The sequence below is a fragment of the Cryptomeria japonica genome, chromosome 5 (assembly GCF_030272615.1).
Source record: "Cryptomeria japonica chromosome 5, Sugi_1.0, whole genome shotgun sequence".
Classification (NCBI taxonomy): domain Eukaryota; kingdom Viridiplantae; phylum Streptophyta; class Pinopsida; order Cupressales; family Cupressaceae; genus Cryptomeria; species Cryptomeria japonica.
In genome coordinates, this window is record NC_081409.1 from 244530836 (window position 1) to 244602924 (window position 72089).

The 72089-nt window shown below is 37.4% G+C and overlaps 1 protein-coding gene across 1 annotated transcript; it reads right to left on the bottom strand.

Moving 5' to 3' along the window:
- Positions 1–12464: 12464 nt before the first annotated feature.
- Positions 12465–48537, bottom strand: LOC131064425 (methylthioribose kinase). The gene is made up of 6 exons (XM_057998565.1): positions 48117–48537; positions 15289–15598; positions 14910–15084; positions 14569–14770; positions 13382–13596; positions 12465–12974 (listed from the first exon to the last, which is right to left on the bottom strand). Exons 1-6 carry the CDS (start codon positions 48315–48317, stop codon positions 12809–12811), a joined length of 1269 nt encoding a protein of 422 aa, XP_057854548.1. The 5' UTR covers positions 48318–48537; the 3' UTR covers positions 12465–12808.
- Positions 48538–72089: the final 23552 nt, after the last annotated feature.

Genomic DNA, 72089 nt, shown 5'->3' on the forward strand with positions numbered 1-72089 from the left:
TTGAAGACCTACAAGATAATGTATAATTCTATTAAATTTGTTAATTTTTATAATTATAATTATCATGCGCAACTTGAACACTATAACGTACCACAAAAATGTGTTAGCCCTGAGGCATCATGTATTGTCCATACAAGCATTGCATGGAATTGAAATTGTCTTTGTCCTATTGGTCTAGAGATGTCATACATGGTCACACCATTCCACAATTCCAGCAACTCGTCGATAAGAGGCTCAATATATACATTCATATCTTTAACTTGGTACTTGCCTAGTGGAATGAACAAAAACATTACATAATTATTATGACCATTTTACTGCAATATTTATAATTAAATGTAGATGACTATTAAATGATAAAATACCTGGAACAATCATTGCCAACATTATGTGCTCCCTCTTTATTGACATCCATGGAGGAATATTATTGTTGATAACAAAAATAGGCCACACCGAGTAAACAGATCTCAACTCTCCAAATGGATTGACACCGTTCGCTGCCAATGAAAGCCTGAGATTACGAGGTTCTTCTTTAAAGTGTGGCCACTTTTCCTCTATGTCCATAAATGTTGAACCATCCGCAGGCATTCGAATAATGTCATCTCGACTTCTATTGCATGCATGGTAATCCATAAATTGTGCCAAGCTAGTGCACCTGAATAATCGTTGCATACATGGAATAATGGGAATATAACGAAGAACCTTGCGAGGCACCTTTTTTGTTATTTGATCTGTTCGATATCTACTGATATGACATTCAGGGCATTCTGTTCCAAATTCATGTTGTTTATGATATATAATATGATCATTGGGACAAGCATCTATTGTTTGATACTCCATTCCAATATCTTTCATAATTGCAGATAATTCTCAGTATGAGCGAGGTAGAATATTTGATGGTGGTAAGAAAAACTCACCTATCAATCTACAGCAAAAAAAAAAGTTTGAGGTGTTAATATAAAGAATATTAATGGTACATGATTCACCATTTATTAACTGTAATGACATGTATGACACACCTTAACATACGAGAGATTGTTATGTTGGATAAACCATTCATAACCTTCAAGTTCACCAACAACAATACAGCAGAGAGAAGAGTTGTTTGGGAGCCTTTGTAAAGGGGCTCATCTGCCTTCTCAAGAAGAGGTAAATCATGAACATCAAGGTCATCCTGATCATCATGATCAGTTGTGCCAATACTAAATGTGTCATGGATCAATGTATTTGTACCATCATCTTCAATTGTGTTTTCTGGTGCATGATCGTCATCTTCCATGGGATCATTATCTTTAGCTTCGATATTCACACCTCCATGTTCCTCCACTTCCAAAACCATATTCTCAGGGTTTTGTTGATCCATACCATGTTCTCTAGGATGCTCCACCTATATAAAATTGATATACATAAATAAACCGTGATCATGATCTCATTATCAAGTGATTTCTTATGTATATAAATTGTTAAAATGATATAATGAACAACTTACCAGTGGATGATAATCATGTCCCCCTTCAATGTAACCATGTTGCCTACAATGTTTCTTAGTTGTTTTGATTAGAAGTATTCTAGTCTTTAAGCCCTTACAAATTTTGCAGGGACAATAACATTTCCCATCACCTTTTCTTTTCAATTTAGACCATAATCCAGCAATTGTCGCCTTATTTTGTTCTTCGCTGATATTATCTGACATGGTCTTTCTTCACAGGCAAAAAAATCAGGCTATGGAAACTTCAGTGCAAAAGCTTCACAAAAATTGCAAATCGAACCAAAACCATTGAACTTAATAGAGAACGTATTTAATGTAGCTGATTGTGTGAATTTCTGAGCATTGTGTCTGCAAATTCTTACTAAAAGTTTGCCTATTGCAGACTTTCTGAGAGACATTTTTGAGTATTCTAAGCAAAGCATTTATTTAAACATACACTTATTCATCCACATTGCAGGGATAACAATACAAGGCTCACATATTGGTCTAAGAGGATGCCATGGTCTCACAAAGTAACCAAGAACCATATGAAATGATGGTCGTCTTGAATCCACACACAACTAGGGAGGATCCATACGATTATGTATGACTTCCCCCTTGTTTGTTTAATGGGATTAGCCAGCTCCAAGACATAGCCGTCAATAATCACTAAGAATGTACAAGTGGATCGTAGCTACCCATACAACAAACACTTACCCCTATCCTCAAATTTTCCCAATGTTTGATTCCTTATATACACTCATCCAAGGTTATCTATGTCGATCTTGGTGAGGAATCACATCACAACAAAGAAGGCAACATTTAAAAATAGCAAGAGTTTCACTAAACTACCAAAGATCATAAATATTGAAAGAAAGAAAAAATAGTAACAATAATAAGTCAAATAAATGTGTTCAATTCCAATAGCAAATCAAACATAGCCACAATAACTACACAATAGAGAAAAATCACAATAGTGATTAAACTAATTCAAACAAGATAAAATAAAATTGTTGGCCCATGCAACAAAGATGAGAGATCATCAATAATTGAAGGAAACTTCACAATCCTTAAAAGTGCACATTACATAACTATACGACTAGAAATTGTGGCTAAATAGAGTGAAGATTCATCATGACTCCAATAATAGTCCCTCATGTGTGCATTTGTGGCATGAACACAAAAACTCCCACACGGCATGGCCATGTACCTAATGGAGAAGACATGCCCAAAAAACATGACTATAATAATAGTCCCGCATGCATGCATTTGTGGCCTGCACACTACAAACCCTAACATATCATGGCAATACATCTCATAGAGAAGACACACCTAGGGCCACATTGCACATAGCAACGTGCCTCACAAAGAAGACATGCATAGGGCACATGCCACATAGCGATGTGTCTTATGGAAAAATGTGCATGCATGTCACACACCAAAGCTATATGTATACATCATGAGGCACATTCATATGTTATCAAACACAACCTATTGTATCTAACATGAGTTCCTCTCTACATGTGTGCAAATCTTCCAACACTAATCGCCACTAAGAAGGAATAATATAAAATGCATCTTCAAATATTTGTGTGTGTGTGTGGAATTGTGTCTTCGAACCCAAATCGCTACCATCAACAACATGTAACCATCACCTACACTATATCAAAACATAAGTATGGTGTGACATCATATCTATTTGCATAATGTCAAAACACATGCAAACATGAAAATCATCATAGCATGACAAAAATCAATCTCCACATTTTGGAACAAAGATATAAATAAGATAATAGGGTAAGAGGAAACCCGTACCAAGAACCACATACCAACTATCAGCAATGCGATCAAGATAAATGTAGGATAGGATACCACTATGAGCCATCCAATGGTCCATTCTATGGGGAGAACTAGGGGATACTATCTTTGAAAGGTGTGGTCAATAGAGATAATCCCTACTAATGCCACAATATGTCACCATAGCTTCTTGAGTTTTCCATTCTTCTACTTAACACCACATTTATTGAGTTCCTCAATAGCGAGGTTGGTTCTCAATAGGATGCACAAACATGTAAACACACAAGCATGGTTTCATCATACTTGTATAGCAATACAAATTCATTTTTCTAGTTAATTACTTAGTGTAAAAATAACTCCATTACATAACATAGGGCAATAATCACCATAAGTTTTCAAATAAACTGCCCAAACATCAATTGGAGTTACCCTTTCTAAGGTACAAACATAATTTATTTATAACTTCAAAATTAAAATAATCACAATACATCCAAATAAGTTCAATAGTGCATGGAAATAGACAACATGATCCATAATTAAACCCATAAATTACCCTAATTGGATATGCTAATAAAATGGTGTCTCAAATAATAGAGATTATGTTGGACCTATAATGGAGATCTGGACTTTGTTTCATCATACACAAGCATGGTTTCATCATACTTGTATCCAAATACACCATCCATAGATAGGTACTCAGTACCACATTCTCATGGGTACCCTTTTAGCTGAATTTACCCTATATTTAGGTGAATCTACCCTTGTATCATTCCTTGATCTAGTATGTCATTCCACCAATCAATAATTTTTCCATATTCTTGGGAGAATACACTATCCCTTAGGTGAATATGCCATATCCTTAAATGAATCCTCCTTGTCATCATCCTAAGTCCTTTTTTTGTTAAGTCTTATCCCTTCATCTTTAGGAAAATCCACCTATCATTATGTGAATCTACTTAGTCTCTTAGGTGAATCTATTTAATCCAATTCACCCACTCTCACAATCACAACCTATTTAATCCTATTCCCCACATTCCCCTCCTCAATAACCTCTGAAAATGGAATCACCAATCTCTACCCTAAACCTCATACTACTAATCTCCCTCATTCCCCTCGCATACACATCCTCTCCTCCCTCCTCGGCCCTCACCCTAACTCTGAGGCGCAAACCCAACTCAAACACCACACACAATCCCGATATCCACCCACCCCTGGTTTCCTTGTCCAGTATCTAGTTTCTATCTATCCCCGGGTAATGGTTTACCCGCCTTCCTGTTCATGGATTAGCGGTTCCGACTTCCATCCATATATGGAATGGCAAGTTTCTCGATTTTGGTTGTACAGCTATCAAACTATAGGTAGGGTGGGATAGCAATAGTTCCGGGAAGTAATAGTTGCTTGGACACCCAAACCCGAAGACACAACAACCAATTCCAATCATGGGGTAGCATCAAAGCATAATCGAAGGGGGTTTTAATCGCAAAATGGGGTAGCATACACACGGCATGTGAACTATATGACGGAATACCTCAAAGAGATGTCATTTCATGGAATTTTAAGATCGCAGGATATGCACAAAATGGATTAACTCAAAAAAAAAAACCAGTTGTGAAAAAAAATTAGTTGCCTTCATTGAAAAACAAAGAGTTCTTACCTTGCTTGTGCAGAGATCACTCCGGCGGGGGGGGCAGGGAAGCAAGACGGCTTCGGTTTGCTTTCAAAATGAAAATGCCTTGTGTTTTTTTTTAAAAATAAAATACCCGAGGTCGTTGGAATTCTGACGAACACGGGCATTTTTTTTTTTTTAAATCAAATTTTCATAGAATGCTCCTTGTTCGTCGGAAACCTCCGTCGGAATTTGACCCCAAATGTATTAGTGAATGAGATGAAGCACAAGAAATGGAGTTAGAACCCTCCATTTAATTTTAAATTGATGCACAACCTTCTAGAATGGTACAACACTGCCTGGAATGGTACAACTGCAATTATGAAACCCACACTTGCTGCAATTTCAAGGCAAACTGCTCAGAACTGATATATCATACCTAATGGAGATTGTTGGGCTGGTTTTGTTGCTAAATTGACCCCCATTGGGTCTAGACAAGGCACATCCTTGTCCCATGTGGGCAAATTAGTGGGTACACCTCCACTACCAATGCAGATCTAAGGGTTTACATCCTCCAAACACCTGCAATTTATGTTGTTAATGCAGAGCTGAGAAAATCAAAAAATAAAATAATAACATAATGCCAATTCCCTCCTCCAAAAAGTCTAAAACCTTTTCCAAGGAGTGGCATAACCCTAAATGGAATATCCAACTAAAAAAGCATCTTCTTTGGCATCTTTTGGGTCTATGTAGCTGAAAGGCTTAAAGGCTTTTAAAGTAAGACAAGGGTCCCACGATGCCATGTCATTTAAGTGATTTGAGCAAAGGGGTGGTGTTGACATTAAAGGGGCCACTTTATTAAAACATAATCCTTTATTAAAAAAAGAAACTTAGGCTTATAAAGTAACTTTATAAAAGTTACTTTTTCCCTTATTAACTTTTGACACTTAGAAATTTTTAAGTGTCTTTATTCAACAAATGCAATGTGGGAATTGCATCAAAAAGATGGGGACATGACATCGACCAGGTGTTACGTCAGTGTGTGATGGAGGAAGAGGTACCAAGCGTTCTGAGGGAGGCACATGAGGGGCTCGCAGGAGGCCATATGGGACCAGACACTATGGCAAGAAAGGTGCTACTAGCAGGCCTATGGTGGCCCACATTGTATAATGATGCCAGAGAATGGGTAGTAGGTTGTGATATGTGTCAGAGAGCGGGGAAGCCACTAAAGAGGGATTTCATGCCCCTCAACCCTTCGCATGCGCAGGAACTATTCGAGCACTGGGCGTTGGATTTTATTGGGCCACTCAAGGCCAGTCGTGCCAAGAGGTGTCACTACATTGTGGTAGCCACAAAATATTTAACCAAATGGGTTGAAGCTCGGGCCCTGTCTGACAACTCGACCGTAAGTACAACAAGATTCATTTATGAGAAAATCATTACACGGTATGGTATCCCCATGCAGTTGACCAACAATGGGGGTGGACATTTTGTGAACCATGTCATCAAACTCCTCACTACTGAATTTAAAATTTTTCATTCATTGTCTAGCCCCTATTACCCGCGAGCCAATGGGCAAGTGGAGGCTACCAACAAGATTATTGTAGGAGTGATTTACAAGTCTTGCGGTGTCGAGGGAGAAGACTGGGAAGAAAAATTACCTTCAGTCTTGTGGGCCTACCGCACAACTTACAAGGTGACCACCGGCCAAACTCCGTTCCAACTGATGTACAAGCAGGAAGTTGTTGTGCCAACAGAATTCATGGTGCCAAGCCTTCGCATTGCAATCGAGAACAGACTGGAGGACATGGAGATCCTGAGGGAGAGGTTGTATGTCTTGAACAAGCTAGATGAGAAAAGAATGATGGCCCAGTGAGCTACGGAGGCAGCCCAACAGAGGAAGTTGTGGCACGACAAGCACGTAAAACGAATGAGGTTTGCTCTAGGACAATTGGTACCGAAATATAATGGGCGTAATGAGATTAAACCAGGCAAAATCAAGGTAAGATGGTTAGGACCATATAAAGTCCGCGAGGTGGTGGAGAACGGGGCAGTGAAGTTGTGGACACTAGATGGACAGGAGGTTGCAGGCAGCATCAATGGGTCAAAATTAATACTATATCATGAGCAGAGCCGACCGACCGACCCTGAATCCTCCCGAAGAAATACTTAGATAAAAAAAAAAAAGGACGGTAGGTAACCGTACAACACCGTATGAAAAAATATATGACAAGTAATAGTACGACCATACAAAGGAAAATTTAAAAAAATCGTCGAATTAACCGTAAGGTCAATACCGTACGACGGAAAAAAGGAGCCCACTGTACGGATGAGACATCGTACGGTATAAAGCATCGTATGAAGGAAAGAAAACAAGAAAAAAAGGGGGAGAAGCGAAACAATTGTACGACGAAGGAAGCAAAACCACCGTATGCCATAACCGTATGACGAAGGAAGCAAAACCACCATATGCCATAACCGTACGACGAAGGAAGCGAAACCACCATACGCCATAACCGTATGGCAAAGGAAGCGAAAACCACCGTGCGTCATAACCGTACGACGAAGGAGGGAGTGCAGGACAACCGTACGATAGCTGGAACAAACGCAATTAAGAGCAATTCCATACGAACAATTCTGTACGGGCTATGAACGATTGACAAGATAGATTCACCAAATGCTTGTACGGTCAATCAGGGGTATTGTATAGTACAACTGTACGGCAACTGGAGTGCAGGACAACCGTACAACAGCTGGAACAAACGGCAACTAGGAGCGATTCCATACAAGCAATTATGTACGGGCTATGAATGGTTGACAAGATAGATTCACCAAATGCTTGTATGGTCAATCGGGGGTATTGTACAATAAAAATAAAAAATAAATAAATAAATACTGCACGGTCATTGCAGGTGTTGTACAACCATTGCAGGTACTTATGAATGGTGGAGAAAGATTGTATGGTGGCGCAGAAGCATTAAAAAAAAAAATTATCGAGGGGTAGCATCTGGAGGAAAGGTCCCACGTTGGAGGAAAATAGGCACGTGCAGAAGCTTGTTACCCTAACCCTATTTTTTTAATATTAAAAAGGGCACAAAAGACAAAAGAAAAATTAATTAATGGACGTCAGCGATGGAAAGAATTGGCAAAAGCAGTTGCGGCAGTTACCTGCTACAGTGCTGACAACTTCTGCGAACAAGAAAGTTGTTCGGATTCTACCTTCAGGTGTGAAAGTCAGGGGCGGCATGGCTGACAACAACAAAAGCAAAGGTAAAAAGGTGCAACCCAAAGTGTAGCAATAGAGGCAGCAAAGAATGATGTGACCATGGACACCATTACCTTCAAGGGTTCGAGTGGAGCAGATTGTAGGAAATGGTGGAATGAGACCCCGCATGATGATCCTATGAAGACACAACTACGACTTGCATAGGTACAGTGGGCCATCCAGATGCCCATTTTTTGCATTAAGGATTTTGAAGTTGTGATGCGGGCCATGATTGGTGCCTATGACCCACACAGGCAACAGTCCCTATTTGATTACGAGCACCACCAGATTACAGTGTCGTTCACTTCCACAGAATTTACAAGAGTTTTTGGTATTCTAGGAGTGCAAGGAAAGAAAATGGACAAGGGGCTTAAAATATCCCCAGATTTAAAAGATAAACTTCTCAAGCTGATGTGTCGCGACGACCTCACACAAGCCGAACTGGATAGTCTCCAGCATGCCAGCAAAGGAAGAGGTCTGAAGAAGTTGTTCCTGAGAGAGGGGATATGGCGGTGCCTTGTTGTGGATGTATTGAAGAGCCACTTGATGGGAGCGAGTAGGGCTTCAGACATTGCCATGGCGCAGGTGGTGTTGGTGAATGGCATCCGCAATGGCATGATATACGATTGGGCATCAGTACTGGCAGATAGGATAGAGGAATTCGTGACCCTCTAGCACTGGACCTTCTACATGCCCTACCATGCGATTGGACTCTTCCTAGATGTGGTACGCCTTCAAGGGTCACTAGACACGCAACACTTGGCACCACAAGGCCGTGTACGCCCAGGGTAGCCGCCTATATTTTATTGGGTTCACTTGGATATCATGGCACCCAGCGGAGATACACAATCAGGAAAGAAACGGAAGTGACAAGTGGTGGTGTCTAAGGCGGAGACAAAGTCAGAGTCCGGGACTAGTGACCCGAGTGAGGAGGCAGAGGACTCCAGTGATACATCACAGGCCACCGAGAGTAGTTTCAAAATGGTGGGTAGAGGCGAATAGCAAGTGGAGGAGGAGACTGGGGCAACATCTTCTACAATAGCACAGACAACCACACCTCCACCTCTCATAGTTGTGCCAATAGCAACCACACGAGCCTTGGGTGAGTTATCTGAGCGGACGGTCTCAACAAGTGCCACTTGGCCTCTCCCTAGAGCGGTAGTATTGGCAGTGTCGGTTCCTAGTTTTGGGCAGGGTCGGGCACCAGTGATTATGGTTCCACCACACGCAGCCGCGACATTGGTAGCCTTACCAGAGCCTCACATGGTCGACAACAGGAGTCCCACGACAACAATAGAGGCTGGGGGCAGTAGCGAAGGTTGGTAGGGAGGTTGTACTAGTAGAGCATCATGGAGGGAGTGGTACACCTTCTCAGACAGATATGAGTGCGTGGCTGAGTCGGTACAAAATGACACCAGTAGCACCAGTTGGAGTAGCGGTCCTCTCCCCATGGCGTGAGCCAAGCCCTCACGAGATTGTGGACCTGGTCGGAGACAGTTCACCAGAGACTACATTGATTGTACAGAGAGACCACTCACCCATTTGTGAGTTGGTGCTAAGTCTTAGGCAAGCGGAGGAGTTGATCTAGAGCCCCCCGCATGACGAGCCACTGCAGAGTCCTCACGGGGATGCCTAGGAGCACGATGTCCTAGCATCTCCGAGAGTGGCAGGCGACAAGGAATTGGAGCAGTTCCTTGCAGATATGGTTGTGGAAGCCCGACGGATGGTAGCCTCTACGAGGTCTTAGGGAGATGCCCGGACAGGTGAAGAGCTGGAGCAGCTACTTGAGTTTATGAGGGGCAGGTGCACGACACACTTTGCATAGTGTTTTGAGTCTAGTGGATGACCTACTACGGAGACCTTGTAGATGTTGGAAAATTGGGCCCTCTGCGAGTAGGTTGGCGAGACCAGCAGACAATCATTGTTGCAAAGAATAGAGAAGGTTTTTCGAGAGACCTACTATGAGTTGCGAAGGACACAATATATTGCTGAGAGTACCGAGACCCAGCGCCAGGAGGCTATGTTGGCACGGGAAGAGTTGGTTGTTCGACTCCAGCAAATGGAGGAGTTGCATAGAGAGCAATTGGCTTGGGAGAAGGCCTCATGGGATGCAAAACGCGCTACCTTGGACACAATGTTAGCCGAGGAGAGGTCAGCGAAGGATGCCTTAGAGGCACAATTGGAGAAGGCTCGTGAGGACAAGGCTATGTTGGAGAGCCGCCTGGGTAGTGCCTTAGAAATGGTAGAGCAGAAAGACAAAGAGGTCTTGAAGGTGGCGATGATGGTGAAAACAGCGATGGAGCGCCAAATGGTTGCGGAGCGGGACTTCAAGCTGCAGATTGAGCAGGTCTATGAGTTACGGGCTCGCTTGACAGCTGCACCTCGCGCATCAACACCCTCCTCACCAGGGACGCTTCCTCCACCCCATTCTCAATCCTGAATTCTATGTTGTTAATCATCCCATTTTGTTTTTCAGTTGTCAGGAGACGACCTTGTTTTTTGAGGGGGATGATGTTGGCAGTAATATTGTACGGGAATAAAACAATAGTTAATTAGGTATTACTTTACTTTGTTAGTAATGTAACCGAGGGATGATAGTTACAGGTGCAACGGTTGTCCCTCGCATCCCCTCGATACCATGGAAGGTAACTTGTAAAGACACATGATTATGAATGGAAATAATATCTCTTATATTTGCTTGATCTTATCATCTCGTATCTATGGCATTATTGTTTCTTGTTAAGCATTCTATCTGTATGTTTTAAACTGTTCACCCAGAGGGTAAACAAGCTAGAGCGCTTTACTCTAAATTGAGAAGATCCACAAGACAATAGAATCCAATTGACAAGTATGGCCCACCAAAATTTTGTTGTATATTTTATTTACTTAGTATTCATGATGAACCTAGATCCTACAAAGAACTTTTCTAGCAAATGATCGTGAGTCTTTGCAACAAGCCATGCAAGAGGAGATGATGACTTTAAATTGAACAAATAGATTTTTAAGACTACATTTTTGCATTGAGATCTAAAAGTAAAAAAATTATACACAAAAACCAAAAATTTTGAGATAAAAACAAAATAACACTTGGTTCACATATTAAGAGGTCTCGTTATGATTACTATATTGAGATAAGGCTAATTATTTACTTATTATTTACCAATTAAATAAATAAGGTTCACTATAAACAGATAAGGATCCATGGACGATAATAATTATTTACTTATTATTTACCAATTAAAACATTTTTTTATGTTAATGTGATAAGGTTAAACTAGGTGCCCATCTTGGACTGTCTCCTATTTTTTAACAATTGAAAATCAAGTCATCTAAAATAAAAAGCTAAAGTCAACTTTGACTTTTTGTAAGTGTCTTGGTTTAGTATATCAGAAACTTTTTTCCAAGCTTGAGAAATGATTTTTTACCCATGTTTGTATGTCATATTTGGTAATTGAGAAGAATATAATTCATAATTGTTATATAGATGCTTGAAAGGGTAGAGAAGTGTGAAGTTGTACAAACACACAAATGTATCAATTTGGATGTAGGAGGAAAAAAAAGTAATTGTATTGTATTCTTATTTCAAGATAATATAAATTTGACTCTCTCCACATAAATATTATATAAATCTCTTATGTTTATTAATTTCTTTGGTATTGTTGATTTGCGTTTCCTTATATCTCTATTGGTATATAGAGAAAAAAAATTAGATTTAGAACATAAAATCCAGATTTCCACATTACAGTTGTTACCTTCATTTCTAACAACCATTACTTAAATCAAATCATCTAGATATTTATAGTTTAATTATAATCCACTCTTACATATGTCCAATATAGCTTATGGGGTATAGCGTGTATAAGACGACAAGACTTCCTACCCCTATCAACCAAACAGGGTCATTGCTAACCAACAGCAATACATAGGGGTAAACAAACCTTAAACCTAAATATGACATTCACTTAAAATGGTGCATGTTAAATTTGGTATCATAACACTCATTGAACATGCATCCAAATTATGATATCACAAGGCAAATTGTAAGGACATGGTTATTACATTGGGTTTACCAAAGCTATGATTAGGCAATATCTGCAACTAGTAAAAAAAGGGTGCCTTCAAGGGATGTGACAAAAAGATAAGACGACCAAATTGAAAGAATAGGGTCCACTAGCTTCCATTGACAAAGCAGCCCTAGACCACAAAATATGCCAGACCTGCTCAAAATCTGTGGTTTTGGCCTTCCTTTAAAATTTAACTTCTTACTTGCTTGTTTGCTTGCAAATGCTGAGATCATTGATCATTGTAGATAGAAACAAAATGACAGATTGATTTTCAATGGAACATTATTCATACCTTAGCAAAGCACTCAACTAAGCTTGGCTCTAGAATTGTGTATGAAGCACCGCATTATCCTAATATAGAGAAGTTTTTGTTTTCAGAGAAGCTTCCACAGTCAATTATAATTAACAGGTAAGCTTCTGGATTAAGTGTAACACTTGTTTTTAACACCATTATGTAACACTGGACTTTTGCGATGCTTAAAAATTCACTAGCATAAAATGCATCAGACTTGTCATATTTCTAATTCAGAATACCATTTTCTAGTGTATCTAAAGCGCTCTCTCTCTCTCTCTCTCTCTACCTACCTATATATATATGGAAACCCTAATCATTTTCCTTGAATAGCCTGCACAACTTGGCTGATTGTATCAAAGTTACGTCTTTCCTTCATAATCTTCTTTGCAAGATTGAGAGCTCGGCGCTCACATTCTGCTCTCTTGCTTGCATCTTGAATTGACTCAAAATCTTCTACATGAGCCACCCCTACAATTCGCCTGCACTCCAGAACACAATTTGTCAGATTCTTTTCTCCAAATGGGGATGACTGTGTGCAGTCTTTTACAATCACAAAGCTAAGGATTCTGAATGTAGAAAGTGAACTACAATATGGACTAGCTAAAATGAGCATGTGGAGCAGCAAAAACATGCTGTGAGAGTATAAACAATGTTGACAACTGGAAAGAAAAAAAAAATTTTGCAGAGAGATGCAAAATAGATTACACGTAGATGACAATATTACAGTAGAAACCCATATTGGCATTTATATCATGCATCTACCAAGATATAAATCTAGAAATATTACAAGTTTATTGTTGCTTTTTGAATTCCACCTCTCTAAGACTGACAAAACTTATGAAGCAAAATAATACAAGAATATAAATTTATGCATTGTTGCCTTAACCTGATCATTTTTGCTGCACCAAATCCAAGGCTGTCATGGAATAAGTCTTTCATGTACTTCTGCTGCACAATCAATTTGAGTTCGGGGGTATTGTATATAGCTTCTAGATAAGCATCTCCACAGTGTTCTGTGTTGTTATTCCATAATGCAATAAACTTTGCTTCAAAAAGGTTCCATGTTTCTTGTATGCATCTGAGAATCCACTGTTTATAGCCCTGAAAAATCATTATCACATAGAATTCGATTCCTCAGCACATAGAATAGCATACTTAGAACCCCTTAATGTGGATCAGAAGGCATGATATGGAGTATAAATGAGTATCAACTGAACTTCAATCAGTTTGCTAAAGATATTTAAAACAGTGGATAACCTAATTCTTTAAAAACAAAAAATAATTAGAACAGAAGCCCAATTATGTGCCTAACATGTCTGGATGCAAGCTAAAGTTTAACTTTGCAATGCCCATGTTCCATGGTGTTGGGTTATGTCAAATGTGCACATAAATTACATATATGTAAAAGATAGAATGAAAATATTAATTAAAGAGCCAGAGTCGTACACAGCAACATTGACAGGATCAAGGAAGCAAAACAATTTTCAAAAGGTTAAAAAAGATTCAATGAAAATAGAAAAAATAGATGTGACAATATCTATATATTTAATTGCTAAATCATTCCTAATATAGCTTCATTGTTTTTCTGCAGATATATTTCTCGCTTTCAAAATCACATCATTGTTAAGCTTAGCATTTCTAACTTTCTCCCTTTTTTACCATCTATATACATTTTGTGCAGAGAAATCCTTAAATTCACCAATTCTCTTCTAAGGTTTATCTAGGGTTCATTTTGAGAAAGCTTCAGCATGCAAACTTTAACCGTGGATCCCAACCCAAAACCGGGTGAGACTCAAAACCCAACACGTACTTTTTTGTTTAGGGGTTAGAGCTCTAAATTACATATTGTTATACATTTTGACAAAGCTATGAAAATAAATACAAAAAATTCAAAAACCAAAAAGTTAAAGATGGGCAAACAGCAGCTACAACATTTCAAGGTTTTCTGTTTAGGACTGTCTTCATCTGCTGTTCTTAGTTCAAGGAAAAATATAGAATTTTTTATTTCTATAGCAGCTGCACACAAGAATAGAAGGAAGCAGCAACAAACAATATATTGAATTTTATACTTGCCTCACGCTCATTTGCATATCTGCTATGTCCATCTTGTGAAAAATATGCTAGAATTAAGTTCCCAAGAAAGGCACCTATGTCAAAACCCATAGGTCCATAGAAGCCAAACTCTGGATCTATAACTTGAGTTGAGTCACTTGTTACCATAATTGATCCAGTATGTAAGTCTCCATGAATAAGTGCTTGTGTTCTTTCACAAAACCTATGTAAAAGATGTAATAGATGCTTAGTGATATAGCCAACATTTGAGAAAGTGAAGGTAAAGAGCTAAAGAAAGCCAAGTTGCATTTCAAACAGCATAGAAAGCACAGTTTTCTAGAATAGAAAAAGTAAAACAATACTTTGATTTCAATTCAGCAATTTCCAGCTTCAACTGATTATCTTCCCGTACAGCCTTAACATCTTCATCAAGATAAGGAGAAGTCCAACGACTGATTGGGGATATCATATAGGGATCTGAAAATATAACCTGCTCTGTAAGCCTACACATCTCCACATTGTTGCAGAATCGAGCAACTGTACACAAAATGCAAGTACAAAAAATTAGGAATAAGCTAAACTAACCATAGAATGAAATTCACTATACCTATCTATATACATATACTCTGAAGAATTTTTATTTCTAAGTATCCACCCAAACACATAAAGTATTAAAAAATGCAATCCACATACAGAATGAAACTAAATAACCACAGCACTAACAAGAGAAAAATAATTTACCTGCAGCCTTGTGCTCTGTAGTAGAAAGATACAGAAGAGAGGTGTGGAAAAGAGTTTTGGAAATATAATCTGATATATGCTCTGCCAAATATGGGTACTCGGTGCCAGCGATCAGGCCTTTGCGCAGAATGATGTGTGGAGGCTCCACATAGCGCATAGCAATTATGGCCATTGTAGAATCAAAATGATACACTTCTGGGACATGTTTTGGGCACAATTGACCATGCTCTTTCAGAATAGAAGCCTCAAAATATGCACGTTCCTTTGTCATTGACCATGACTCCCCTAGGCAGCGAATATAAGGTACCGCCTACCCAACACAATAAACCATGCCATCAATTGCATTTTTTTACTCTAGAGAGTCATAGACATGCATTGGTACAATGTATCTAAAAATGTCCCAAAAACATACACTAAGTTTAAACCAAGGGTTGATCATTCAAAAACATTTAGTAATATAGTACAAAGGTTCCCTACCTACAAGGAGCTTTACATAATTGTTCGATCCATAAAGCAATGACAACACCTAAAATAAACCAAGGAAAATATCAGACTTATATACACCTCTTCCAGTTCTGACCAGATGATATGCAAATCTATCAGCTTGGATTTCTTACCTAGATTGCCAATGAAAACAAATCAGCCTAACTCTATTTTGCCCTTGTTGATCATTTCTTAAAAATGGCGATCATGGCTGCAAGCAAGAAGACAATTAGCACACCTAAAATAACCAAACTCTTCTTTTAACATGTTTGGGTACACTTTAGGGTTATCCTCTCCAATGTATGTATCTAATTGAGATCCAAGGTTTGTTAATCACTTATGGCAAGCTTTGTGGGAAACATTAGAACACATGGTTGGGTAGGTCAACATCATATCATACTAAAACTAATGGGCAAATTTAAACCAAAAATTACACAATTGTTCAATTGCTGTGAATCTACAACAATGCTCATTATCAGACATGGGATAATATAATATATTTAACATGCCTACAATAGGGCTGATTGATGACTGTACAGGGCATTGTGGGTTCCAAACATGTCATGACTTCCAATCTTTGTACCTCTTAACATTGCTTTCTGCATCCCCATAGTTATAGAAATTAATATTCAAGCCAAGAAATCGGACAAAGCGAAGAAGTCTCTCTAGTAAATCCAACAATTGCATGACCAAGTTCAACAGATTTTAAGTCCAACAATATAAGTACAAGGAATGCCATGATTCTTATCCAACTTCCAAGACTTTTTCGATTGATGACAGAGTTTGGTTGCAGATACAAGAGATATTTCAAGGTCTTCACCACAAGCTCAAACCACTGGTATATGGTCTGTAAACCAGAATGTGTCCTATTAGTTAGAATGCAGTCATTGAAAACCCACCTCCATAGTTGGCATGTGTCCAGTATTTCAATAATAAGCTTCTCAATCAAACACAACCCCTTTGCTCAAGAGTTCCACAATCCAACATCCATCAAATTTGGATCATGCACATTTCAGTCCAAAAAAAATAAGATGAACCCATCAATGTTACATCCACTCACACTTGACATGGTCATCAATGGTTGTTCTAAGTTGCTAAAATGGGCAATATGCAAATGAAGCAAAGTGGTACAGTTGTTTGCAACTCCAAGTTCAATTTCAGCAATTGGCCATCCACGCATCAAGGAGCATTGTGTTTCAAGAAAGGGATAATGAGCTAAGACAAGTGCTTAAAGTTGGGTTCACACCTCCCCAAGGCATCTTTGCATCTGTCATAGCTGAATTCACACCTTAAGCAACATTCAACTGTTGTGCTACACAACGTCACACAAGATTGAGGTACATTGCATAAGCACACCATTTGAGTGAGCTCATCAAGCACTACCAGATCAGTACTTGGCGACACTAAAATCCAGCTGTTCATGAGTGAATTTTGTAGCTTGCATACCATTGTGTAACATTACATTACACCAGTGTGATGCACGGGAACATCCCCGGGGATTCAGGTGACATCCCAACATCCCAAATGTCCCAAGGTCTGGGAAATTTGGAGGGGAGGCCCCCTTTTTACAGGACCAGAAAACCTGTTCCATCAGCTGCATAAAAATTTTAAAAGGTAGTTTTTAAGGGAAAAAATGCTAAAAGTGTTGATTTTTAACTAGGAAGAAAAATATATTATCGGATTCCAATTGCCATTAAGGCAACATTGGAATCCAATGTAAGGCTGGGCCCCTTGTTCACCCTACACATTAAAAGGAAACATGTGCTCCTTCCTCAATAGGGCCGACCCTATTTACATTCATCTAGCGTGGAAAAGCTAAAAGGAAATTGGCGCCAATATAAAATTAAGCCGACTCAAATAAGGTTAAGGTGGCATATAAGTAAAGGACCTTTTGAAGCATTCAAATTACTCTCATTCACTTACAAATCATTTCATGCGAATTGTATATCTGCTTAATGCGAAATCTGGAAGATTGAAGAAGGAATATATGCTAATCATATCTGCCATTGAAGGTGCTAACATCAAGTGCAATACCATCATAAAGGAGTGTGAATTGCTCTAGATTCAAGGCGCTAAGGTTGCAGACCTGTTTCAAGCAAAAGTGCAGACTTAAGATGCACTAAAAGTGCAGATCTAGTGCAAACAAGAGTACGGACCTGATTGCTGGTTGGTGTGCTAAAGGGGCAGACCTAATGTTTATGAAAGTGCAGACTTGTTTGAAGATTTCATCAGCCCTAAGAGTGAACATCTCAGACCTCTTCAAGTACTTGAGATAGTGTTGTCATCAGAATATTGAATATAATCCATAATCAGATCTGAGGATCTTTTCTGGCTGGGTTTTTCCTCCTAGGAGGTTTTCCCAGGGTAATTGTGTTTTGTTCTTAGTTTGTTCATTTCTATGTTATGCCTAAATCTAGAAATCTTTAAATTTTACAGCAAACAATCTAGTTAGAAACTAAATTCTGATTTCTGAGTTTTATATTAATCTGAAAGTATAAAACTTAACAAAAAGAAACTTAAAAGGGGGAGGATTTGTCATCGCAAATGCAGCACATGTATTTACATTTTAAGATTTTGACTGTTTGTAATTTTTTAAAGTTTTTTTAATAGCCATCCAAAAAATCTGGGAAAAAAATTGGCACCCTCAAACCTTGTCCCCATGTCCCCACGTTCCTCTCTTGGAAACTTGGACAAACACAGCATAACGCACAATGTGATGTTAGCTCCATGTCCACTCTTGAACAAGCTCTTGTGACATTGGAGTCTACGCTGGCTTTCCAAATGAAATTCACCTTCCAAGTCAAGAAACAATTTAGCAAGCTGAGCAATTGGTAGATAGATGGGTTCTTATCATCACTTGTCTTCTTATAACATATTATACTATAATTGGTTTGGATACTTTGAGTTCAGATCAAGTAGAAAAACATGAGAATCGGTTGAAATTGCTAGAGCACAACTCCAAGGTTGAATTTAACCATCATAATGATGAGAAACTTTCTCTCATTTGAGACAAGACTTGTAATGGTGAAGTTGTTGCTTGTGCTTCAGGAATTGGAAAAATGTTTCAAATTGTTGATATCATTCATGAAGACAAGGCCCCTACATTCCAGATTAGTTCATCCACTACTCTTTTACATAGTAAATTTATATTTGTCCGTTACAATTATGGCAATCTTCTTGCATTGAAAAAAAGAGATATGGTGTGAGGACTTTCCTCCATGTAGATAACAAACATTCTTTTCGCCAATTGTTTTGCTGAGAAGCAGCATTAGGCTCTTCTCTTTGCTGTAAAAACACGAGCCTCTAGTCCCTTGGAGTTGGTGCACACTAATCTATGAGAAACTATGACACCCACTCATAATAATGCCTAGCATTTTCTACTTTGTCTAGATGACAGTCCAGAAAATGTGGATCTATTGTTTGACTCACAAAGATCAAGCTTTTGAGAAATTCAAAGCATTTTGAGTCCTTGCATAAAGGTCTTCCAGTCACTCTCTCAGAGCCCCACCCTCAGATTGAGGGAAAAAATTTACTAGTAAGGAGTTTTCACACTACCTACAAGAACATGGGATCAAAAGATAGTTGGCCATTGCCTAATTGCCTTAACAAAATGGTGTTGCAGAAAGGCATAATTATACTATTGTGGAAATGGTGTGATGTATGTTAAAGGATGTTGATTTGTTTCCTGCTTTCTGAGCTGACGCAATTCATACAGTTATGTAATTGTTGAATTAAGTGCCCACCAAAGTGATTCAAAATATAACACCTGAAGAAGCATGACTGAGAAAAAGCCCTCCATTTCAAATCTCGAATGTTGTAGTTTATGGCTTTCATGCATGTTCCCAAGGTGCAAAGGTCAAAGTTGGATGGCAAATCCTCGAATTGTATTTTTCTTGGGTACAGTTTATAGTTGTAGGAATATCAGCTTATGGATACAATGACAAAGAAGTACATCAACAAGGATATTTTTGATGAGGAAAAAGGATACAGCACCTCTTCTTCACCATCACTTGTCAATGCTCAAATACCAAGAATTATTGAACTAACAGATGAGGAACTCGATGAAGAAGCACAAGAAGAGGTTTTGTTTCCAATGTAGATCAGTTTTCACTTCTACCTCCATCTCAATTCCCATCTTGTGTGCACAAAAAAGATCCCTAAGTCTCATATCCCCTTTTTCCATAAGATTAGTGGATGTTCCTCAAGCATATTTTCCATTTTCATGGGCTTGGGAAAATAAATTAGGGAAATGACTTAGAAACAATTTGGTGTGTCCTATCGTATGTGCACCCAAATTATAGGTCCTTTCGGCATCCTGTAATCAAGCTTTATTCCTTACATGTTGTCCAAGCATGCATGTGCAGAGCTCCTTGAAGAGAAAAAAAAAAAGAGATTTCAATTTGTACTTTAGAGGGAAAGTAAGTGCTCAATTGCCTATTTAAACCTAAGTCAAAGTTGAGCAACATCATCCTGTTTTTTATAATATTATTTGTTTGTCATTGGATATTGGAGAACAAAAACTCCTTGATCCCCACAACCTGTTAGTGGACAAAAATCCCTATCCAGCATTAAGCAATTCCACTCACGGATTGCATTTAAGCTTCATTGGTTTTCCTTTCGGGTGGCTCCTGTCCACACCTGTTTTTCTGAGTTAGATGGCTCTCTCTTAGCGCCTAGGGATTGTAATTCTGTGTTGGCTTTTGCAGCACTCCCTTTGCTGTGAATTTGTTATACTTCTGATAATAATATTTCTGTTATTGTTCTGGCAGCTAAATTGATTATAAGTGTGATCTTCAGGTGTAATAAGAGGAATAAACAATTATTGCACATTGGTGTTCATTTGCAAGGGTTTACAATTCATTTCTACATATTCTGTTAATCTTTTTATCTTTTAGGATGGACCTAATTTGAAATAAGATCTAATCATTTGTATCCTGTTGACGCAGGGGCGTCCCGAAAGAACCCAGACCGGACCCAATTCCAGTAGCACGCAAGCCTTTGTGCAAATCATTCCCAGTGATTGGAATCAGTATTTAAACACATTATGAGGCATGGGAGAGCAGCAGCAGAGTTGGGGAGTGTAGCTAGGGAGTAGTAGATAGGGGAAGGGTGATCCAAAAGACTTCTATTTCACCGTTTTCATTGTAATAAGCCCATGGCAGCCTATGAGCTTGCATGTGGGGCCAACGGGCTGAATGTAAGGAACATGTGAAGGCTTGCGGGCATGTTGTCGATCTATTTTCATCAATAAAGTTGCTGTTTCATCCTGCATTCAATTGTGTGTTGTGTTTTGGTATTTGTTTGGCTGCAAGGTTGGATAGTCCATTCTGGACCCTCTAACCTTGACTGCATCACCCATGGAGTGAAATCAAATTGAAATATTCAACATCCCTAATCGGAGATATTACACCAAGTGGTATTATACCGCAATGAAGGATGCAAAGGTAGATAGAATTGCAGATATGTCTAACATTAGGCTGAAGACTCACAAAAGTCTTTTAAGGAAGTCAATTTGGCTCTAATGTGCACAATTATTTAGAGTTATAACTAAAAACAATATAGCAAGCTCTTTAGTCACCACCTTGGAAAGATGCCATGGATGCAAAATGTCAAGCATTACTAAGGAACAACACATGGGAACTTGTTTGATCTTCCACCAAAGAAGAAGCTATTGGACATAAATGGGTTTTCAAAATCAAATAACAAGTAGACAATAGCGTCAACAAGTACAAAGTCTGAATTGTGGCTAAGGGTTGTGCTCAAAAGGAAGATATTGACTATGATTTAACATTTGCCACCGCAACAAAGATCAAGACTATCTAATTCTTTTTGGCAATGTGTTGACGTGTATTTTGTACACAATCATACACAGAATAAAATACCCAAGGGTACCTTATCCTCTCTTGAATAAAGCCTCTGATTGCTGAAGATGTCGCAAAAAAGGATCAATCAGGGTGACTCCAATGTTCTTTTATGTAGGGTCTCTACGTGTGGATAAGCACCAGTGGTCATTGTGATTGCTGTTTCATCAAGGGGCCTTACGTATCCGAATTGCAGGAACAAGATTTCTCTAAACTAACAAGTTCTCAAAAAGATCAAAAGGTAGAGTTTACAAGGGATAAATTCTAATCTAATCCTAAGAATGACTTAATGTAGGCTTAGACTTGGCAAGATTCTACCAACTTCAATATTGCCATGAAATAACAACTCAACTGAAATTGATGCGATCTTCTAAGGTAACAAATGATCTTTCAATTCGTCAAGGATCATAGACACTACCACAAAGGCACATATCCAAATCTTAATGACGATTGAAGGTTTAAGTAATTCAAATCTCTCCAGTTGACCACACAAGGCGTTCCTACAATCAGTAAGAAGCTAGTGGTTTGGAACGTGAATCTCACCAAAGATCAAGCCCAACACTTAGTCCTTCAAACTTAAATACTACTTCGATTGAGAATGATTCAAGAAAACAAACAACCATGAAGATAGCCACAAGAATTGCAATAAAACACCATAACTTCAATATTTTATTGATCTCAAAGCCAAAATAGACAACAATTGCTTGAAATTCCTTCTTCAAAGCTCAATCTTGCTACAAATACTTTCTTCTCTCAAAAGCTCTAAACTTCTAACTATTTCTTATTGCTCTCTCTTTCTAATTTACAAAATGAAAATGAGTGAGGGTATTTATAGCATCCTCAATTACAATGAACAGCCCAGATCAAAAGAAGATCAACGGCTGAGATTCTGACACCTAAACCCTAATTAGGGTTTTATTACAAAAGTTCCCCTTTTATTGAACAATATTAAATGCATAGCCAAATATTTAATTTGGCACAAAAACCTAGGAAACATAGACCAATGATAATTAAGGTGCCATGTCATCTATAACAACCTCTCTTCTAGAATCTTATTCCCTTTCCAGTGCTCTTTCTTAGTATATGCAATGAATCTAGACACGATTCCTTCGATCTCAGCAATTGGAATCTCGGGAAGATTCCTCATTCGTTCTTCCAAGTGGATGACTTGATCGAAAGCCTTGAGAAGAGCTGCATCCCATCCAGGCTCGAGTTCTTTGTTCTTCTCAATTAGGAGCATGGTGGCAAACATCTGATCCCGTTGCTCATCTGTAATAACATTCTCATCTTTGCAAAAGATGACCTTGACTCTTTCTTCTAATTCTTGAAGATCCACATCTGTCTCAACCTCGATCCTCCTGCCAAGAATAGTACACAACACTTCAAACACCTTGTCCTGGATCGGATGGATAATCTCCTCAACTTGATTGCATTTGTTACTGATGTCCTCAAAAAGAACTTCCTTCATCTGGAGTAAAGTTGACCATTGGAGTAAACTATGGGGTCCTCCATCCATTATCTTCTCTTGTGCTAGGATCTTCCTTGACGTTTGTCTGATTACTTGCAGGACAGGAATGATAACATCTCTAGTATGGGCAAAGGCGGCTACAGTTATCATTAGGTTGTGGATGATCTCAAGAACCTGGATAGCTCGGTGGATGGTCTGCATCATCCTTGTTGCGAATTCAACAGCAACTGTATGGGATTTGTCAATCCAAGAGCTCATAAGCTGGACCAAACTCTTGACTCTCTTTGCTTCACCAACTGATTCAATGGGAAGTGCCTGCACAGGAGATATTGCTGGATCCTGACGCCCCAAAGGCTGATTGAGATGGCTAAAGTAGCCTCTCCATGCACCGACCTCTCTCTCAAGCTTTCTATTTTTCTCCATTTCTTCCCTAAGCTTGTCTTTTAGCGCTTCAAACGAATCGGTTGCCTCATCCAATGTTTGCTCAGTCGTGAGTGGACCAAGCTCAAATGTTTCTACATCATATTCCTCTGCGAGGATTTCACCTTCATATTTGTCTACTGCTGGTGTAGCTATCTGCAATTTCCTGGATCCTGTCTCATCTCTGATCATCTTAGACATCTTAGGGGCTTTCTTCTTTTCTATCACTTCCTGAGAATTTCCAACAAGGCTTTCTAAATCAATCACATTATCTTCGTCCTCAATCACAATCACCCTTGTTAGTCTCTCCTTCAACCAATCTGGAATGGATGACCTCGTCTCCCTAACTTGTATCTCTTTAGGCAATGTCTCTTCTTCTCGGAGGGGAGATGTCACTTCGTCATCATCCTTGTCTTCATGTAGCTCATTGACCTGGAGAGATCGACTTGATGAACGTTGAGGTGCCTGTCCTTCTTCATATTTATCGTTCTGTACCATTGATTCCATAGATTCCTCCATTTCAAGTGTCCTCTTCTCTTGTCGAGAAGATGTGTCGGATGAACGATCTCGATTGGCTTCTTGCTTCTTCTTGGAGGATTCTCTTTTCTCAGGTCTCTCTTTCCTCTTCGAGCCTCTCGGATGGGGATTACCTTCACTTGCACTGGTTCGGAGGTTACCTTCACTTGTGTTTCTGGGATGAGGATTACCTTCACTTACACTGGTTCCTCCTTCCCCTGGCCTTTCCTCCAAAGTGAAAGTCATTTGTACGTTCTGTTCTCTCAACTTTTGATGCTGCACATCAACCCATCTGCGAGTACAAGACAAAACTGGAGCCATCAAAGCATCTAGATCCAAAATCTCAGGCTCGTTCCAATCTATCCTCACTGCTTTGTTTTCTCGGTCATAAGATGATTGGAGATGTCTGCCACTGTCCTGAGCTTGATCGGCCACTCTGTAAATTTTGCATTTCCTGATGAAATCCAAAGGCAATCTGGAATGCATCTTTCTCTTTACTTCAAAATCATCTGAGAGATTCATCCAAAAATCTTCTACCTGAGATTCATGTTTGTATTTTCTACCGACTGTCTCCTCTATATACCCATAAGGATCAAAACTCTCTCTCAAGGCGAAGAACGAAAATGAATATAAGGCCAACTCCCTTTCTGCATCATCCATGGCTGGAACATTAGGACATACCTCAACTGAATTTCCTAGTATGATCGGCACAGGAATTCCATTTCCATGCCGGTGTCTGAATGCCTTTGCATAAGCTGCCAATTGTCTAGTCACCTCAAGTAACACTATTCTGTCCGTCGGATATCTCGGCAACATGTAGGGAGGTGAAGGACATCCATGAACTCTAATATAAGTAAATTTCTGAAATTGGATGAACCATGCACCATACCTCTTTACAAACTCTTGTGCGTCTTGAGATAGCTGATTGTGAATCCCGCCTTGCAATGTCCTGGTGATGTTCATTGTGAAGGTATCATTGACTAACTTGTAGTCACCTCCTGGTGGATGATGCAAATGAACATAGGAATCACAAACTCTGACTTCCCCGGGCCCTCTTCCAATCACTCCTCTGTGAGGTAGCCCTGCCTATTCAAAACTCCTGATCAAGGCATATATGATGTATGAACTCATGTGGAAGGACTTGGTAGCCTTCAGTCTTCTTAACTGCACGTCCAAGCAATGGCTAATCATTCTAGCCCAATGAATTGTTCCTTTTCCTTGAACTATCACTTGGATGAAGTAGAACATCCACTTCTCAAAATAGAAGGCTTGAGGAGCTCCTGAGACTCGGTTGAGCAATGTTATCAAATCTCTATACTCCTCCTGGAAGTCGATCCTATGTGGTGTGTTTGGAATCTTGCTCAGGCGAGGACGACTCTTGAGTAACCAATTCTTGTTGATGATGCTCAAGCAAGTGTCTGGATCATCTTCGTACATGGACCTGGCTCCTTCTAAGCTTTTGTAAATCATATCTCTATGCTCCGGAAGATGGAGAGCCTCACTTATAGCCTCCTCTGAAAGGTAAGCCAAAGTGTTTCCTTCTTTGGACACGATCGATCTGGATTGTGGGTCATAATGGCGAGCACACTCGATCATCAACTCATGGCACTGGATTGCTGGAGGGAAGCCGGCCGCCTTAATAATGCCACTTTCAATTATTCTCCTTGCGACAGGTGATGGCTTGCCAATGTAAGGGACCTCTCGAAACTTCTTCACACTAAAGTTTCCCAAGTTGGTATCTCCAATGTTGCTCCACTTCGACACGATCTTGGTCTCCAATTCTTCATTCTTCTAATCTTCCTTCATAAGGGCTGGACGACTGGTGGATGCTCCTGTCTTTGGGGTCGCCATCGTGACACCTACACCACATTTCATAATGAGTGATAGATTTTACAATGTAGAAATATAGACTAGATTAAAGTTTGAATTTAGGAAACTTCATGATAAATCTTTGAATTATCATTTCCTAAATATAACGATGCAATTTGGAATTCAAGATTCAAAATTCAAAATTCAAGATTAAGGCTAGGACGATTCAAAATTCAAAATTTGGACAAGGGAGATCTTGCCATACCTCTCTTGAGAACTAACTCTAAAAAAAAGGCAAAATTAGGAAATTCGCTAGGCAAAATGAAGATCGAAGTCCTCTAGCAAATGCGCCTCCTTCATCAACTTCCCCACCCTTGGGGTCTTCAACGCTTTGAGGGAGAATTCGCCCCACGTCCAACAAAATTCGCACTTCTCCTTGGATGAGATTTCGCTCCTTCTATTGCTTCTCCAAATCGCATTTAAACAATGATTGAATGATGGATTAAAACGCTATAACATACCTCCCTTATATAGGCGCTCATGCATTGCAATCCCCATAGGCCGACTTGGAAAATAAACAAAAAAATAAACAAAATTTAAATAACAGGAGAGGCCGACTTTTGTAAAAACATTAAAATAGTATCCCCAAGCGCTCCATTTTTAAATTTAATTTAATAATAATTAAATTTAAATGCCTTTGTAATTAATAATTTCGATTTTTTAAAGGCTTAAATTTATTATTAAATGTCCATGCGCTATTTTTAAATGCCATTTTAATTAAATATTTCAAGTTTTATCGAATTTTAGCATTTAATGCAATTCAAAAAAATGTTGGCGCCTAAACATGGGAGGAATAAGGGATGTCTATTAACATCGCTCTGGTCCCTGGGAGAGGGACAGGAGCGCCCCTTCATTTTAGTCTTCCATCTTTCATTCTTTTTTTTTTTGAAACTTCATCCTCGATGTTTGAAATGGCATTTTCGCTTGGAATCTTGGGTTTGATTCATGTGATCTTTGGAAGGGGCAAACCTTGGAACATTTTCGCCTTGGTCCCTGAGAGAGGGACAGGAGCGATTTTCACATTTAGCCTTGGTTCTCGTCTTTTCCAATCGCCAATTCATGTTGCAAGGCAATCGATGATCTTCTTTGTTTGCTTTATGCGTGCCAAACTTGTTTCTTCAATATCAAATGAGCTCTTCCAAGGATATTCGCCCTGGTCCTTCAGTGAAGGACAGGAGCGATTTTTGCTTTTGAGCTTAAAATTGTCGACTTTTGACGTTAACTCCTTGTTCATCGTCTTCCTAAAGACATTTTGGACCTTGCAAGACTTCACCTTGACGTGGTTTTGGAAGGAAATGACTGATTCTATAGAAATCGCCCTGGTCCTCCAGTGAAGGACAGGAGCGATCTTTAATCCATGGCACAAATCCTTAATCATATCAATATCAAATCATCCTCAAGGCGTAAAATGTTGTTCCTTAATCCATCTCGAGTCCTGCAAACGAAAGTAGCACTCCAAAATGTTAGGCAATAAGGCAAATTTGAAGATTTTGCTCTGGTCCCTGGGTGAGGGACAGGAGCGCCTTAGCCAATTCCATCAAGTTCTTGTGGTCTTTGCAACTTCATTTTCCCTTGAAGCTTTTCAAATATCATCTTCATATTGTGCCTTGGCCTGGATTCGACCACAGTTGGAAGGGAAACTTGATAATGCATTTTTCGCCCTGGTCCCTGGGTGAGGGGAAACTTGATAATGCATTTTTCGCCCTGGTCCCTGGGTGAGGGACAGGAGCGCCTTGGCCAAAATAGGCTCCACTTGTGTTTTGCAAACTTTCGAAATTATCTTCAATGGAGCTATTATGCCTTCCTTTACTCATCTCAAATGTAAAACTTGCTTCACCCTTGCTAAAAACTTGTCTTTTGAGAAAATCGCTCTGGTCCCTGGGAGAGGGACAGGAGCTTCCTTTAAAATCGCCTTGGTCCCTGAGAGAGGGACAGGAGCGCCTTAGCCAATTTGGATCGATTTTCTCCATTGTGGTCCATTCAAGTTATATTCAACGGATAAAACACACTTTCCTTGTTCTTCTCAAATCGCGAAATCATTCAAATCTTGCAAGGATAAGGCGAACTTGGAATTCAAGCTCCGGTCCTTCAGTGAGGGACAGGAGCGATTTTTGTCATCTTAGCATATTTCCTTGCTAGTTGGTCGCTCAAATTATATTCAATGGACAAAACATGTCCTTCTTGATCTCTTCCAATCATAAAATTGTCCTGGTCTTGCAAGGACAGTGCAAATTTGGAAATCAAGCTCCGGTCCTTCAGTGAGGGACGGGAGCGATTTTTGTCTTAAAGGTCAAATCTTCAATCTTTCATTGCCAACGACCAAGTCTGGGTACTCCTTTATGCTCATTTCATCCTTCGTCGCGTCCTTGATGTTTCAGTTCGATCAAATGAGGCCCAAAATGATCTAGATGAGCCATTTCGCCCTGGTCCTTCAGCAAGGGACAGGAGCGATTTGGCTTTAAACCTTAAAAACTTGTCATTTTGAGTCTTCAAAATCTTCAAAATCTTCAATTCACGCTCGATTGTCTCTCCTGGCGACCCTGCAAAAAGCAAATAAAACAAGTCAATAACCAAAATGCACAAAATATCATTTTCGCCCTGGTCCCTGGGAGAGGGACAGGAGCGATTTTGCCCTTTTGGAGTTAAAATATCAAAATCTAGGTCTTCAGATCACTTCATCATGCAGGGCTAGGTCGTCTCAAAGGCCAGGAATTGGTTACCTTACTTCCAAAATTTGGTCAAAATTCACCCAGACAAAATGCATAATTTAATCATCAAAATGCCATCACTTACACCTAACTTGAATTTGCCCTCAAAATCTTGACTGGACTCAACCTGAGACATACTTGACCTCCTGGCAGGCTCATCCTATTTCAAAATTGCAATCTACGCGAGGATGCTCAATAATCTTTCAAAATTGGACTGGACTTCGGCTTGAAAACATCAAAAGGAAACCCTAAGGCTTAACCCTAGTCCAGACGACTCACTCACTTAATCAAAACCCTAAAAGCAGAGAGAAGAACAGGTAAAACAAAAGCAAAAAAGAGGGGGTCCCCGTTCTAATGGGGTGATGTGTGAAATGGTCACAACACAATGGCAATACAATCTGGTTGGAAAGTTCATCAAATGGATGTCAAGAGTGTCTTTCTTAACGAAAATCTCAAAGAAGAGGTCTACATGACTCAACCTAAGGTGTGTACTACACCTAGCCAGTAGCAAAACGTGTGTAGGCTCGTGAAATCCTTTTATGATCTAATGCAAGCTCCCACACTTAGGTACATCAAGATCGATGAGCATCTCCTTCAACATGGATTCACCAAGAATCTATAAGACCTTAATCTCTAACCCAAAGAGCAATGGGGAAAATATGTGATTTTGATTGTATATGTCAACAATTTGATCATCACAGGGAGTTTTCCACAGATGATTGCAACAACAAAGAATGATCTCAAACAATCAATTGATATGACAAATCTCGATCTGCTGCATTATTGTCTTCGACCTAATGTATTGCAATAGAAGAACAGATTTTTATCTCTCCAATGAAATATGCCAAGACATTGTTTGAGAAATTCAAGATGGAAGATTGCAAGCCTATGTCAAACCCCATGGAGACAAGATTGCAACTTTCCCACAATGATCCATCACCTCAATTGAATGCTACTATTGATTGGGAGTCTCATTTACCTAATCTACACAAGTTCCAATATCAACTATGTTGTTAGCTATCTCTCTTGAGTTTATGTAGGAATCTACAGTTACCTGTTGGAAAGCAACAAAGCATGTTTTGATATACATCCATGGTACAGCAAAATATGGCCTAGAATTAAAAAAACAACGAATTTTTCTTTGCAAAAATACACAAATGCGAACTATGAAAGTTCTATGAACGACAAGAAGTCTACTTTATGCTTCGTTTTCCTTTTGGGGTGTATTTCCATCTCATGAGGAAGCAAAAAGCAAATCATTGTTGTTCACTCTTCCACAAAGGCAGTGTATTGCATAATAGGTGGAGATGTCTATAAGGAAATATGGTTACATCTCATTTTGACAAGCAAGGTTGTTCCTAAGTGGTGCAGGGGCATCCCCTTGCGTTCTTGTTTTCTTTCTCTGTGTTTTATTTTCCTTTCAGTTTTGGGTTCAGTTGTGTTTGTTTTTGTTCCTGTCACAACTGAGACAGGAAGACCTGAAGTGACTAGAAGTTGCGACCGAGTAGTAACCAACAATTTCAATTGCCCACGGTGGTAGTTGGTTGCCAAGGCCATGGGGGTGGTCGTTAACCAACCACCTTCTGCCTATTTGAAGCACTTGGCCGATGAATCAGGGGTCGGTTGTGAAAGGAAAAAGAAGGGGTCAAAGGATAGAACCTGACCAAGGGAAATCTGGCAGCGCTCGACTGATGGAATTGAAGGATCGCCTTGTGGATGTTCAAGCGATAGAAATCTAAATGTAGTCTTGTGTCTGCAACATAAGATAAATCGACTTCTGTGGAGGTTGAGTTTCTGTGTAAAGACTGTGGAATTAACATGTTTTTGTAATTGTGACATTGTCAACATTTAAATAGTTTTGAACATTGATTGCTGTTGGCCTCAAACTATTGTTCTGCTGTCCTGATGCTAACACTCATGAGGGTGCATTTCTGAACGCAATGGTAGATTAAGCAATGTCTGAATCACTTGTATATGTTGATATCTTTAGTGTTGAATCTCTTTAAAGGAAGTGTTTCTTGTCTAAGAATTAGTTATGTTCCTGTCTCGGTTTGATCAGCAAGGTTGTTGCCATCATAGTGGTATCAGAGCCTAAAGAGATTGGGCTTGAGTTGTGCAGACAGAATGCCTCCAAGGAGAATGGGCAGAGGTGGAGCCCGAGGAAGAGGCATAAGAGATCCTGGTGAAAGAATTCAAGAAATGTTGCAGCATTTGATGGCTCGAATGGATAACATAGAAAGGGCACAAAGAAGATGAACCCCTGAAGATGATGTGAGTGAAAACGAAGAGGAAGAGCAAGAACAGGAAGGGAATGAGGAAGCACATGAAGAACCTGAAAGGTTTGAGGAGAGACTATTGAGGACAATATTGAATGTGGGTTCCAAACCCAAGATAGAGGTCCCTACATATTCGGGAAGCCCCAATGGTTAAGATTTGATTGATTGGATCAATGACTTAGATAAGCATTTCGAGTATGAGGGAGTGGTAGAGGAAAGGAGAGTTAAGTTTGCTTGCACCAGATTGAAAGGCCACGCTACTATGTGGTGGGAATTGTCCAATCTGGGAGAAAAAGGAATAATAAAGAGAAGATTAGTTTGTGGAATTGAATGGTTACAAAACTGAAGGCCAAGTTCCTTCCTGGAGACTATCAAGCAAACCTTTTCAAAAGATTGTAGAATTTGAAGCAGGACATGTCAGTCAAAGACTACACTGAAGAATTTTATAAGTTGGTGATTTGGTCTGGCCATAGTCAGGAAGATATGGAGAAAAAAGCCCAAGAATGGCCTGAAGTATAGTTTGCAAGATGAACTAAGTCTTGTGTCCCCTAGAAGCCTTGAAGAGGCTTATCAACTTGCCTTAAAAGCAGACGAGAAATTGCAGCGAAAACAAAGTCAGCAAGAGAAGAAGAGAGGAAGAGGTTTTAGAGGAAGGGGACGACAATATAGTAGAGGACAACAACACCATCAAGGTGAAGAGGTTGGAAGTAGTAGTGGGACAGCCAACAATGATAGAGGAGGCTATCAAAATAAAGGTGGAAGATCCTATGGATGAGGAGGTTCACAAGGTAGAGGAAGAGGATTCACTAGAAAATGTTTCGAGTGCAACCAAATTGGGCACAAGAGTTGGGAATGTGCTGAGCCTTCTCAAGGAGGGCATATGAAGTTTGAAAGGAGCAATCAAATTGTCCATGCTGATCAAGAAAGTGTGGGTTCACCTGTTCCCCATAAAGAGGAGCCAGAATTAGGAGAGTCATTATTATTGAAGAGAGTATTATTGAAGCCCCAAAAAGAAAACCAAGAACCCATTCAAAGGAGAGCCTTATTCAAAACCAAGTGTAAGTCCAAAGGTAAATGTTGTAGATTGATTATTGATAGTGGTAGTACGGATACCATTGTTGCAGTAGAGATGGTAGATAAGTTAGACCTTAGGAGGATCAAGCATTCTCCCTATAAGGTATATGTTATCATAAAAGCTTGCACACTTGCTGAGCTATCAACTCAGCAACCTTGTGAAACATTGAAACAACCCCGAAATGTGGGACCTTGTGCAAGGGGGTTGAATCTCCGGAGAAGGCCGGCTTCCTTCTCAATCCAGGTGCAGGTGTTGAACCAACTCAACACTTAAAAACTAATTCCTAAGCCTATCCTAACAACTTGCAGAGGAAAAGGAAGAGAGAATTGCTTAAAATGAAAGGAGGTGATGCACCAAGAAGAGATTGTTTCTCTCCCTACCGAAATGACACAAGTAATTAACTGAAACACCCTGAAGATGCACAACTTTCAGTTGTATGAGTAACCCCAATGCATAGATGAAAGTTAGAATCCACTGAATGCCAAGAGGGGAGAAGGATTCCCACAGTCACACTCAGAAAACCAGTTAACACAACATATATGAAGAGAAAGAGCCACAACATGCACCTATGATGAAGGTAAGAAAGCATAAACAACATACATAGATTGAAAGAAGGCAAGAATAGTGTTTTTTAATTAACTATAAGGCCAAAAGCCAATCTTACAGTTGCAGAAAATGCAAAAATTACAAGTCTTCAAAAGAAGAAAAGAGCATAAGAAAGCTCAAGGCAACAGGGAGAGAACCCTTTACAATGAGGCTTAACAACCTTATATAGAAAAATGGGTTACAATGGTGATCATGACCCCTGCATGTCAGTCTGGAAGTGCAGGGAAGTACATGCACCTGACTTGTACATACAAGCAACCTAGCCATACCTCCAAAGGCAATACTGAGGAAGATAGATGACTGACCTTCCAAAGTCAGTCATGACATAAGTCACCCAGCATGGCCCCGTACCTCCCTTGATGGAAATCCTGCCAAAAACATTAAATGCACCCTTGTGGCTCCACAAAAACAAGTGCATAAGTCACCAAAACTGTCGGAGCATTTAAAGCCTTGAGTGTCAATCACGCCATCCGGAAGTGTTGCAAGCCAGAAGCAAGTTTGGAAAACTTCGAGGACCGGAGTCACCGTAGTTGGGGAACTTTGGGGTCCGGGGTCACCGTAGTTGGACAGGGAACTTCGGAACCAGGGGGTTCCGGAGTTCCGGGGTAACTTTGGAGACCGGAGTCACCGTAGTTGAGGAACTTCGAGGACCAGGGTCACCGTAGTTGGGGAACTTCGGAGACTGGAGTCACCATAGTTGGACAAGGAACTTCGGAACCTGGGGGTTCCGGAGTTCCGGGGTTGAAGGTTAAGGAACTTGGGAACCTAGGGGTTCCAGAGTTCCGAGGGAGGAGAACAGAAGAAAAGCTAAGGGAAGGAAGGGAACTTCGGAAACCTAGAGTTCCGAAGTTTTGGAGCAGGAAAGAGACTCGGAACCTCGAGGTTCTGGAGTTCCGGAGAAGAGAAAGAGAAGGCCAAGGAACTTCCGACAAGGCAACACTTCAAAACATGATTTCACCGCTTTTCTCCTTGATCAACTGGGCAGTGCTGGTCCATGGAACATATCTCTGATAGGTTCTCACTGATAGACTAAGGGTGTCATAAAATGACAACAGTATCATGGTTACAAAATGGACATCAATTGTTAGTAAATGAGCAAGCTTATGTTGATTTTCAGATTGGAAGTTATAAAGATAATGTGTTATGTGATATAATGCCTATGGATGTGTGCCATGTATTGCTTGGAAGACTGGGACATTTGACAGGAAGGCAATGCACAATGGAAGGGAGAACACCTACACAATTGAGAAAGATGGAGTGAAACATACTTTGATGCCAATGAAGGAGCAAGAAGCAGGCAACAACAATAGTAGCAGCAGCAAGGTAATGTTGGTAAGTGGTAAGGAATTCATCCATGAAATGAAGAATGAAGGAGTAGGATTTGCTTTGGTTCTTAAACCTAGACAAGTGTTTACTACCAAGAAACTTGATAATTTACCTCCTAAAGTGCAAGGTATTTTGAATGAGCATTTGGGAATTGTTGCAGCTGATTTGCCTAGTGAGTTGCCACCTATGAGAAGCATTAGCCAACACATGGATTTGATCCCAGGAGCTAGCCTACCAAACAAGGTAGCCTATAGGTTGACACCTATGGAAAATGAAGAGATAAGGAAGCAAGAGGAGGATCTCTTGAAGAAGGGTTTGATAAGGAAAAGCCTAAGTCCTTGTGTTGTTCCTACGGTGCTTGTACCAAAGAAAGGAGGAGACTGGCGTATGTGCACTGGTTCAAGGGCCATAAATAAGATTACTATAAGATATAGGTTTCCCATTCCTAGAATGGAAGATTTAATGGATTGCTTAAATGGTGCTAAGTATTTTTCTAAGATAGACTTGAAAAGTGGCTACCACCAAATAAGAATCAGACTGGGGGATGAATGGAAGACAGCCTTTAAGACTAGTGATGGTTTGTATGAATGGCTGGTTATGCCTTTTGGATTGTCCAATGCACCCAACACTTTTATGAGAATAATGAATGAGGTGTTGAAACCATTCCTTGGTAAGTTCATGATTGTATATTTGGATGATATTCTGGTGTTTAGCAGGTGTAAAGAAGAGCATTTAGAGCATTTGAGGCAAGTATTGAGGAGGCTACATGAGGAGAAGTTGCAAATAAATCTCAAGAAGTGTGTCTTTTTGCAGACCGAACTGATTTACTTGGGCTTTGTGGTGTCCAAGAATGGACTAAAGATGGATAAGGAAAAAGTTCAAGCCAGACTTGATTGGCCCACACCAAAAAGTGTAATGGAGGTAAGGAGTTTTCATGGGTTAGCAAGTTTTTACAAAAAATTCATAAGAAATAGCAGTCATGTTGTTGCTCCTATTTGAGACTATTAAGGGGAATAAGAGGCATTTTGAATGGACTAGGAAGGCTGAAGAAAGTTTTAAATTTCTTGAACAAAGGGTAAGTGAGCAACCCATTCTTGCTTTGCCTGATTTTGACAAAGTGTTTCAAGTGGAGTGTGATGCAAGTGGATTAACTATTGGGGCAGTCCTAAGTCAAGAAGGTAAACCTGTAGCATACTTTAGTGAGAAACTAAATGAGGTTAAAAGGAAGTGTTCATCTTATGATTTGAAATTTTATGCTTTGGTTCAGTCCTTAAAGAAATGGAGACATTATTTGCTTCCAAAAGAATTCATTGTGTATACAGATAATCATGCTCTACAGTTTATTAACAGCCAACACAAGTTGAATCAAAGACATGCTAAGTGGGTTGAATATCTCCAAAGTTTTAACTTTGTTTTGAAACATAAAAGTGGGCAAATGAATAAAGTTGTTGATGCTCTAAGTCGAAAGAATTTGTTGCTTTGTGAAATGCAAACTAAGAGTGTGGCTTATGAAAGTTTGAAGGAGTTGTGTGCAGATGATGCGGATTTTAAGGAAGCATTCGCAGCTTGTGGTGATCCTATTTGCAGGAATCAAGAGCCATGGGTGGACTATATGATTTAGGAAGGTTTGTTGTTCAAGAGGAACAAGTTGTGCGTACCTAGAGGATCCATGAGAGACAATTTGTTGCAGGAAAAGCATTGTGGCAGCCTTGTTGGTCATTTTGGACAAGACAAGACTTATTTGCAGTTGAGTACTCATTATTACTGGCTTAAGATGCAAGCGGATGTCAAGAGATATGTAGAAAGGTGTAGAATTTGTCAATATGCAAAGGGAAATAGACAAAATGTTGGATTGTATCAACCACTACCGGTTCAATCTAGGCCTTTGGACTCAACAAGTATGGATTTTGTTTTGGGTTTGCCTCGAACTCAAAGGGGCAATGATTCGATTTTTGTTATTGTGGATAGATTTTCAAAGATGGTTCATTTTATACCCTGCTGTTAGGCCCAATATGGAAAGCTAATGTACTGAGAGGGGAGGGGTGAATCAGTACTCCAAAACCTTTTCTTCAATAATAACCTTACTGTTATGCATAAACAGAATAGTTCAGTAACATAAAATAAAGTTAAAACAAACAGATAACAATCATACATGATTCACTCCATAACACATATATTTTGGTTACGCAGAAACTCTTGGTTAGAGAGAAAAACTGCGGTGGGGATGGCACCCATAACTTCACTACTACAATAATAAAGATTGCTCGGTTAGAGCTACATTTAGATATTTCTGATAGCTTACCCTATTAGGAGTAACAAGATTTGTTAGATCTACCTTGATAAAGGATTTTACAGCATTAATCTGAATGTTGCACCTGGTTAGAGGATTTACAATTTATAGACTTGGTTAGAGTCTTTTACCCTGTTAAAAGTTTCTCTTTCAACTTCACAATATTACAATAAAATCATTACAAATATCTGCAACTTTACATCTGAAATGTTATAGCAGATTCTATGTGCTCAGAATAAGATTACCTTGCTTATAGCATACCTCGGTAACCCATATTGTAACTTGGTAAACCCTTTTGTTTACTCTGTTCTTCGACTATTCTCTGATAACCTTCTCGGTGACCTCTCTGTGTCTCTGTAACAATCTTCCTTCATACATACACGCACACACACATACATACATCCTTTTTTTTTCCTCTTCCCATGCTGTATATATAGATCTCTTAAAACGGTGATCTAATTCATTGCTTCGATCTTACAAACAAGATTCCTCGAATGAATAACTAAACAAAAAGATTTCATTGGTTAGATTGACCTTGCAATCATACACAATCTTCTAGTGCAATTTCCAATGTAATAACAGTTAGATGTGCCTCGATCTTGTAACACGTTTTCATGTGCATGTCCAGGTTCAATGTATCTGGTAACACGTTTCACTCGGTGAATATCAACTCGGTGTGTTAACTTTACTGCTCGGTAGCCATAAAAAGATACTCAGTAAATAGCTCGGTGAATACTGCGTTCTGTGACTGTTTTCTTCTGTAACCGACTACACTGTTCATACCGACTTCTCTGTGTGTACCAACTGCATGATTCGGTAATGCTAACCGACTAGAATATATAGTATGACTTTGAATATAAAAACTAATGGCAATTTGATAAGTAGTAACAATCTCCCCTTTTGACATTAGTTGAGATGTTTGACAAAAACTACTTTCAAAGTCATAACTCAAAAATCTATATACTTTGCAAAATGACTACACTTGACAATATATACAATAGTCAATGAAATAGTATATGCAGATATACTCCCCTTATCATTATTCTGTACATAACTCGGATTTTGCATGCTCGGTTCTATTCTGTTCTTGTGTGCTCTGCTTGCTCTGTATATTCTGCTCGGTATACCCCCCTTGTATACAATACTCAAAACTGTGTTACCAAAAACTGTATCACTCTCCAAATATAGTATTACTCCCCCTTTGTCTGGTATTACTCCCCCCATGTAGTATTATAATATTACTCCCCCTTTTTGACAAACATCAAAAACTTAATTTCCATCCGGGGGCGGTAACTGATCAAAAATAGATTTATACTTGTTCCGGGCATTGGTGAGGGCGACTGAGAGTGAATCCTTTACACTTTCCATTAATGAATTTTGTGCTTGAATATCAGCTAATAGTGATATTAAGCCATCAAGAGTGCTTCCCTCTTGTGTAGTTGATAGGCGTGTAGCTCTGTTGATCTGTTCCTGTACTGATGAGAGATGAGGAAGGAATAATGTCTGAAGGGTCATTATATCCATCCTGATTTTATGCTCTTCATTCCTGAGTTCTAACTGTTGAGCCATGAGCTGTTGAAGCTTGGTATAAAAATTCTAAACTGAATTAGGCTCGGTGGTCAACTTAGTTGAGAGATCGGTGATCTCTTTCTCAATTGCATCAATTTTATTCTTGATATCTTTAATGAATAAGGAAAATGTACAAAGTTTCTGAAATAAATAAAGAATATGTTTGAGTTGAGGGGACAACTCAGCAATGAATTTGACAAGCTTTACTTTTCCTATAGCTAGAGCTTTTTGTACCTCTTCAATCATCTTTGTTGTAAGCTCTTTATCCTTTAGCTTGCTTAAGTACTCAGATGCATCAACTCCAGATGTTTCTATTTGAGTAAGGAGTTCATCCAGTTGAATGTGGATGGCTGCATCGGTTGACACTGTTGCTAAAGGTAGCATTTCTGTTAGTAGTGTCTTGACCTTCTGTAGTACTTTATTCTTCTTTTGAATAGCCAATTGTTTTTCCTGTTCGGCCTTTGCTTTGCATAGTTCACCGAAATCGGTAAGTGCTTGCCCTTTTAATTTTGAGATATCCACATTGGGCAACACTATCGGTTTAGTCAAATCAATTTTGAAACTATGCTTTCTCACCTTCTTCTCTTTTCCTTTGGTCAGTTGCACTAAGACAAGTGCTTGTGAGGCTTGCTAACCCTCGGTAGGTTGCTCAGTAGATGCAACACTTTGGTTGGTTCCTGTAGTCGTTGTAGTGTCCTTGGGTGTCTCGGTGCTAGGGGTCTCAACTGTAACATTTGTAGTGCTTGACGGTGCTTGAGACGTCTGATCTTTGGTTGTATCTTCTGCTGCTTCAGACTTGTGACCTTCGGTGCCTTGATCTGTGTCCTTAGGAGCTTCGGTTGAGACAGGTGGCTTCACCGGCAGATAAGGCTGAACTTGTTCTAAAACAGATTCACTAGATACAAGTTTTGCATAGGTAGTGCCTTCAATCATTTCCTGCTCCGGTGCTTCTTCATCCATGACATCTTCATCAATTTGAATAGTGTCAGCCGGGTCTAGACCTTGCTCGGTGACATCAGGATCTTGCTCGGTGACATCAACAATTTCAACTTGAGATTGTTCACCGACATCCTTTAGTTTGAAGATTTCCTGCCACTTGGCTTTTGTCTCATTTTCCACATCAATGTATAGCCCATTCATCAATTTTAAGGCTCTTTGTTTGACAAGAAATTTAGAATTGTATGTGGTCAAATGCTCCTTGACTTTTGCTACAGACATATCAGGGAATAGATGGACTAGACTTCTTTCTCTTATTTGTCTCTCTGAATCCATTGCATATTTCCATCTGTTATCAATATGTAAGTATAATTCACTCGGAAGTGACTTTACTAGTTCTAATGGAGCTAGCCGAAACTTTAGAAGTGTGCAGATGACAGCTTCTTCAATTTGTCGCTTCTCATCATTATTCCTAGTCTCATACTTAACATATCTAAATCCTGCAAATCCACCATATTCTTTAAGATTGGCACAAAAATTTTCAACACCATGAATATTTACCTTTTTGCTTTTTACAATCTGAAATTTGTTTGCATCATCAAATTCTGTATCACTAGTCTCTTTTGCCAAAATGAGTCTCCGAGTAGATTTCTTATAGGTCTTGGTTACCTTGGGTACAGTAACACTCTTTTGTTTCTTACTCGATGATGCAGCTGATGCTCTAGTGTTGGGTCTCTTTGTTGGTGGAGTTGGTAGGGCCTTTGAAATGTCCTGTTTCTTTCTTTTCAAAACTTTACCCTTAGGCAACTCGGTACTTAATGTTATTGCTGCCTCTTGAGCTTCTGATTCCTCTTCGGTAATGGCAAGAGTGCCTTTGACAGGTGTAGAGGAGGATTCTTCTCCGAATTTCTCAGATAAAAACTTTATCATTTTTGTAGCTTTTCTTGTAGCCTTAGGTACTACAATGCTCATTTTTACTTTTTCCTTCACCTCTTCATATGTTCCATATCTTAGTTCAGTAGCATGCCTTGGCAACGATAGATAGGCATCAATTTGCTGTTGTGTTATATCATAGTCAATCTCATAACCCATTGGTGGCAAAGATTGAGTCCTCGGTTCAACAGCATTCATATAACAATAATCGGTGTCTACCTCAAAACATATATCATCCTTATATTTTTCTACCAGCTATGGTGGAATCTTGTACCTGTTGTGCATCTTCTCTTGAAATTTGCTGAAATAGTCATCCATAATATCATTAAAGTTATCTCCCAGTTTCTTGATAAAATCATTGATTTGATGGGTGATATGTCGGTGTAGCTCCCAAACTACTTTACCGATTGAGGGAAAGAACTTCTCAAAGTAGAAAAACATGCATACAAGAAGTCAACCAAATTTCAGTGTATTTGCCGAGTTGTTCTTCTTCGGCTTCCTTATTGTGTTCAGGTTCTCAAACAAGTTCTTCAGTAGCACTTCACATAAATCTACTTTCATTCCCTTCTTCACTATTTTGTAGGCCAAGTCAACTGCGGCACATGGTAAACTGTTTTCCCTTGCAGATTGGAAGAAACAGTAACCAATTACTCTGATTGCAAACTTGAGTTCTGCATCAGTGACATTGTTCAATTTCAGTCCTCGGTAATCAGATTCTACTCCAGTTAGACTGATTAGCTCCTTCTGTGATATCATTTTCTGTGCTCGTGCATGATCATAGATAGGATACCCAGTGATCACATGAATGATTTCCTTGGTGATTTTGAATAGTTGCTCCTCTAGCCACATAAAATCATGTACTCTGCTCAAGACAAACTTAACCCACTGGGGTTTGAACACACGGGGATAGGCTAGGGCTTCAGTTAATCCCTTGATTTTGATATGCTCAAATTTGCTATCCATTTTGCCATCAGTACAAAGTTCATCATATGTATCACTAATCTCAACATGACCGAGTTCCTCAACACGGCATTTGGTGAAGAATCTAACATCTTCAACTAACAAGACTCAATCCGAGATGAGTGAAAATGCAGTTTTGTCATCCGGTTCAGAGGCAACTTTGGGAGTTAAAGAATATTTCAGCGAGGGCTTCTCCACATTTTTGACAACTACGGGATCTTGGATCTTGGGCGCCATTGTAGGTTTCAGGTAAAATTTAGCAAACTATCCTTAGGGTTTACAAACGATTGACGCTTCACACTCGGTAGATAATAGCAATTTGACTAGATCGGAAACCATCTTAACAGTGTGAATAGATTTGATGTAAATACCTTGAAATTCGCTCTGAATGAAGTTTGATCGCCTTGATTCGCTCTGCTCTGCTCTCTTGAAAACTTGGTGAATGAAAATGACCGCGAAAATACCTTTAAGTACTCAAAAATACCTTATTGGGGCTTCGTGCAAAATAGGTCAAAACATTAAATGCAGTCGGTTCACCTTTTACCGATTTACTCCTTTTTTTTGTTTTAACCAAGTAACCAAATTTCCTTCATTAACCGATTTGATAGGCTTCCTGTATACACCGACTTGACAGGTTTCCTGTAAAGTACTTTTGATAGAATTTCAAACTGACTAATTGCATCTTAACTATGCAGATTTTGAATTTTGTACATAATAGAATAGGAACTGTTATGATTTAACCTTTAGAAAATGCAGTCCCTTCATACCTTTTCTGACTAATTTGGAATAGGTGCACCTAACTCGGTAGGTAAGATGCTTTCTTCATCTGACATGATTTCCTTCTTTTTCCAAATCATCTTGAATTTTTCTTTTATCTCTTTAGTGTCTCTTCTACGTTGATCTCTGCAATCTCCAGCTAAATGTCCAACTTTGTGACAATGAAAACATGCCATACCAAGATTTCTCCATGATCTTCGGTTGTTCATTCCAAACCTTATAAAACAGTTGGCACTAATATGTCCATATCTTCCACAACATTCGCACCATATCCTTGTATTGTAATCCCATGGTACTGCTGCATATTGTCGGTAAGGATCTGTGTGATTTCGGTAACCTCTAGTGTTTGCTCAGTGTGGATACCGCATGTAGTTCTTTTGCTTAGACCAGCACTTCTCGTTATTATGTCCATATCTATTGCAGTTTCTACAAAACCCTTTGAATTTTGCCTTATGATAGTTGTTAACAGACTTTGTCCTACATTGATTAGATGTGTGACCATATTTATTGCAATTGTAACAATATCCATTGGACTTAGTGATATTCGGTTGCTTACCTTTTCTAATCTGGCATATGTTGGCAGAATGACCTTGATTTCCACAGTAGTAGCAAATAGGCTTCTTCCTTTTGATGTTATTCTTGTTTCCAACTTGCTTTGGTGATTCTCCTCTCTCGGTAGTATGAATTCCTTTCTCGGTTGATTCTTTTCCTTTGTAACCAAGTCCTTCATCTTTGTTGGGTCTTCTTGTATTAAGTTGCTCATCCAACATCTTTGATGCTTCATAACTCTTCTTCAATGTTTCTTTGGATTTCTTCTCTATTTCAAGTTCACTAGTCAACCTTGATACTTCAAGTTTCAATGCTTGATTTTCATCATTCTTTAGAATTGCTTCATGATGTGCATAACCTAGTTGATCTGTCATATTTTGTTGAATACCAGTTAGCCTTATGATTTCATCATTCTTTTCAGATACTAAGACTTCAAGTTGTTGTTTCTCTCTTTGTAGATCTCTTGCTTTATCCTCAGCTATCCTTAATGCATCTAGATTTTCAGTCATCTGTGTACTGAAATGTTCATGTTCTCTTTTCATTGCTTTTAGTTGATCAGCCAATGCTTTGTTCTTTTCTTTCAACATTCCAATCATTTCTTCAGTCCCACAAACTTACACTGTATATCGTCAGTACTAGGAAGGATGAATGAGCTAATGTACTGAGAGGGGAGAGGTGAATCAGTACTCCAAAACCTTTCTTCAATAATAATCTTACTGTTATGCATAAACAGAATAGTGCAGTAACATAAAATAAAGTTAAAACAAACAGATAACAATCATACATGATTCACTCCATAACACATATATTTTGGTTACGCAGAAACTCTTGGTTAGAGAGAAAAACTGCGGTGGGGATGGCACCCACAACTTCACTACTGCAATAATAAAGATTGCTCGGTTAGAGCTACATTTAGCTATTTCTGATAGCTTACCCTATTAGGAGTAACAAGATCTGTTAGATCTACCTTGCTAAAGGATTTTACAACATTAATCTGAATGCTGCACCTGGTTAGAGGATTTACAATTTATAGACTTGGTTAGAGTCTTTTACCCTGTTAAAGGTTTCTCTTTCAACTTCACAATATTACAATAAAATCATTACAAATCTCTGCAACTTTACATCTGAAATGTTATAGCAAATTCTATGTGCTCAGAATAAGATTACCTTGCTTATAGCATACCTCGGTAACCCATATTGTAACTCGGTAAACCCTTCTGTTTACTCTGTTCTTCGACTGTTCTCTGATAACCTTCTCGGTGACCTCTCTATGTCTCTGTAACAGTCTTCCTTCATACATACATGCACACACACATACATACATCCTTTTTTTTCTCTTTTCCCATGCTGTATATATAGATCTCTTAAAACGGTGATCTAATTCATTGCTTCGATCTTACAAACAAGATTCCTCGAATGAATAACTAAACAAAAATATTTCATTGGTTAGATTGACCTTGCAATCATAGTGCAATTTCCAATGTAATAACGGTTAGATGTGCCTCGATCTCGTAACACGTTTTCATGTGCATGTCCAGGTTCAAGTATCTGATAACACGTTTCACTCGGTGTGTTAACTTTACTGCTCGGTAGCCATAAAAAGATACTCGGTAAACAGCTCGGTGAATACTGCGTTCTGTGACTGCTTTCTTTTGTAACCGACTAGACTGTTCATACCGACTTCTCTGTGTGTACCGACTGCATGATTCGGTAATGCTAACCAACTAGAATATATAGTATGACTTTGAATATAAAAACTAATGGCAATTTGATAAGTAGTAACACCTGCAAGAAAACTAGTGATGCTACCAATATTGCGAAATTGTTTTTCAAAGAGGTGGTGAGATTGCATGGCATTCCACGGAGTATTGTCTCAGATCGTGATTCAAAGTTTGTGGGGCATTTCTGGAGGACACTCTGGAAGAAGCTAGGCACTATAATGTACCCTACTTGATCTATTTCAATATTACTTAAATTGATTGATATTCTTCAATTAGTTATTAACAAGTTCTTATTTATTTTCCTCATTAGATGATTAATTTCATTATTTATAGTTCTCAATATAGATATCATACCCTGCTACTAGTTCAGTTTTATGGAAGAAGGGTTTATGTATGTTACTAAAGTGCTTAGAGACCAAATACAATAGGTTCCCTCAAAGTTTACAGATCCAAGCCCTTACCTATCTTGGGTCTATACCCTCAAGGCTTATGGGTCACTGATCCCCACCCTATCTTGGGACTTAACCTATTGCTTGGATTTAGACTGCCCCTGTTTGGAACATCTCATTCTCATCTTCTTAAATACTGACAGTAATAACATGATTTAGACTATAAGTATACTAAATTCTTATGTATTATGAATATATAAGTGAAATTAAGTATGACTGTCATACATATTGCAGTCTATATTAATATTACTACTACTCCTAAATTTTGCATAAGAACATTATCAGGCTTCATGTATTAAGCATACTTATTAAACACATCCCCATGCATACCACCAAGAACAAGGATGTTACTGCCTGTAACTTAATAACAGTTCTCATCTGATCCAATCCATGGTGATGTCACTAGATGCTTTTGATTCCTTCCCTTTATATCTCTCAATGTGAGGGAGGGGTCACACCTCTTCATGTATGTCCTTTGGCAAGAGATGCACCCTTTCACCATTAGCACCCTTTGAAAGAGTGCAACTCTTCATTCTTTCTGCCCTTTGAAAGGGGCACAACATTCCACAATCAGATCTGCACTTCTTCTTTAAATAAGATATGCACTTCTCATTTTTCAAATTCTTCCCCCCTCAAATGAGTTTCTCTTCTCCCTTTTATATCTCACGTTTGAGGGAGTCACAACTTACCATTTCATGCCTTTTGACCTTTCATTAACTTTAATAAAATTTTAATTATATTTCATTATATTCTTTTATATTTTAATTTTAATTTTTATATTTATTCTTTTGTATTTTAATTTTATTATTATTTATTATTAAATTATATTTCAAAGTAGGGACATTACAGGCACAAATTTGAGTTTTAGTTCTGCATATCATCCACAAACGGATGGTCAAACAGAGGTTGTTAATTGAAGCCTTGGTGATATGTTGAGATGCATTGTTGGGAAGACACCAGGCAATTGGGATCTAGCCTTGGCTCAAGCTGAGTTTGCATTTAATGATTCTCCCAATCGAAGCACGTGATTCGGTCCTATTTATATTGTATATGGTATGCATCCACGGAATGTGTTTGAATTGAGGGATCTTGGTAATATGGAAAAATGAAGTGCCAATGGAGAAGACTTTGCTACAGTCATCCATGATCTCCATGAGGAAGTAAAGATGAATATTGAAGAGCACAATCTTCATTACAAATAAAATTCTGATGAGAAGCGAAGGGAACTTCACTATTAGGTGGGCGACCTTGTCTTGGCTCATCTTAGAAAGGAGAGGTTTCCTGTTGGAGTTTACAACAAGCTTCAGATGAAGAAAGTGGGACCTTGTAAAGTCATCAGAAAATTCTCTGCCAATGCTTATGAAATAGCTCTGCCCTCAGATTTGGGAACTCACCTATTTTTAATGTGGCAGACCTCTATCCATACAGAGGAGATGGGCAGGAAGCTGAATCAGACACACAGATATCGGTCAGTCTGAAACAGAGAGGAACTACTTCTACCTCATCAGAAATAGAAAGCATTCTTGAGAACCAATGTTGAAGAAGACCCGGGGCAAGGAATACTATAGATATCTAGTTAAGTGGCAGCATCGACCAGTGGAGGATGCTTCTTGGCTCACTGAACCAGAAATCATTAAACTGGGTCATACTGTTACAGATTTCATGAGCAGGAGCTCATGATTCTTTCTCCACCTGGGGAGTTTGATGCAGGGGCACCCCCTTGCGTTCTTGTTTTCTTTCTCTGTGTTTTATTTTTCTTTCAGTTTTGGGTTCAGTTGTGTTTGTTTCTGTTCCTGTCACAACTGAGACAGGAAGACCTGAAGTGACTAGAAACTACGACCGAGTAGTAAGAAACAGTTTCAACTGCCCATGGTGGCAGTCGGTTGCCAAGGCCACGGGGGTGGTCATTAACCAACCACCTTCTGCCTATTTGAAGCGCTTGGCCGATGAATCGGGGGTTGGCTGCAAAAGGAAAAAGAAGGGGTTGAAGGATAGAACCCGACCAAGGGAAATCTGGCAGCACTCGACTGATGGAATTGAAGGGTCGCCTTGTGGATGTTCAGGCAGTAGAAATCTGAATGTAGTCTTGTGTCTGCAACATAAGATAAGTCGACTTCTGTGTAGGTCGAGTTTCTGTGTAAAGACTATGGAATAAACATGTTTTTGTAACTGTGACATTGTCAATGTTTAAATAGTTCTGAACATTGGTTGTAGTTGGACTCAAACTGTTGTTCTGTTGTCCTGATGCTAATACACATGAGGGTGCATTTCTGAACGTAATGGTAGATTAAGCAATGTCTGAATCACTTGTATATGTTGATATTTTTGTGTTGAATCTCTTTAAAGGAAGTGTTTCTTGTCTAAGAACCAGTTCTGTTCCTGTCTTGGTTTGATCGACAAGGTTGTTTCCATCACCAAGACATGTCCTCCAAATTTTTTTTACAACAATCAAAGCATTTTGAAGCTTAATCAAAATCCTACTTTTCATGAGTGCACAAAACACTTTGAGATTCAATGCCACTAGATCTGCGAACACATCTACTTTTCTCTAGTATTGTTACACTCGAGCAAATTTACCAAATCTCTTGCAACAATGAAGTTTGACACTTTTTGAACTTTCTTGATTTGTTCTCTTGGACATGATATAATAAGGGGGGGATTGTTGGAATATTATAATTATATAATATTAAATCACAACACCATTGTAATAATAATTAAAAATTGTAATATGTTAATAATATTTCACAAATATTATTAACACAAATAAACACCATAATAGATGGTTATAGTTAGTTCTTAGGGTATCACTGGCCTGGTTGATTATTTACCAACCATTATAAAATATAATGTATATATTACTACCTCCTCTAAATAATACATTGCTCATTCCTTCTCAATTTGAATAATCCTTGATAATGATAGACTGTAAAAATGGGATCTTATTCATAATACATTTGATATCTTTGTACAGCTAAAAAGAACTTATAATATGGTGAAAAGATCTAGTGTTAATGGTTGTTTCAGTGTTGTCTATTGGAATATTGCCAATTCTTTGGATAAGGATGTTAAGTCTTTCATTGGCAATATGATAAAAAGTGTGGCAGTATTTGATTGTTGTAGACATTATGTGATGCATGATACTCTTATATGTTATGGTCTGTTATCACGGTTTTTTCCCTATTTGACCTTTATTATATCTGGTTATTTGATGTACTATTTGGGTGGTTTGGTTTTAATTGGTTGAGGTGTATGGGATAATTTTTGTGACAGCCTCTTTTTTGAGTTTTGTGTCAGCTGTGTTGAGTATTAGTTATCTTTGCAATCAACTGCTCAAAGGAGCTATAATTGTAAACTATTTCCCAAAGTTTGTTTGATTCTCTTAATTTAAGATATTAGCCCTAGAATCGAATCCTTGAAATCTAATGCCTAAAGATAAGATCAGATGACCTGTAATGCTTTCTCTGTAAAAATCATCTGTGATACTGAAAGCAGAGTGTTTACTATGACTTCTAGAAAGGAGTTTTTAAACGAGGGTTCAGTTTCAGAAAACAAATACCCAAAACTTTGCCTGATTAGCTGCTATAAGATTTCACCTACTAAACAATGACTAAATCGTTGCCCACACCCACGTACACACTTCGGCATGCTCTATCCTAATAAAAAATAAAACAGAGCAGAATGGATCTGAAAAGACACTGTAAATGAAAGCAGCGCATAGATATCCTTGTAAAAAAGCGTTTTCATTTATGTATTTTCAATAAGAGGATAAACGAAAAAAATAAAAATAAATCGAGTAACGCCCACATTTCAATTTGCATACTGAGCTCTAATCACTGACAGAATGAATCCCAAAACCACGTAAGGTAAAGGAAAACACAGATAAATTCTCTTATCACTAAGAGAGTTAATCCTAAAACCAAGTAAATGAATTCAAAACATTAATAAACTTTCAACCAGAGTATTAATTTCTGATTCTTCAATCTGACAACAAATAACAATAATTGAATGGACTAAAGACCGGATGAAATGTAAATACCTGTTTCAAAACAAAGGATCCTTTAGGTCCAGTGATAATATAAACAAAATTGAGATTGCCATCACCCACTTCTTTGACATTAAGCTCTTCGGGATTGCTGTGTCCTGCCTTTTGTGCTAAAGTGGGTGTGCTGTTAATGTAATCTATAAGGCTTCCTTTTTCATCCAATTTAGAGAAGCTTTCAAATGTTTTGCTACTCATCTCTGCTATCAGGGAGTTGGATGCCAACAAGATTGGATTATCGATATAAGTTATAAATTCAGTGGTGCGATTTAGAGTCTAAAAATTTTGCCCAATCAATGAATGTGCTTCCTGATGTAATTTACAGACTAAGTTTTGCAATATTCAATGAATGTGGTCATTAAGGGATTACATCGGTACTGTGAAGGATCATGCTTGACCATGTGCAAAATTCTTCGAGGAGATAAATCATTATCATCAAGAATCATGCTTTACTTTAACAATTATTATTATCACGATATTAAATTCCTTTTTAAATAGGGGCCCTATTTTTGGGGAGTCTAATTGATAGCTTCGTATTTTTCAATTGTAAAATGAAAAGAATTTTGGGTTCTTTACCTTTGAGGTGGGGATACAAGAAATTCATTTTTATTAAGGTGGTAAAAAAAAAAAATTATCTCTTTGCGAAGCAAGGAAGGAAAAATCACTATTAATCTCAATCCCAACCTAGAATGAATCAAATCGTGGTGAGCTTGAAGGCTCTGATGGAAGAGGTAACGTTTATGTTTGCAATATGTATTCCGTAAATGATGAAGTGGACACCCTATGTAATTTGTAAGGTATGAGAAGGGAATTTAATTAAGGTTTCTTTATAGAAAGTTTTTTTTTATTTGTAACATTTGTTATTGGAAATGTAAAATTTGGTAAATTGTTAAGGTATTCATTTGAGGAAAGTGGCCCCTGATTTGTATTGGCACATCATGTGTATTTTCATAAAATTTGTGTTATGGTTGGAAAAGTGGGATCAATGAAAACAAAATTTATATTATCTTCTAATTTTAAATATGGCATGATGAATTGGAATCTTCTTCAATAGAGATGAGGAATTTATTATCTTTGGGTAAAATATTGAACTTATAAAGGTGTCAATATAGTCAGAGAATAGTTCAAAGAGGAAAATCAAAGGGATGAAAAGGTACCAAAAGGAAACTATGTTAGGAAAGGAGGAAGATATTTTTCTTGGGAAATGATATGACATAAGTGAAAAAATTTCACTCAAAAAAAAAAATTATCTAAAGGGGGTGAAAATGACCCAACCAAAGGAAGGGAGAAATTCATTATCATGTTCATAAATTAATGTATATGTTTTGATCAAGGTCTCTAAAATTAGTGACATCTAAATGAAGAAAAGGTGGAATGTCCCGCTTGGTGGATATGCAATAATGACAATCTATATAGGACATTAGGTTGTACAATGTATTTGAAGACAAGTTAAAAGGAAACTAAAGTGAAGAATGTTTAACCCGTGAGATAAATGTAAGAAAAGAGCAAAATAACAACTAAGCTATGGGATAAATATAGGGCAATATAGTAATAAAGTAAGTAGCATGAATCAAGAAATTAAAAATAATATAAAGAAAATGGTGACATCTAAATGAATAAAAGGTGAAGGCCTCTCTTAGTGGATACAAAATAATGACAATATTTATAGGACATTAGGTTGTACAATGCATTTGAAGATAGATTAAAAGGAAACCAAAGTGAGGAATGTCTAATCCATGAGATAAAAGTAAGAAAATGAGCCAAATAACAACTAAGATATGGGATAAATGTAGGGCAATATGGTAATAAAGTAAGTAGCATGCATAAATAAATTAAAGAGAATATAACAAGAAAGCATACTTGTATAAATGAGAAGGGTAGGGCTAGATACCCCTACTTGAGGTTTATTTGTAGGTGCATAACATCTCTCTCAAATAAACAATTGTTGAGAGGTGGTTAAAGGTAACTTGTGAAGGTGTATGCTAAAAGAACCTAAAAGATATCTTTTTTTTATGAATGTTGATAGGCAATATAATGTAAATATGCAAGTAAAGTAGTGTAAATAAAACCTTTTTAACATTGATTACCTAATCAACAATAGTTGGTACAAACTTTTAACTAGAGACTAGACAAGACAAGAAATGAAGACACACACTCTTGGAAATAAGAATAAGCAAGTGGGAAACAAAGAAAAAGTGAATCAAGATGCACTTGGATTGGGCAATGGCAATCCTAAAAATAGATCAAAATGAAGAGAGGAAGTTGCATGTCAAAATCTAGAGGTTTTTTAGTAGAGAATAAGGCTACTAGGTAAAGTGACTTCCAAGGGAGTAACTTGGCCATTTCCTTGTGCATTGGTAGCTATATAGTCTAAAGCAAGCCACTCTAGTCCTAATAAATCATAAAGGTCTAATATTTTGTAAAGGGTTCTTAGTTATATGTTGAAGATTATCCAATACAAACACCTATTAATCAAATCAAATAGAGATATAATAAAATAAAAACTAGGTGCCTGTTGAGAAACAAAGTAAAATGGTTATGGTAAAATGCCTTACAAGTGTATGCAGATTTTAAATATAATTGTTTATCAAGGATTGCCAAAATATAATTATGTGATTAAATGAAATTAAAAAACTATATGAACATATGATTTGCATGGATAAACCCTTTTGAGAAAAAAAAAAAAACCACATGAGAAAGAGGACAAGTATGTATTTGTTGGAAGTCTGAGTTATGTTGTCATTGATGTCAAACTTGTTAGTGGTCTAGATGTGGTCTAGTCTTTTATCTTGTCTTTGATGTCTCATTGGTTTGGATGTGGTCTAGTATATTATCTTGTCTTTGACGTCAAACTTGTTGATCCGGATATGGTATGTTCTGGATACAATCTTGTGATGTGCAAACTAAAGTTGGTGGCAGGTGAGCTATTATTATGTCATACAAGTATATGAAGGTTTATTTGTTTTGTACTGTTGATTAAGAATGCCAGATGTTGGTGTTGTTGTTGAGTTTTATCGATGCCTCACTTGAATTTTGTTATGGAAGATGATCAGAGATGTATGATGTTGATGTTGCTATTGAGTTTGATTGGTGCCTTAGTTAAAGTTTGTTGTGGAATATGATCAGAAGATGCATGATATCAATATATCCTACTTGTTATTAGTATTGAGTTTGATTGGTATCTTAGTTAAGGTTGTGCTATCATTAATGCTACAATAAGTCGGTGACTAATGTTCAATGTTATATTTGACTTAGTATTGAGTGTTTAAATATTGTGATTCTCTGGTAGAGATGGCACGCTTACATAAGGACGTTTCTGAGAATTCAGTGTAGCATAAGTTTCAATATGCAAGAACATGTACTTAATGCCCTAGTGAAAGATTCATATTTTGAAAAGTATGGTGTGCAAACTTGGATATAATGTTAATGTTATGTGAACAATGCAATATCAAATTTGCAGGTCCTCTAGTTGCTCAGATGATGAGACTAGTTGTTGTTGTCTTCTGACAATGAGAGTGACTATTAGACTGGTTTGAAATTTGCTTGGTGGCTTCCAGACATGTGAAATCAAGTATTGCAATTTGGAGGAAATTCTTATTTACTTCATGCAATGTTTCGGTTCTAATATCTAGTGTTGCTTTCATTTCGCACATGAGTTATGTTGGTTTGTGCTTGGTTTGGTTAGGTGTGATGGTTCTTAGTGTGCCTAGATGATTTATCTTGTATGGCTCATGCTTTCTGGTCCGGCTATGAATTGGAGGTTAAGTTGGAATATTATTTTGGGTCTCACCATGGTGTGTGAATATCTACTTTAGAGTAATTTACATTGGAAGATGTTTTTGGGCTGACTGATTATTGAGCTTTATTGTTTATCTACACATTTCATTTGGATTTGGCTTTGGAAGGTGTGTTAGGGTATGTGGTTCATTAGATTCAACTTAGAAGGATGTGTGGTGCTATGTTTTTATCCCTTCTTTCTCCTGGAGTGGACCACATTGGATATTATTGGTCTGGATGGCTAAGTTATGTAATTTTATGTACTCTTCTTTGGGCCAGTTTAGTTGAGAGTTTTGATGAATATCTTTGTATATAAAAATAAGAAAATGTGTGTGTTGAATAGACAAATGTGTAGCGTCGTAAATTGTACACCCTTAATTAGATTTTCCAATTCCACACTTAGGTTAGCACCCGCCTTAGTGTGTCTAATTGCATTTTGCATTATAAGACTTATTTAGGCATTTAATTATTAATTTAATCAAACCTAAGTCCTCTCTCATTAATTTACATATCATAAAATTGGGCCCTTGATCCTAAGTGTGCCCCTTTTTATTTAATCCTAATTTAATCCTAATCTTACCCTAATTTCAATCTTCAAGGTATATTTTGCACATCTACATATCTTGGTTTGAGCCACCGAGCTAGATTTAGCATTAGAATCACGCTATCTCCCATCCCTAGAAAATCAAAAAAAAGTTGATAGGACCAGGTAGTATACTACTTGGTCCCAAACTTTTTTCCCAAAATTTTTAGAGAACATTAAGGTGTCTTACCCTATTAAAATCTTTCTTGGTGTCAAATTTCATCAATTCTAAGTTGTCCTTTTATCAAATTCAAATTTAGGGTTTCATATATATGGCAATTATTTCCCTCATTTGAGGATCCCCAATCTAGCAATTTGGAAGGAGATTCTTGTGAAGTGAAAGTATTGCTTTGTGTGAAGTCTCAGATCTGCAAATTCATCCATTAATCAAGTCTTCATCAATTATGAAATCTTTAGGAGATATTGAAGAATAATAATGGAATCACCAACTATTGATTGGTTTGTACCTCTTCCTTAGGATTTAGTATGATTTCATATTGTTTTCATGTCTCTATATTGAGCTTCAAATTTAGATCACATTAGTTCTCATTGTTTATGGTGAAAATGGATAACAATAATAACAATATTGAAAGGCTAAATGAATTCAACCACAAAACCCTAGCCTAACAATCAACAAAGATCCACCATAACATATGAAGATTACCTAAGACAATGCAAATCACATGAAATCACAAAGATTATACCATCACATGTCCAATAGGGTTTTGATCTCCATTCTTCCTATCTCCATTGATCTTGCTTGATATATTTGCTCTCAAATTTTATATGCACAAGAGCTCAACAAAGAACGGAATGTGGTTGCAAGTAGGATCGTAGTGTAGTCAATTGCATAAAAGATCATTAGGGTTTGACAATGAAGGAGGCATCTTCTTAAATAGAAGACACAATATGAAATGGAGGGATAAGATTGAGAGGTGTAAAAAGAGAGATCGGCTAAGATTAGAGGGTAGGTAAAAGAAATACCAAAATAATGAAAGGGGTAGGTAGTGTAGGAATTAAGAGATGAATGACATGTGTCATGTGTAGAAAAAGCTAATGAATTGATTAAATAAATAAAGATTTATTTAATTAATAGAAGAAGTAGGATAATTAAATAAATAAAATATTTATTTAATTTAGGAAAAGGATAATTTAAATAAATAAATGTATTTATTTAAATGAGAAATAAGGCTAGAAGAGGATAAATGAATTAATTAAATAAATAAAGATTTATTTAATTAATAGAAGAATTAGGCTTAGATAATTAGATAAATAAAATATTTATTTAATTAGACTGGACAATTTTAGGTGTCTACACTCATATTTTCATTATTTCTTTATATTTGCATTACAATTGTGATTTAATGCATTCTCATTACAAGCATTTAGGGTTTGCTCAAATACACAAGGTAAAACTCTAGTTTGCATTTAGCTCGTAGCAATCTTATAAACACATGAGATTCAAGAGAACACATATTTTCAGTTACTATCGGCTATTTATGGAGGTGGAAATCACCAACAAGGGGGTTGACTAAGGCAAACCCCTATATAGCCACAACACCACCATTTTTCAAATTGCAAGTATAGTTACAGGTTTTTGTCGGAATAGACAATTTCTGAAAGATCTCAGCAAACAGGTACAAACCTTCTGTCGGAATTTGGGCCTAGTTTTTAGGGACCAGGGCTCCCCACACCCTTGTCCTCTAGGACCAAGACACCCTACGCCCTAGTCCAACTTGTTCTACTTCGGACTTATAGGACAATGCTTAGACAGTCTTAGGGATTGGACCTATAGTTTATAATTCATCATAGTTTCTCAGACCGGGGCATACACCACCTTATTCCTATCAATTAAAACTCATTTTTCTTTATCACAGATGCACAACAGAATTCCATTCTTAGATCTATACTTATTGTTAGTTTTGTTATCAATCAGCTTATTGTTCTTGCTATTTTATTCAGTTTTTCTTGCATTCTCATCATAGTTTTACATTCCCCTATATCTTACATATTCTCTTTCATATCGATAAAGGAATACAAACCCTAGAAGTATCTCTTAACTCTCTTTCCCAAGAGTTAGTTAAAAAGGATCACTCCTCTAGGTGCTTTCATATTATAATGTTTGAGTGAAAGTGGAGTTAGGTCCTAATACTACCTGATTCCATTTTCACCTTAAACATTTTGATGAAACAAACCTTCTTACATTGCATTTTTTGTTTAGATCTTATTTTTGCATGTTTCTTTCATGTCAAGAACATAAAAAAATTCAAAAATATTGTTTTATGCATTGTATGTGTTTAAGTTTTATATTCACTTTTTATTTCAAAAGTTAATTTTCAAACATGTCAGATTTTTATTTGCAAGATTTTCATACGTATGATAATTCATTTTCTTATGATTATTACACTTTTAGTAAAGAAGAACTTGATGAAGCTCTTGATGAGTTCCTTTATCCTAAGCCTTCTAAACAAACATTTTGCCAAAAGCTCATAAACATAGTTACTATGCCATTTTGTAGTGATGATATAGATAAGTTGAATGACTCTTCTCATGAATTCATTCCTATCAAGTCATCCTTTAAATCTAGTAACATGGTGATATATGACAACCCTCTTTATGATGATTTACCTCCCATCCAATCCAATAATCAACCATTTAGTAGTCATGAGTACGCTATGCTAGATGATTCTCTTGATGATTTCATTTCTAGTAAAACTTCTTCAAACAACCTTAAAACATCTAAGAGATTAATTAATATGATAAATGTGACTAACTATGAACCTAATTTTCAAACACCCAATAAATCTTTTTAGTGGTTCAAGGTACTAGTTCTCCTCAAATTTCTCAACCTCTCAATAAGCCTTTCTTTGTGGTTCAAGGTGGTTTTAGTAATGATTCCTTTTTCACTCCTAACAAACTGATTATTATTGTGAAAAGAGGTTATCCCACCAAGAGTCCTTATGATTATACTAAACAAATCACCTGAGAGAGTTATAATTCAGCTACCCATACCTATAATGCAAGGAACAATAGGAAATCTAATCCTCCTCCAGTGATCTCTTCTTCTCTTCCTTCTTCTCAACCCATTCTTCCACCAACACCACATTTGTCACAACATCTTGGTAAAGAGTATGATCTTATTGAATAAACTAAAGCTACTCGCGCCAAGATATTCCTTTGGGATCTAATTCAAACTTCATCCACACATCATGGAATGTTACAAGATGCTTTAAAGAACTTAGATATCCCACCCATAGTGACACCTACTAATATGGCTTCTTTGATTGACTCTATGAAAAGACCTAACTATCAAATTGTGTTCTCACAAGATGAGTTACCTTCTAAGGAAAATCAAAATTGATATGATTCTCTTATGATTGGTGTCCTTGTTAATGGTAATGTTATAAGATGAACCCTTGTGTATAATGGATCTGACCTTAATGTTTGTAGCATTGATTTATTGTTGGGATCCAAGAACACTGAGAGGGGCGGGGGGGGTGAATCAGTGTTCTACCGGATTGATGAATTTTAACCTTATTAATACAACAACTTAGCAACTGGTAGATATAAAAGCAGATAACAATAATTAATAATGAAACCACATAGATGAACACCATAGCACCACAAATTTATACGTGGAAAACCTCAATGAGGAAAAACCATGGTGGGATTGGAGACCCACAATATCTATCCACTGATCAGATGAATAAATATTACAATAAGGGGCCTGCACATGTAGGAAGGCCAACACCCTAGAGCACACTGCTCATCACAAAAGGAGCCTCATTGACTACAAAAAACTTCAAACTACAATCCAAAATAAAGATTGAACTGCTAGAATAACATCTCCTATGCCTGAGTACAGTTCCGATTTAAGCTCAATGTCGAAGGTCTTAAACCTCTTACACAAACCCAATTCGATCACCTAAGATCGACCAAATCCTCTGCATATGATTACTTTATTCGCACACGGATAATTGCATAACCATTCTTTTTCGTTATCTTATGATCTACAAAGAGATCTTACATTATATTTATACCAACCTAGGACCTAAACAATTAGGTCGACCACCTAAAAGATAATACAATAAATCCATTACATAAACCTGCAAACCAATGATAACACAAGTCAACCTAAGACCGAAACAACATTAACCAAACAATAAATCCAACTGGTAATGCATCGGGAGCATCCACCAACATATTACATAAACCAGTCCATAACCTAATGGAATAACATTAAGACCGGACTTAAAATAGGTCGCCATAACCAAATGCAACACCACCGATCAACTAGAACATGAACACGATAACCATTAGCATCCTGAAAACCTTCTAGAAGCCGCACCAACACCACTTATCGAATCCTTCGAAAGATCTTCAATAAAGCTCTTTCGGTAAAACCCTTACTGGTTACCAAAAGGCTTAATAGAACATATGATAGCTTCCGGATCACCAAATCCCAAACCAACTGAATGTGATACGCATATAAATGACATGAATAACCTAACAAAACCAATTCCACCAATCTGGACATACCGGAGAATATCAGAGATGATCTCTAGATCAACATCAAAGTCCAACCACTCTACCGGGACCCGATAGACAACTAAACAAGCTAGTGTTGACATCAATGAAAAACACCAATGCAACACATAATAAATTCCTCCAAATTGCCAACATTTATTTCATAAGATTAATGTAGATACTTCTCTTATAAAACCTGAATCTCTTTCTATTTGTGGTTTTGACAATGTTGCTAGAGCTTCTTTAAGTACTATAACCTTGCCTGTTAAGGTAGAACCTGTTATTTTACCTACGCCTATTCAAGTCATGTTTGATAGCCTTAATTCTAATCTTTTGTTAGGACGACCTTGGATTCATAGTATGCAATTTGTTCCTTCTACTCTTCATCATCAAGTCAAATTCATCTATAACAATAAGATGTAAACTTTGCAAGCTGATAACACTTTACAAGCTTGTTTGCAAACCTCATATGATTCCAAATATTCTCCAAGTACTCCCACTTCTTCTACCTTTCTAGATGAATCACCATCTCCTCTTGAAGATACTTCTTCATCCGGGAAGAGGTACTCTTAGATGATGATTGGGGGTCTCTAGATTTTACACGTTTTATTAAAGAATATAAAGTCCCCTCAATATAGTCTGAGACTAAAAAAGAGGATGATATGGTTGAACCTAAAAATAAACCCACTTTGTCTAAACAACTTTGTGGTTGTTTAAAATCAAAAAATTCTTCAACTTCATCTACTTATGACATTGAGGCATATGAGGCCTCGTCTTCCCTTACAGAAATGACTACTCTTTATGGTCCTGGTTTTCACATCTTAGCTAAGGGTGGATATAATGACAATGGTTGTTTTGTAATTGAACAAGGGATAAAAGTTCCTGTAAATAATCATGCTCGTGAGGCATCTTTAGGACTTGGATATAATCCCTCTAAGCCCACCAAAGCCTCTAAGAGACCATCTCTTAATGTTAGTGTCATCTTTACTTCAAATTCTCTTTCTTTAATATATCCTCAATTAATTGATTCTGACTCGTCGCCTTCCCTTGACATATTTTCTACAGATGATTCCTTGGCTAAGTTCTCAAGAGTCTATGATAATCTTCCTTGTTATCACCATAATCATGGATTTCCTTATTGTTTAAATGTTGAGGCATACTTCAGGAAACACACTGAATTGGGGAATGAAAATGACAAGATGATTCATGACTTTTCTCAATTAATGGATGCTCCTCAACAAAGTAATCTTCCAGTGAGTGATACTATTGATGTCAAAATGGATCCTTACAATGAGGAGAAAATCACAAAGATTGGGAAGTGTTTAAACGATTATGAACAAGATGAATATTCTTCTTTATTAAGTGAATTCCCTGAAATATTTGGTTGGATTTATTCAAATATCCCTAACATTGATCCTAAGATTGTGACTCATAACATTGTGTTAATACCTGATGCTAAACCCATGAAGTAGAAGATTAGGAAAATGAACCTTAAGATAGCCTTGCTAGTTAAGGCTAAAATAGAAAAAACTACTAGAAGTTGGCTTTATTCACTCTATTGATCATTCCCCTTGGATTTATAATATTTTTTTCATTGCCAAACCTACTAACAAGATTAGTGTTGGCATAAGACACTATTTTGGTGATGCTCTGGTGAAGATTGGTGATGTCTGATGCATGACATTGCTTAGGAGTTGTCATTTATGGAAACTCGGTCTATTGATCTTATCTGGTATGGAGTTTTGGTTATCTGGATGTCCTAAGGATGTTTTGATTAAGTTTTGGTATAAGTATGTCAGTGATACTCTATGTATAGTTTTGGTGAACAATTCTCATTTCTAGTGATGTGTTTTTGGAGTTAAGTTGATTGAGTATGAGAAGCAGATTATCATGCAATATTATCCTCTGGTGTTGATTCTTCAACATGTTAGAAGGTCCAATATCCGATAGGGCATTAAAACAAGAATCTTCATTATTGGTGATGTATCGTGTGGACCACATTTCTTGAGGTGATTTCGGTGGTTGTTGGTAAGTTTGAGGTAATTGAATTGACTTATGGGAAGCATTTGATCATATATTTTGGATCTAGAATATTTTTTTGTGAAGATCTGAGCCAACTTGAAGCTACACGTTTTATTTTTTGATATTTTGTGAAGCCGACTTGTGAGAGATCAAATTTGCTAGTGTGGATATATAAGATCAAATTGGCTAATACATTTACACAATGGTGTGTGACATGATTTTGGGAGTGACTAAGTGCAGTTTCACGTGCGCACCTTGAGTTTTGTTGATCCGATAATCTGTAATAGGGCAAAACAAAGCAGTTTATCAGAACAGTGCAGCGGATCACTTTGTGCATAATCGGCGATGTTATTTGGCATGGTTGGATGCTTTTTATTTAGTTCATTACTCATTGTAATCATTTTCTATTAGCTTGTAAGGTAGTGATCCTTCCTTCGGGTTGTAACCCTTTTGTAATTGAGCAGTGAGCTCTAGGTAGTGTGCCTGAATGCATGTACATTTCAACTCATGTAACATTGTTTTACTACTGGCCATAGTATAATAATATTGTGGGTTCAAATTCCATTATGGTTTTTCCCTTTCTGGGTTTCCATGTAAAAACATTGGTGTTATGATTATGTGCTTGTTTGCTTTGTGTTTCTGCATTTCAATTTTTTATTTGTGCATCTAGTTGATTAAGAATCAGATTAACAAATTTATAAATACTGAAACACTGATTCACCCCCCCTCTCAGTGTTCATTGATTCCAACAATTAGAATGTGCAGTTTTGAATTTCACAATCTCAATAAGGCTTCTTTGAAGGATGATTTTCCGCTTCCAATCATTGACATGGTAGTTTTTTCTATGGTCATTCATGTTTTGATATCTTTCATGGATGGTTTTTCAAGATAAAATCAAACTTTTATTAATCCTCAAGCCCAATATAAAACTGCTTTTACAACTCCTTGGGGTATATTTTTCTGGGTTGTGATGCCTTTTGGATTGAAAAATACTGACGCCACCTATCAATGTGTTATGACCCTTCTATTTCATGATTATATGCATAAAATTTTGGAAGACTATGCTGATGATATCTTAGCTAAGTCTGTTTCTCATCAAGACCATGTTAGGATCCTTCACCAAATTTTTGAATGAATTCGCAAATATAACATGCACTTGAATCCCTGAAAATGTATTTTTGTTGTGGATAGCATGAAAAACTATTAGTATTGATTATTTTGCATCATGGTATTGAGGTGGATAAGAAGAAAATAGATGCCATTTTGAGCATGCCACCTTCTCAAAATATCTCTCAATTATGAAATTTACAGGGCAAAATTCAAGATATTCATAGGTTTGTTTCAAAACTTGCGGATCAAACTTTCCCTTTTACTTGGTTGCTTAAGAAAGATACTACTTTTTGATGGAGTATGGATTGCAAAAAGCTTTTGAAGATTTGAAACTCTATTTGGCCAATCTTGCTCTCTTACAACTTGCTATTCCTAGTCAACCTTTCCTTCTTTATAATGTCACTTCTTCTCATGCTCTTACAACTTTATTGGTACAACACAATAGTGATGGTAAACAATGTTTGGTTTATTATATAAGCCACACTTTACTCAATTATGAGGTTTGATATACTGTGATGGAAAAGAAATGTCTTTCTCTTGTCTTTGCAACTCAGAAGTTAAGACATTATCTTTTGAATGTTGAGACACATGTTATCATCAAATTCGATCTTTTAAAACATTTATTTTCTAAAATCGATCTTTCAGGATGCTTGGAAAAATGGGTTATTTTGTTAACCAAATCTGACCTTAAGTTTTTTTTCGTAAAAAGTGATTAAAGGACAAGCTTTAACTGACCATTTGGTCGATGCTCCTTCTCCTCTTACTTCACCTAATCAGGATTCATTCCCTAATGATTTTGTTTTTCATTTGGATTTTGACAACACTTGCAAATTATATTTTGAAGGATCTAAGTATCAAATTGGTTGAGGCGTTGGTGTTATTTTGATACCTCCTTCTGGAAAACCAATCCCTTTATCCTATTGCCTCAATTTCCTATGTACTAACAATATCATTGAGTATGAAACCCTTATTTATAGTTTAAAAGTGGATTTATCCTTTAATGTCCAACATTTGTGTGTCTATGGTAATTCACAGTTGATTATAAGACAAGTTAGGGGAATATATCAAGCAAAACAAAATAAACTATCACAATTTCGTAACTTGGCCTTATCATTGCTAAAGAAGTTTGTTTCTTATACCATAGATCCTATCCCTCGAAAGGATAATCGACATGCAGATGCAATGGTGAGCGCAACCTCCCTTATATCCCTTGATGATACTTATGTGGATTATAAATTCATCATTCATAATCTTAACTCATTTTCTATTACTTATGATCTTAGTGAGGTAGCTTGTTGTTATGATTTAGGTCTTGCTGAGTGGTACTCTCATATCTTTTAATACTTGACTGACGGTATCATTCCAGATTCTACAAGTAACAATACTCGAGCTCAAATTTGTAAACTCATTACATGGTACATTATTCTTTCAAATGTCCTTTATCGAGATCCCCATTTCTCTTGAGGAGGCACATTCGAGTGCTTGTGGGGGTGCAAATATTTGGTTCAAAGGTTGCTTTGAATGGGATACTATTGGCACACCATGGAAATTAACTCCTTTGTTATTATCAAAAAGTGTCATCAGTTTCAGCAACATAACAATTTGATTCACACTCCTGCTTATGAACTTAGTTCCCAAGTGGCTTCTTGCCCCTTTTAATTATTGGGTTTGGATCTTATTGGTAAAAAAATTTCTCCTTCATCACAAGGATATACTTTTATTTTCACTGCCATAAATTATTTTACAAAGTGGGTAGAAGGGGTTCCTCTTCGCACCACTACTGTTAATGTAATCTATCAGTTCATTTAAAAAAAATATCATTTCTCGATTTGTTACACCTTCCACTTTGATTTCTGATAATGGTACCTCATTTAAGAACCAAGATGTGAAGAAATTCCTTGATAAATACCATGTCCAAAATCAATTTTCTACCTTGTGTTATCCTTAATCAAACGGTCAAGCTAAGGATTCTAATCAAATTATCAAACAAATTCTTCGTAAGAATCTAAATAAGAAAGTTAAGGATTGGCGTTAAGATTCTAATCAAGTTGACCCATGCTCTTTGGGCCTATTAGACAAGTGTTCGCATAGCTACAGGTACAACTCCTTATAATCTTTTTTTGGTGCTGGCGCAATTATGCCTTTGGAGTTAGAGATTCCTTCACTACAAATTTATCTTAAGGGAATAATGGATGATGATTCTTATATAGGGAACAACATCTCCAACAAATTCAAATGCTTGATGAACAATGCATACACACTCTTAAGCATATTCAATCCTATCAAAAAACTCTACAACATAGCTATAATGGCAAGGTTATTCATCGTTCTTTCTCAGTAGGTGATTTGGTGCTCTATGAGAATCAGTGCAATGCGAATGCTTTGTCGGGCAAAAAGGAAGTTGAGTCCAAATGGGCTTGGACCATACATCATCACTGACATTTATGGATTAGGTGCTTACAATATAGAAAATATGGAAGGTATGCCTCTTAAGGAACCCATAAACGCTATGCAGCTTTGTAGATACTATGCTTAATCCTCTTCTCTATATTCCTTCTCTTCTTTTGTTTTATCATTATTGAATGGTATGTTGGCATGTCTTCCTTAAAGCATGTGATATTAGATAGTTGTTATTTCATTCTTGACAAAAATAGGTTATCTTGAATTCATTATGTATTTTCTTAGGAATTTATATTTCCTTATGTTAGCTTATCATTTCAATTTTTCTATGTGTTATGTTAGATTACATCATGTTGTGTTTAGTTAAGACATACTTTAATTAGATCATATTTGTCATGTACTCTAACATATTTACATTGCATCATCAGTAGTAGGATTTAATTAAAGACTTAGTTTGTTTAGTTAAATCACACATGTATCGATTTAATCATGATGGCATTGAGCAATCAGTCACATGAGTATTAAATAAGACATACATGTAATCTACCAAATTTGTTACTTTTAATCAAAACAATAAAATATATGTATGTATGTATGTACATGTATACACACACACATATGTATACATATACATATATATGTATACATATACATATATATGTATATGTATATGTATATATGTATATGTATATGTTTACATATACATATATATGTATATGTATACATATATATGTATATGTATATGTATATATGTATATGTATATGTTTATGTACATGTACATGTACATACATATATGTACATGCACACACACACACACACATATACATGTACATGTATATGTTTATGTTTATGTACATGTACATACATATATGTACACGCATACACACACACACATATACATGTACATGTATACATATGTGCATGTGTGCATACGTACATGCATGCATACATATATTTTATTGCTTTGACTATATATATATATATATATATATATATATATATATATATATATATATATATAGAGAGAGAGAGAGAGAGAGAGAGAGAGACACACACACACACACACACACATATAAATAAACATACATGTATATGTATATGTATGCGTACATACATACATATATGTATGTGTACATACATACATATATGTATGCATGTACATATATATATATATATATATATATATAGACACACACACACACACACACACACACACATCTATACATATATAGATATATATATATATATATATGTATGTATACATAGATATATGTATGTATGTATACATATATATATATATATATATATATATATATATATATATATATGTATACATATATATAGATATACATACATATGTATGTATACATGTATGTATATCTATACATATGTATACATACATACATATATATATATATATATATATATATATATATATATATATATATATATATATATATATATATATATATATATATATGTATGTATATATATATATATATATGTATGTATGTATATCTATACATATGTATACACATATATATATATATATATACATACATATATATATATATATATATATATGTATGTATATCTATACATATGTATACATATGTATGTATGTATATCTATACATATGTATACATATATATATATGTATGTATGTATGTATGTATGTATGTATGAATGTATGTATGTGTATGTGTATATATATACATGTATGTATGTATATGTATATGTATATATGTACATATACGTATGTATGTGTGTATATATATATACACATACATACATATATGTACATATATACATATACATATACATATACATACATACATACATACATACATATATGTATACATATATACATATAGATGTATATACATATATATGTATATGTATATACATATTGTAATGGAGGGAATTTGCCACCTCAAGGATGATGGATCCTTGAGGACAAATTGTCCTTCTGATTACCTCTGTGAACTGGCGCTAAGATGAGCTAGGGGATAATAGAATCATGCAATAAGCATCAGACATCCGAGAAGCATCTTTGGATGACTCTACAGAGCCTCTGTCCTCGGGACAAGCGTGCGGAGTTGGTACTCCAGCATAGCACGCTATCATCCTGTATGAAAGGGGCGCAGAGGCAGAGCAAAAAGCTCTGGACATGCTAACGGAATGTATTAACTGAGAAAAAGGTATTGAAATAAAGTGATAACACAAAACTTGAGACTAAACTAGAAGATAAAAACAAATGGGAGAATAATATACGTGGTCCACACTATGAACCCTCCCGCAAGTTAATCTCTTTCTCACGATGATGTACCTACACACATGCAAGAGAGAAAATGTTGGGGGTTGTGTTTTGGAGCCTGCCTAATTCATATCCCCATTTTGGTGTTTCGACCTCCACAGACAACGTAGGAAGCCACGTGAATGATAATATGATAAAGATAATTGAAAATGCAATACAAGATTGGAAATGAAGATTTGGAAAGTAAGAAAGAGAGGTTTGAGAAAACTCCCCTTTCACGAACGGTTATTGGAAATATTGTTGTAGCATGCTTGAGATGCTGCAACAATGATGGTGTTGATAGTATGTTGTCCAAAGTGGTCTCCAAGATCTTAACCTGCAAGAAGATTGCCAAACTTGCCAAAAAATCCTCTCAAATGCCTTTGAAATTGATAGATAAAGGCTCTGGAAGGAAACCGGACGTTGGTGGGTGCATCTGTAATGCTCAAATGACCACCTGTGGACTATCGGTTTCACGGGACACTAGCGCACTGCACAAACATCTTCACATCGCACCTATGTCCCCGAAGGTGATAGGTTGGCAGAGTTGGTAATGCTTCAATCGGAGCTGACATGGATGGTTTGAGTGGACAAAAGGACATGATGGCAGATCACGACCTTCGATGACATGGAGGAACAACATCATTTGTCACATTGATTACAAGGGATAATATTTTTGATATTACATTTTGCCCCCACTTTAGCTATCATGCCTTTGCCGAGGTATGCGAAGCTAGAGTAGAGGAAGATATAGAGAAAGAATAGTCACAATAGGGAGGCAGATTTTTGTTGATCAGATGAGGTTTCCCCCAGCAAGGTGATGTCAAGATTTGGTATAGATGTTGTTATTTGGTACATCCTAAATGCACTAGCTGTAGACTAGCGTGATGGACGATAAGATAAAGACGTGAATAAGATAGCGTAATAGAAACAAAGCTCGCTCTGGCGGAAAGCCCCTGGCTATGAAAAGATACGATGTAAGTGGCTACCATTGGTATAAGATACGTCGGTATGGGTACAAAGATGCATTATGCTAGATGGCCATATGGTAAGGTGTGATATGTCGGTATGGACAACCATATTATAGGGCAGATAAAGATAAATTTTGTCATCATGGGTAGTGATGCACTAGATAGCCATGCAATAGGGAAGATAAAGATAGACTTGCCAGCATGGGTAGCGACACGCTAGATAGCCATGTGAGAGGGTAGATAAATTTGGTAAGTAGTAGATTGGACCCTACAAAGGCAAACAAGAGAGATATAGATCAAGAATGGTTTGGCCCCCATGTAGGCAATCTTGGGAAAAGAAAAAGATCAAGAGGTTTGGCCCCTACCTAGGCAAACATGAATAAGCAACTTGGCAATTGAAACTGATGCAAGAGCTAAAAGATAAAATGTAGATATGATGGCCCCCCCTTAGAATGATATGCATGGAAGACGTGTCATTCTAAGGAGAAGAAGAGTTGTAGCATGTCAACATAATGAGATGTTTTCGTGGAATGCCACCAAAAGATAGTGATACATAAATATCCACAACATCAAAATATGCAATGCAAGAGGACAGGGGGATCTAATAATTTGGCATCAGAACCCATAGCAGTGTCAAAAAGAGATATAGTATCACTGCGAGATGGGTGTATCGTCATAGCGACAAATTTCTCAGATCTAAAGAAGAACACATGAAGAAAATGATAAAATAAAAATTTAGGTTAACATGGAAGAAAGTAAAGAATGCCCCCAACGCTTTGCATCATTCCTGAATGTCGAAAAGAAAGATACAACACATAGAAGAAAGAGGCAAACAAATAGAGGAATTTGTATGAAAGAAAATCCCCTATATCTGAGCACCTACAAAGTAACTCGGGTCCTTCAGGAGAGCACAATAGATAAAAATAGTCAACCTCCCGTATCCAAGTACCTACAAAGTGAATTGGGTCCTCTGGGAAGGAACAAACATATAAAGAGAACAAGGGAACACAATCACACACACACACACACACATGCAAGCAGATGTAGATCAAAGATAAAATGCCTAACAATCAGCCCTTACGAGGGGATCGTACTGCAGGAGATCATCGCCCTCAAGAAGAGCCTCGTCCTCCTAATCTAGGTCATATGGAGAAGGGGACGAGCTCGAAGAGGGACTATCGCAAGGGCTACATCGGGTGCCTCACCAACAATGAGAGAAAGAGACAAAGCAACAATGACATCTTCCTCTACAGGCTCGGAGGAGGCGAGGGTCAACGATCGTGTGAAGATCGTAGACAAGGTCAGGATGTCCTCCAAGTAGCTGAACATGCAAGCCTCCATGGAGGAAGCAAGTGATTCACTTGGAGAAGATGAAACAAGAACATGACTGTCGACCTCTGGAAGAGGGACAGTGACAAAATTAGGAGAAGACAAAGCCTTCTCAAGCATGCAAATGGAAATAGGCAAACCGATAGGCACTGAGACAAGCAAAGGAATGGATGAAGAACATACCTACGAAGACTTGCGTTGTCAGAACTCTGAAATAGGGCCTTGCTCAAACTTGCATTTACATGGGATAGGAGTATCGGGCCTCTTGTCAACCATAGCAGGCTGAAGGACCCCAGGAAAACTCGGATACTAGAGTGGTGGCGAAGCAGGTGGGGTAGACAAAGCTGCACTAGGCACCACCTACGTATGTGACATGTTAAGAGACCAGGAGAAGGCATGAATGTCCAACAAATAAGTGATTGTATACACCTAAAAATGGTTTGAAGATAATTAATTAAATAATCAATTATTTAATTAATCCCCCTTCCCAATTTAATTGAATTCATTATCAATTTGATTAAATTCCCCCATTCACCTACTTATTAATAAATACAAGGATTTATTTAATAAGTTCATTTCAATATTCCCCTTTGATTAATTAATCTATATTAATTAATCCTCCCCCCATCTAATTCATTTCTTCTAATTCCCTAGTTAATTAAAACTAATCAATTAATGAGTTGTTAAAAGTTAATTAGCCTTTTCCTATTATTTGAATTTTTAAATTCAAATTACCCACATGCCTCCTAACTTCTAACCACCTAACTTAACCATCCCTTAACCTAACCCTTGGTTTAACTAACTCTATCCCATCTTGCACATCCTAACCTCCTATGGTGTGGATATTCTCCCCTTGAGACACATGGCACTTATGCTACATGTCTCCTCCTTTGGACACTTGCCCTCTTGTGAGCAAGGCTCCTTGACACTTGTCACCACAAAGATGACAAGTGTCCCTCCCTCCAACATCTTCTCCAACCTCCTCCAATTTCACCCTTGATATCTTCAGATTCAATCTTGATCGTTGATTCTTGCCACCTCACCCTTGGCCTTGGAAATCCTATAAATATCCCCCATTTTGGAGCACAAAGGATCCCATCTAATATCATTTTAGGCATTGTTATTATAGGAAGATCCCATCCCATATCATTTCATGCATTTTTATTATAGGCACATCCATTCTAGCATATCATTTAAGCATTGTTACTATAGGCATTTGCATCTTAGATCTAGTTTGATATGATCATATTCTAGCATAATTGTTGAATCATATAGCATAATCAATCTCTATTCTAGCTTAATTGCATCATCGTCTATCTTAATCATGCATATCATTAGCTTAATTAGCCTCTTGGATCAATCTAGCATAATCAATCTCATATAGCTTGCATGTCATATCATTTTAAATCCTTCGTCTAGGTGTAGTCAAGTCACTAGGATTGCTTATCCAGATATGAGAGCAAATCCACACTCGCATCTCTTAGGAGGTGATAGGTCGCTTTGTCATGGTTTACCTTTCATTCGATTTCAATTTGCTAACCATGCTTGTAATGATCTATTGAGTGTTTGTGTTGCAGCTACAGGTACCCTACTTCACACACATGACATTTTGGCACCCACCGTGGGGCCAAAAATCTAAGTTCTTGGCCTCTTGCATCTTCAAATCTTCAATCTCATGGGTTTCTAGCCAAGCCTGCTCCTAAATCTCATACGAGTACCTTTACAGTATTGTACGATTTTCTTTGTGCACTCGTAAGGGTATGTGAGAATACTCATACGAGCAGATGAGAATGCTCGTATGAGTTTCTGCTTTTGTGTTTTCAAAATAGCTTGCATTTTAGGGTTTTTAATGCTTAAATTTAGATATCACTATTGCTAACCCTGTTCTGTTTGTGAGTTTTCTAGCAGCCTAATTGGTTTTTGGAGGACGATTGTCGAAGATTACACTTGCCAAAGATTCAATTTATCAAAGAAACATGATTACTAATGTATTTGTTTTGCAGGTTACCTAAGAGAACTCAACCACACTTTGTGTCTTCTTAATTTTTTCTAGGCACACTTGATTTGCTAATGGTAAATGAACATCTTGCTTTCTAAGCTTGAGAAGTTGTCTAAAAGGTAGGAGAGTATGCTCTTGTCCATTTGGACATTCAGAAATCCTGACCCTTGAAGCGCTTTTATGTTTGATATTTGAATACTTTTAGCGGGCATGTCACAGTGGGAAAAAGCAATCACCCTATGAGAACGACCCAAGTGAGTACAACTAGACCTAAGCTTTCCAACTCACTCTAAAAAATAGGCCTCTCAAGATTAAATTCTCGGACTCCTTGTTGGGCTATAGGCCTCAATGGCGCTTGCGCGACTACAAGGGGTAATTCCAAATGGAAATCCTTACTACGAACCCTAAGATAGAAGCTACCTGATTCATCTCCAAAAGGGGGATAATCTTTGTGCAAGAGAGATAGTAACTCTCCCAAGACACTTGCCATAACGTGCCCCCATTAACGTTTGGAGTTAGATAATACAACATTGAGAATCCATTGCATGAGACTCAACGGTCGTATTCTGATTAGCTATTGGGTGTGTACCTAAGTTTGCAATCAAAGGTTTTCTCTCTCAACCAACTTCCTTAGAATTTAGCATGTTGTGCTTGAGGTCACTTATCATATCACGTGTTTGTTGTGTTTTCATCCCTGAAACAGAAACTCAGACATCTAAAACTGGAAAACAGAATCAAAACATCAAATATCATTGATAAATTTTTTATCAAAGTTAAAAAAATTGTCTCTTCTCTGTCCTTAGTCGTACGATAAAGCTAGTTTATCATTTAGCTATGTGGGAATTGTCGTACGAGTCAGATTAGCAGAAGATTTTGGGTTATCAGTTGTCGTCTGGATCTATGGGAATTGTCATACGATATTATGCCTTTGTTGCTTGGTTTTGTGAGAAGTGTCGTACGAGATTAGGCCTTTGTCATATGGGTCTATCTAAATTGTCGTATGGGACTGCGTAAATTGTCGTACAAATTTATGTCTCTGTCAATCCAAAGCTATCTTCTTGCATGTATTTTTCAAATCTATCATATTTTCTTGGTCAATTTAAAGTGAACATATAGACTTGATATCTGTCATTTTTTGCTTAGGTTGTCTTTTTGGTTCACTTGGTCAAGTTATCTTCTATCAAATCGGATTCTAGAGCAAGACACCCCCAAGATTTTCAAGTATTCACCTTCAACAAGTTCAAGATCTAACATCTTAAAGTGCATTATCACCTTCTTTGATAAACTGATCACTCAAAACATAGTTTCTCATTAGGATCTATCATCCTCTATCACGAAACTACAACGTTTGATCAAGATAACTTTGTCCCACATCGTAGGATATATCATTCCTATTGGACTTGGTTTTATGAAAATCATCATCATTGCACTCCAAACCGAAGATCGACAAACTTGAAAAATCTATAAATACTTGAATTATCTTTTCATGTCATATCACTCTAGCATATCTAGATTTACAGTTGGTCACTTATCGAAACACCTTTTAGACAATCGAATCCCTGCACAATATTCAACACACGCGTATGCTCGTTTTAACTAAAGCGTAGAGGTGAAAGATCACAGAAACATAAATAGAAACATTCAAAATAGCTGAAGATCATAAAAACATGGAATACCAAAGCAAAATACAAGAAGAAGACATAACAGGTCAACATATCAGAGAAATCAAACAAGTCCAAAATCAAAAGCCATATTTGTCAAAACCTCACAAGAATTCAAATACATCTCCAAAGAAAGGTGGCTCTTTTATGCAACTCTTAAAGAGATCTGTAAGGGATTTTGCTGAGAAAGATCAAAATTGTGCACCTATGTCTAGCAATGGCTCATCCCCCCATAATAAAATTGACTCTCCTAAGGCATATATTCCTACACCTCTTGAAATTTGCAAGAACCTTCCACAGTATCCTCACCAAACAATACACCCAAAGATGAAGTTCCCCAAGGGATATCCATGATTTGCCATCAAACCTATTTTAGAGGATCATATTCAAAGCCCATCTCCTTCATATCCAAGCATTGATTCCTTGCAACATCCCCATAACTCTCCCTTGCAAATTGAAGTCCTCATTCATAGAACACTCATTAAACATGTTCTAATAGATGGGGGAGTTGGCTTAAACATTTGCTCATTGAGTCTTGTTTGTGCTCTAGGTTATTTTGAAGATGCATTTGATCCCTGAAAAAAGATCACATTCAAAGCATATGATGAAGAAGAGCGTTCCTCTAAAGGAATTGTGATATTACCTATCAAAGTGGGACCTTTGCAGAAAGAAACAACATGCCAAGTTATAGACTTGGACTAACCATACAACATACTCTTGAGAAGACCATGGATACATGACATACAGGCTATTCCATCAACATATCATCAGTGCCTGAAGTTTCCATACAATGGGTAGGAAATCATGATCTCAACAGACTCAAATTCATTACAGTTTTGTAGTAATCTAAAATCGGCCCTAGAGGTTATTGTTCCACATAATAGGGAGGCATTGTCTTCGAGCACACAATCCAAAGAAAAACCATTTGCCTCAATCTTGTCAAGTATGGAAAAACAAATGCAGCTAAGAGATCGAGGGAACGAAGAATATTCACTATCATGGAAAAAAAAACAAGAGCAACTTGAAATTGAAAGGGAAGAAGTAGATGTAGGTGTCAATGTAGTTCATGCATATGCAGGGCAAATGTTAGGAACTAGATCACTTGTATCAGGATCACATTCGGTTGAGTTGGACTTAATCGAAGATAATCAGGAGCTACTTGTGAAAGGTCATTCTGATGAGTAGAGTATCATTCTAGACATGGAAATACATATTGAAAGCTTTGACATCTTTATCATGACCCCTAATATCTTTGAAATAATTCAACCTGAGGATCCTTTACCCTTAATCCATC

Coding starts and splice junctions, on each gene's coding strand:
- LOC131064425 (XM_057998565.1), bottom strand. CDS start 48,317: ATGAGTAGCAAAACATTTGAAAGCTTCTCTAAATTGGATGAAAAAGGA. Junction 15,599..48,116: donor GATCCTTTGTTTTGAAACAG/GTATTTACATTT, acceptor TGTGTTGGGTAG/GCGGTACCTTATATTCGCTG. Junction 15,085..15,288: donor TACAGAGCACAAGGCTGCAG/GTAAATTATTTT, acceptor TTTTGTGTACAG/TTGCTCGATTCTGCAACAAT.